The sequence below is a fragment of the Notamacropus eugenii genome, chromosome 1 (genome assembly GCF_028372415.1).
Source record: "Notamacropus eugenii isolate mMacEug1 chromosome 1, mMacEug1.pri_v2, whole genome shotgun sequence".
NCBI classification, from domain to species: domain Eukaryota; kingdom Metazoa; phylum Chordata; class Mammalia; order Diprotodontia; family Macropodidae; genus Notamacropus; species Notamacropus eugenii.
This window is the reverse complement of record NC_092872.1, coordinates 736,200,380-736,271,951: the sequence shown is the minus strand read 5'-3', so window position 1 is coordinate 736,271,951 and position 71,572 is coordinate 736,200,380. Positions and strand designations below refer to the sequence as shown.

At 40.6% G+C, this 71,572-nt stretch overlaps 3 protein-coding genes, 2 long non-coding RNA genes and 1 pseudogene across 8 annotated transcripts in view; 3 read left to right on the top strand and 3 right to left on the bottom strand.

The window, feature by feature from the left end:
- LOC140521733 (uncharacterized) overlaps positions 1–9,034 on the bottom strand; it is a 19,806-nt gene extending 10,772 nt beyond the window's left edge. The window contains exons 1-2 of one of the 3 annotated variants that reach the window (XR_011973038.1): positions 8,889–9,034; positions 1–4,358 (exon numbers count right to left, since the gene is read on the bottom strand). The exon at positions 1–4,358 is cut by the window's left edge and continues 1,053 nt beyond it. This is a non-coding gene — a long non-coding RNA (uncharacterized lncRNA). Of the gene's footprint in view, positions 4,359–5,689; positions 7,058–8,888 lie in introns of those variants that run through there. The other 2 variants (XR_011973039.1, XR_011973040.1) reach the window with 2 other exon arrangements.
- An 8,982-nt stretch (positions 9,035–18,016) lies between these two features.
- Positions 18,017–32,958, bottom strand: LOC140521732 (zinc-alpha-2-glycoprotein-like). 2 transcript variants are annotated; one of them, XM_072637058.1, is made up of 6 exons: positions 32,620–32,947; positions 28,440–28,700; positions 27,312–27,578; positions 22,981–23,259; positions 22,667–22,783; positions 18,017–20,235 (listed from the first exon to the last, which is right to left on the bottom strand). In XM_072637058.1, exons 1-6 carry the CDS (start codon positions 32,702–32,704, stop codon positions 20,162–20,164), a joined length of 1,083 nt encoding a protein of 360 aa, XP_072493159.1. In that variant the 5' UTR covers positions 32,705–32,947; the 3' UTR covers positions 18,017–20,161. The 2 variants fall into 2 exon arrangements, with proteins under 2 accessions (XP_072493159.1, XP_072493158.1); XM_072637057.1 differs by lacking the exon at positions 18,017–20,235 and having other exon boundaries at positions 22,692–23,259; positions 32,620–32,958.
- A 6,742-nt stretch (positions 32,959–39,700) lies between these two features.
- Positions 39,701–41,148, top strand: LOC140528678 (cell division cycle-associated protein 7 pseudogene; annotated as a pseudogene).
- A 340-nt stretch (positions 41,149–41,488) lies between these two features.
- LOC140521731 (uncharacterized) lies at positions 41,489–50,165 on the top strand. Its single transcript, XR_011973037.1, has 3 exons — positions 41,489–41,523; positions 47,629–47,750; positions 49,198–50,165. It is a non-coding gene; the product is annotated as an uncharacterized lncRNA (long non-coding RNA).
- On the bottom strand, positions 42,807–60,373 carry LOC140521730 (hereditary hemochromatosis protein homolog). Its single transcript, XM_072637055.1, has 7 exons — positions 60,222–60,373; positions 52,295–52,555; positions 51,608–51,871; positions 47,947–48,225; positions 47,637–47,753; positions 46,312–46,344; positions 42,807–45,981 (listed from the first exon to the last, which is right to left on the bottom strand). Exons 1-7 carry the CDS (start codon positions 60,322–60,324, stop codon positions 45,953–45,955), a joined length of 1,086 nt encoding a protein of 361 aa, XP_072493156.1. The 5' UTR covers positions 60,325–60,373; the 3' UTR covers positions 42,807–45,952.
- A 9,288-nt stretch (positions 60,374–69,661) lies between these two features.
- The window catches only part of LOC140520415 (uncharacterized), a 40,861-nt gene continuing 38,950 nt past the window's right edge, over positions 69,662–71,572 (top strand). Inside the window, 1 exon segment of the mRNA XM_072634337.1 lies at positions 69,662–69,688. Within this exon segment, the coding sequence (XP_072490438.1) occupies positions 69,662–69,688 (27 nt within the window).

Below are 71,572 nucleotides of genomic sequence, written 5' to 3'. Positions count from 1 at the left end.
AATAATAGCTAACATTTGCATAGTACTTTCTACGTTTCAGGCACAATGCTAAGCATTTTACAAATTTTACCTTGTTGGAGCCCCACAACAACCCTGAAAGGTATAATTATGGCCATTTTAGAGATGAAGAAAATAGAACAAGTCAAGGTCAAGTGATTTGCCCTGAGTCATGTGGAAGTCTCGCAGAATGGATTCAAACTTCTCCTGATTCCAGGTGCAGTGCTCTAGCCACATAGGTGGCCAATCTAGCAGCCATAATCTTCAACTCTCTATTGAATTTTAGACACAAATTTGTCTTCACAATATTCTGGGACACAAAGAACTCCTCATAGTAACCCAATAATGACTCTCTCAGAGATTTACTTAGGCTGGGTTATTCCCAAGAGACCCAAAGTAAGTCCCTAGGTCTGTGTTTCAAGCTGCCCTTGCTTGATAGAGAAAGTCAAAACTTGAGCATCTCTACTATCATATTGTATGACCAGTTCCCCTCTCATGGGACAAAGATGCCAAGAAACCTCTTCCATGGGATTTAGTCTATCCCATGATTTGTTACAATGACTCAGGTCATAACATTGTGAGGCCACATGATGCAGTGGGAAGAGCTCATCTGGAAATTCAGAAGTCTTGTATTTGTTCTTTCCTTCCCTTGTGAGTTTAAGCAATTCCTTTAACATCTCTGGTATTTGATTTCCTTGACTGTAAAGTGAGAGGATTGGACTGAATTGATGATCTATGTAAAACAGGAAGGGACTTACACCCACATTTTATAGATGTGGAAGCGAAAGACTAGAGAAATTGGACAATGGATCTAGAATTCAGTGCTATGTTCTTTCCACTGCAGGCATTTTCTACAGACACAATAAACAACGTCTCACAAATACGTATGATTTCTCAAATACATATCGTGTTATCAAGAAAGAAAAAAGAATCCATTCACAAGTACCTGTGACTTCCTATGAGTATTGTGATATAAAGCTTCAAAGAATAATGGGAATAAAGAATGACATCAGAGAAATATATGAATAGGAAAGATGATGGTCTGCTCCATGGAAAGAGGAAGAAGTCATGGGTGATTGGTTACCGTGCTCCATCTGGATCCCCTGGACATCAAGGGAAGGGAAACATTGAAAATGTTTGCCATAAGTTTGTCCTAGAGACCTGATTTCCAAGAAGTAAATGGAATTGATTCAAATGTATACTACGAGAGCTAATTTCCAACTGATAAATGATCTAAAGCAGTTCTCAATGGAAGAAAAACAGTCTCTCTACAACCACATAAACAAAATTTCCAAAATCCTAATACTTAAAGAAAAGCTAATTGCAACAATTGCACATTCTGGTACTTATCCTGAGGCAATGAGGCATATTAATTGTGGAATGAGATGTGTATGTATCGTGTATTGTATGTGTATGTGTGTGCGCATTTGTATACAGTCACAGAGGGACTCTCTTTTGCTCGACTATTTATGTTTGCTATAAGAGATATGTTTTTCTTTTCTTTCCTGTCCCTTTCTTTTCTTTTCTTATGTTGAGTAGAGATTCTACCTCACACCCATGAGACTGGAAAACATGACAAATAAAATGGCAAATGTTGGAGGGGCTGTGGTGAAATGGTTGGTGCGCCTGTAGATGAGTACAACCATTCTGGAAAGTTCCAAAAGGTTACTAAAGAAGGCATGCCCTTGGACACAACTATAACACCCCTGGCCCTAAACTCATAGAGAATCAAGAAAGAGGAAAGGAAGGGATCCAATATGTGCAAAAATACTTAGAGCAGCTCCTTTAGTACTGGCCAAAAGCGGGGAACTGAGGGGATACCCATCAGCTGGGGAGTGGCTGAACAAAGTGTTGTATATGGATGAGATGGAACATTATTGTGCTGAAAGAAATGAGTAATGAGTAAATGAGTAATGAGAAAGAAATGAGTTTTAGAAAAACAGAAACACTTGTACGAACTGATAAAAAATAAAAGAAGCAAAACCGCAAGAACAATTTATACCACAACATCAATTTTATAGAAATAAGCCCTTTTGTATGAACACTTTAAAAATGAAGACTTTTAAATGCTGAAAAATAATGAAATGAGCAGAACTGGGAGATTAGTTTATACAAAGCAACAATACAGTGCAGACAAACAAATTTGAAAGCTGTAAGAATTATAACCAAAATTATGACAATCCAAGACTCCACAGAACTAATGAAGCATGCTATGCACATCCTGACTGATAGAGGCTGGGTTCAAGGTACAGATGATCCTTCTTTTTTAACACAGCTAATGAGAGAATTTGTTTTGCTTGACGAGATGTATTTGCTACAAGGAATTTGCTTTTCTTTTTTCCTCTCTTGGCAAGAGATGGGACAGAAAAAAATATATTTCTTTTCATTAAAAAAATAAAAATCTAATTAAAAAAGGAGAGAAAGCAAAGTAAAATAAATGTTATATTTCTCCCTCCAATCAAAACTTTTCCATCTTCTGAAAATATATTTATGTTAATTAACAAAACAAACATTAATTTTAGAAAGTAAAATCAAGAAAAGACCACAGGCAGACCTCCTATCACAAATTTATGGAAGGACAGAGACAAAAATTGCTCAGGATAGTAATGATGGAGGAAGTGTGATTTGCATCATTGGAAGTGAAATCCACATGGAGAGAACAACAGAGGCATTTAAATATTTATTCCAATGAAGATACAATGCAAATAACACAACTGTACACTGCAGAATATGAAAGTTCACAAAACTAAAATTAAAAGTAATCCTTACAGTAAAAAAATTACAGTGGGGAGACTGCCTTAAAGAACCTATAGTGAGCTCCATACCATACTGAAGCATCAGAGTAGAACTTTCATGATCTCAATAAATGAATGAAGATAATTCCTCACATTTTTACTAGGTGTATTGTTGCATTCTTAGAGAGAGCTGTATCCCAGGTCCTAATTCCAGTGTTCCTGCTATAAAGATAAAGGAGATGACTTGGTAAAGGATGAGGGAAAAAAATGTACTCACAATTCTCTTTCAGGCTTGAATTCTGAAGGATTTTCTGCATGGCTCCAACACAGTATCTCTTATTGTACTGTTTTCTCATTTCAGTTCAGAAAGGACTGAGCCTTAGTTATGAGCCTTAGGGTTCAGAACCACCCATCGTCCTTCTAACCTATCTATCTGGATCAAATCTTCTCTATCCCAGCCAAACTTTGTATGGCTATTCAACAGGATATCTCCATCTAATTCACAATTGAAAAGAATCTGCAATGTGTGATTCCCTGTGGGGAGGAAAAACATGGGATACTCTGGGAGAAAATTGGGTATGGAGAAATTGATGGAAACTCTGTTGTGGGTTCTGGAAGAAAAATGTATTTGTGTTGTGAACTTTAGGGGGTAACTTGTGTATAAGATAGAAATATTCTGGTATCTAAAAGGGAGCCTGATTCTGCAATCCTCAGAAGAATTCTAGCAAAGATAGGAATGGGGAGCTGTTAAACAAAATAGATTAGGAGTCAAGTATAATTCAGTCTTTTTATTGATACCTACTTATCTTGCCCTACTTTCTTCACTCAGAATGTGGTCTTTTATATAAGACAATAGAATAAGCATGATTTAGAATCAACAGTAATGAGAGATAAAAAGAAAGCACAAATTAGGAGCAGATGCCAAGAAGAGGAAGGGAACAAGGCAAAAGAGAATGAGGAACAGGAGCACGAATATGAGGAGGAAGGGAAGGAGAAAGAAGAGAAAGAGGACAAGGAGAAGGAAGAGAAGGAGATATACAAGAACAAGCAGAAAGTATCAAGGAGCCAAGGGATCAAATGTGACTGATCACTGAATTCAGGGACCAAGGAAAACTTGGGAAGGAATAACATGTTAACTCTTAAGTTCGAAGGGGAAGCCCTTCCAACCTGACTTCAATGGAGGGAAGCTGATGTGGTTCTGGACATTTACAACACTTTCCTTGCAGAAGAAGTAACAGTGGTCTGAGCCCCTGGGGTGGCATTCTGATGGACCAGTCTTGGGGATTGATCCAGCAGGCTTTGTTGACAGGAGATGAGTTAGGATGAGGGGAAGGAAGGGGACAAGGCATGTGTGAGATGACTTACTCTCAGTCTTGGTGTCATTTTTTGTGAAGTATTGGATAACAAACTGGTAATCTCTCTCATGATTTAGTATCATATGTCGCATCTCCTCAGTGGAGTTGGTTCCCATAGCCTCAGTGATCCAGGCTGCCTTCATCACAGTCTGGTTGTTTGATTTATAAAAGGAAGCCCACTGAATGTCATCAATGAGGGCAACATTAATGAAGTCCAGTAGAGTTCTAGATGTCCCCACCTCAATGTGTTTCATTTCATGTTTATGGTAGGCTGAATGAGAAAATGGGAAAAAGGGAAATGAGAGGTCAGATTTGAAGGGGCCTCAGAAACTTAAAATCTCCCCACACCCATCCACCTCCCACTGCTACTTTTCATCATTTATTTATGTAATCAGGGTTTTGGAGAATGCTCAGATCACATGAAGGTACCTTGTGTGTTGGAGAAGACATCCTGCATTTCCCTATCACATGAATGAGAGAAGTCTCCTTTGATGAAATGTGTAGTTAGAACAGGGTATATTGTTCAAACTGCCAGATTGGGATAGTCTTACTCTCCTTCCTCCACACTTTTTGCTACTTAGCAGCCAGAGATGGTAAAGGTTCATCCTGAGCAAAATGAACTAGGCTGTTGAAGGGAGAGGACTTCATCTCTCCTTTGAGGACCCATGACTCTGAAAAATGGCCTTAGACTTTCTTCTTTTCTGATCTGTTCTGTTTCAATTACAATAGGTAGAATTCCATTACTGATTGGAACAATGCAAATGAAAACAATTCTGAGGTACTACCTCATATCTATTAGATTGGCTAATTGGACAGAAAAGGAAAAATACTTATGTTAGAGGGAATATGGGGAAAATGAGACATTAATGCACTCTTGGTGGAGCTGTGAACTGGTTCAACTATTTTGTAGAACAATTTGGAACTATTCCCTAAGGCCATAAAACCTTGCATACCCTTTGACCACTACTAGGTCTATATCCCAAAAGATATTAAAAGCAATAACAATAACAGAGAGGAGAAGGACTTAAATGTACAACAATATCTATAGCAGCTCCAGATGGGTGGCAAATAATTGGAAATTGAGGAGATGTCCATCAAATGGGAAATGGCTAATCAAATTGTGGTATGTGATTATGATGGAATGCCATTGTATTATAAGAAGTTATGAGCATGATGCTCTCAGAAAAGCCTGGAAAAACTTACGTGAGTAATGCAAAGTGAAATATACTATCTATAAAGTACTGTGAATGACTTTGCTGTTGTCACCAATAGAATGATCCAAGATGATTCTGAAGGACTTATGATGAAAAATACTATCCATTCCCAGAGAAAGGACTGATGGTGTCTGAATATAGACTGAAGCATTGGATTTTTTTGGTCTGTGTTTTCCTTTAGAATATGACTACTTTGGAAGTGTTTTGCATGACTACACACATAAAACCTATATCAAGTTGCTTGCATTCTGAATGAAGGGTGGTGGGGAGGGAGAAAGGGGAAGAAGTTTGGATTCAAACTTTTGAAAACAAATATTGAAAATTGTTTTTACATGTAACTGGGGGAAAATAAAATAAAATAATAGATAAAAAGAGATAGAATTCTCACCTATCAGATTCTGAACGAAGGCAAGATGACTTTACAGGAAAGATCCAGGTTGGATTACTGCTAGCCAGTCCCAGAATGGAAGCTCTGAGAAGCCAGGGTACTTCGGACTATAGTTCAAGTGTAGCTTTGGACTTGGAACTTGGGACTATACCTCTTAAGAATTAATACAGGAGTTAAGCTATGAACTTAATCCCCTTCCCCATCTCAGAGAATGAGGTAATGCATGGGAGAATTCTGTTCCCCATGTTGAGGAGAACATTTGTCTACTTGTTATGTGTTGGGATTGGAAGCTCAATTCCGTGTGGACGGTCTTGGGCGGGTAAAAGTGGGACTTCTAAATCTTAGAGTCTTACGAGGCCCTCCATGAACAGCGGGGGTTCGAGAAGGTCAGACTGAGCTAGCTCGGCTAGCTCGGGTATTTCCGCCTCTCCCCGGGAGATACGTGATGGGTGGAGTCTCCCTGCCCTCGAGGTCGTCCCGGATTGGAGCACACCTAGTTACCTAACAGCACAGTATTGAGATGCAAACTGTGTGGCTGAAGGTTAAGTAGAATTGAGGAAGCCTAAAAGCTCTCTTAGCACGTGTGGAGCCAAGAGGACAGTAGGCTCCGCTTCTTTTCTTTCCTCTCTCCCCTCCCCCTCTCTTCCTGCTTGTACTTCTACTTCCAATCCCTTAAGCTTAGCCTCCTTAGGAAATCTCCCCCTCTTCCTCCTAAGGAAGACCTCCCTGCACTTGTAACTAGACCCTGTAATAAAGCTCAACCCCTGTTCGACTCTGGAACGACCTTTCTCTCATACGTTTATCCGGTTTGGCCAACCGAAGACCTGGGACAGGTAAGAAAGACTCGGGTAGCCCAATACAGGCCTCTAGGCCTGACAGTTATGCCTTTGAGGTAAAAATTCCTTGGTAAAAAGCTAATTTCAATATTTTGTGGTTAAATGAAACTGGGTGTCAGAAATTATCCTCCTACAGTTGGGGGAACATTATTGGTGGAGACTGGAGAGAATAGCAGAGAGCCTAGATACCACAAAATCCCTTAAGGGTACTGGGTGGAATCTAACACATCTGAATTCCATGAAGTGGTACCAAGGTAATCACTATTACACCTATCTAAGGGGGAATTCCAGAAAAAGGATATACAGATAGCCAACCTTACAGTCAGGACCTATCATAGGCCTGAATTCAAATAAAGGATCAATAGGAACAAGGATCAGTGAAGCAGCCACATTATAAAGGGCTCTGAAGGCTGAACGGGATATTCTATTTGATCCTGGGGGTGATGGGGAGACACTAGAGTTTATTGTGTAAAGGGCTGACATGGTCAGATTGGTACTTTAGGGTGACGAATTTGGCAGCTAGGTCCAGAGGATAGACTAGAACCTGGAGAGACTTGAAACAGGGAGAGCAAGAAGGTTATTGCAGGTGTGAAATGGTGAGGGCCTTCATCAGTAGGGTGGAGTGTCAAAGGAGAGAAGGGGCCTATACAAGAAATGTTCTGAAAGTAAAATTGACAGGACTTGACAAGAGTCCTGGGGAGTGAGAGAGAGTGAACTGCTAAGGACAGTACTTAGGCTGTAAGCCTGAGTGACTGGTCAGATGCTGGTGCCCAGACAGTAGTATGGATGTTTGGAAGAGGAAGGCTTTGAGGCGGGGAGGAAAGATAATAAATTTTACTTTGGAGATGTAGAGTTTAAGAAGTCTCCTTGAGAATCATTTGGAGATGTCCAAGAGACTTTTGGACATGAGTTACTAGAGGTCAAGAGAAAGGTAAGGACTTAATAAGTAGTTCTGAGAATCATCAGCTTAGAGATGACCATTGAACCCATGGGAGCTGATGATATCACCAAGTGAAATAAATCCACATTCATTAATAGACTACATCACAGAGATGGAGAGGAATGCTGTTCACTCACTACCTTTCAAAGAACACCTCCTTTTGGGTAATAAGGGACTCACCTTGGCCAATAGAGGTCCTAGCAACCCCAACCATGATTAGATAGTGGTGCTAGGAGTTATTTTCTCTAGGATTCATGGATTTCAACTAAAATCTGCCCTACTTCAGCTTCTCCCTGGCTTACCTGAGACCCCCAATGAAACATATCCCCGCATCAGTCTGCCTTAAACAATGGAGACATCTTTGTGTCAAAAAAGGTAGTACTTTATGCAATGGAATGCTGAACCAAGGTAAATGAAGCTTTAAAATAAAAACAGCCATACTTCTGATTTTCTCAGCATAAGATAACTCTTAATGCACCTATTCTGCACCTTACAGTCAGGGAGTTTCCAAGGGCACTGGGAGGTTCAATGTGAAAAGTCACGCAGCTAATATGTATCAGAGGTGGCACTGAAGGCAGGACTTCTTGACTCACAGGCCAGCTCTCTATCCATTATTCCCTCCTTCCTTTTATAAAGGACACATAGAAATTTAAAAACAAAACATACTTGTGTAGTCAGAGACAATGTTATAAGATAACAGTGCATGGCAATTATCACTGTAGACCCAACTTTCATATTGGTACGTTGGTATAGCCTCATTTTTCCCTCCCCATCTCTTTTTTCAGGTTCTCTAAGGACCTGCTTTGGTCCTTCCTCCTCCTGTCTTCAGATATGAGAGTCTGGACAACTCCCATCCTGCTCTTCACCCTAGACATCAGTCAAGTCCATCTCAGTAGGTCTTTGAAATTTAAGCATATTAAAGAAAGATGTTGAAGTTCTGTTTCTCCATTACTTACACTGCCCTGACTCCTGCAGCTCCCATCCTTCACTGATTCCTATTGATTCTTGCTGAGGAAGGGACAAAAACTAGGAAGTTGCCTTAAAAGGCACAACCTCGATCTTAGGTAAAAATGTCTCTGAAGATATTTCCCTGATTGACTCAGATTGGTTGGGGTTGTTTGAATTGTATCCTCAGGAAACAAAGTAATGGGTCTCTCCAGATGTTCCAAGTTATATCCCTACTTCTCTACTCCTGTAAATTTCCTTCCTATATTGAGTCTTTCCATCAGACTAGGAGTTCCTTGAGATCATGATCAATGTCTCCTCTGTCAGGCTGGTAGTTCCCAGAAGGATGATGACAGACAGGGTCTCTCTGACAATAGATCAGGGAATGAGGTCATTATTTGTGTTTCTAACATCATACCAAGCCTCCTATGCCAAACCAAAAGTCTACATTCCCCTCCCCTAACTTGCCCAGACTCACCTGTCTGAATCTCCCTCACAGCAAGTAGCACCAGAGTAAGTAGCCAGAATGAGAATGACCCTCTCTCCTTTCTCCAGTTAAACATTCTGCTCTGTAACTATTTATTTAGAGTCCTCAAAATCACCTCACTTAGGAGAACTACCAGTCCATACCGTCCTCAGGCTAATGCTTCCTATATAGGAAAAGAACCTCCTTTATACCCAAGGTCTTCCTTGCTTTGGCTTCGTTGGCTCTGCCAAGACCCTGCCCTCTTATAACTGCCAGAGAGGACATCTGTCTCCTGGCAGAACCTGCCCTTGCCTGGCAGAACCTGCCCTGCCTGACAGGGGGTAAAAGTGGAAGTGAAATGGAGCCTGTGGTGAAAGGAAAAAACCCTTGACTGTCATCACTTTCTGGAATTATTGGGGAACTGCAGAGTGGGAACTCACAGTGCCATGGGTACAGCTGGCATTTGTAGCTCTTAGTTGAATTAAAGACATATTAGATGATATAAGGGAAGTAGAGTGCTGGACCTGGAGTCTGGACTAGTGGAGTTTAAACATGTCTTACACACTCTATAGCAAGTCTCTTAACCTCTCTGTCTCTATTTCCTGATCTGTAAAATGTGAATAATTGCACCTACCCCACAAGGTTTATTGTTAGAACAAGTGAAGATATATAAAAGGCTTTGCTAACTTTAAATGCTACAGAAGATATATTATTATTTCTGATCACAGAGATACAACTTTATGAGCAAGAGAGATGTTATTGTCCTCAGGGAGGCCCTATTCTAATGGGTCAATATAGGACCTACCCTATGGTACATGAGGAAAGACAAAGGATATGTCTTCTGAGGGGCCCATAGTTCTTGCCTTCACGGAGACCTCAGGTTGAAACCGTCAACAGCTGTAGATAATGATATCACCGGTAAATATTGCTTTGAAAGCTACTTCTCAGCTCCTTGGGCTTGTTTCTAAACTTGAATCACCCTTGCCAGCTGAAGCCTCACTGTGAGTCTAGCTTCTCCTCTCATGGGGGTCCCCTCCTGCCTCGTCCCTATGGTTGGGTGTAGGGACCCTCTGGCCAAGTAGCAATCATCACAATTCAGGTCACTCTGGGAGCTATACTTCTGCCATCAGATTTCCCCTTGTGTCTCTCCTCTTCTTTACAATCGCCTTCTACTATCTCTCCCTGGATTTCATGCCAACATTTGAAATTTACTTCAATTAACATTTATTAAGTACCAGTCATGGCGAAGGCACTGCCATCTCCTGTGTGAATTCAACACACAAAATGAGACTATCCCCCCTTTCAAGGATTTTACCAAATAACTCAAGGCAAATAATACAGAAGTAAAAAGCAATATCCTGGCAGGCGATGGATAGGAGCTACAGAAAGAGAAATACCTCTTCAGATAAAGCCCCTCTGTGCATTCTTTTGGGCTGAACTTCACTGATTTCTTAATAGGGGTGTTTTTATTCATTCTCTTGGTTTTTGATGTGTGGGGAAGATTAGGGATAGTAATATTTTTACCCTCTCCACCTCCTCTCTTACTCACAAAAACTCATTGAAACATTCTTCACCATAGTAAGTTAAGTTAGTAAGTATTTATTGAATATTTACAATATGCCAGGCAATGTGCTTTTAAACCCTGAGAATACAATTAGGAGCAGAGAAGGGCCCTGGTCCCAAAGAGCTTATGTCCTAATGGGGACAGAGAACACAGAAAAGGAAGCTGGAAATGGGGAAGGAGTGGGGAGAAAAGAAGCAAGTTCCAAAGAAAGTACAGAAAACAGGCCCCTGGGGACATTTCCTTCCCTCAGCTAGGCTGGCTTCCTCATCCCTCTGCCCAGTCGGTGGCACCTGGTGGGTGGGAAAGGGAACAGTGAGCCTCTTGGAACCTGCTCCCCTTCTCTCCCTTTGAAGGAGACAACAAGGCTGGAAACAAGGCTGGGGCTCTGTGAGGCACAGGACAGGTGTTGCTATTTTGAAGACTCTTGGGTTCATGTGCCAGTGGAGAAGACACTGTCCCTGAACTTGTGAAGTTCCTTATTTCATAATCATTGACACTTAGAGATGTCTGTTCCCAACCAACATGTCACTCTCATATTGGTCTTAGAAAAGATTGTCTCAACTTTATTTCATACCTTAAGTTGTCACATCTATGCCAGTGACTCCCTTCTTTAACTGGTAATTTTTGCCTGAAGCTCATGTCCTCTATTTCTGCCTGCATAATACTTTCCTATACTTGATACTCTCAAGGTCTCATACATGCAGATACCAAAAACAGTATTGTTTATTGGAAAGATCCAAGAATTTAGTATTAGAGACTTTGGGTTCAAATCCCATCTCTGAAATTTATTAACTGTGTGTCCATGAGAAGTCCTTTATCATCTCTGGGCCTCAATTTCCTCAGCTATGAACTGGACTAGAGAGATGCTGAGGTCACTTTGAACTCTAGATCAATGACCAATGAACATATCATCTCCCCAAAATATGGCCCTACCAGGCATCAATCTTCCCTGCTCATGTTGCTGGTACCACCAACTTACCAATGTCATAATCTTAAAGCCAAGTTTCCATCCCATCTCTTCCCCACCTCATCTAACTGCCAAAGGCTATGGACTCTGCCACTCCCAATGTCTGCTTCTCTCCTTCATTTGAATCCTAAACATTCTTCTCTGATTCTTCATTGATTCTCACTTGCAAGAATGTAATAGCCTCCTAACTGGTGTCCCTGCTGACAGTCTATCACTTCTCCATTCCAAACTTCAGCAACACAAAACAATTCTCCTCCTATACCACTCTGAGCATGTCATTCATCTACCAGCATCCATAAGGGAATCCCCATTGCATGCCACTAGAAAATTTGAAAATGCCACCTCTTGGCATTGAAAATTTTCTAGAGTCAGGCTCTGAGTTACACATTTAACACTCTCTCCCATTAATCTACTTTATGTACACTCCAAAAAAAATACAAAAAGAAAAAAGAAACTGGAGTTGTCTTTAATCCTCCATGGCCTCCCCGATTTGCACATGAAGCATTGGGCTGCTCCCCATTTTGTGGAATGGACTCTTTCTGCCTCTGAACTCCAGCCATAGAATGCCTGCCCTTCTTTTCAGGAAGATCTCAGGTGTCACTCACTCGATGATCCTGGGCCTGAACCCAGTGGTGTTGGACTGTAGCACAGTGTCTAGCATGTAGGAGCTGCTTAAGGAATGTTCATTGACTGATCGAGGAAAGTCATCTTTATCTAAACAGATTTCCCAGCATTTCCTAGACTTCTCCTTTTTCTACTTTATCACTAAGCCTAACGCTATAGTTTGGGAATGTCTTCTCCCTCAACAGATTGTCACTACTTTAAGAGAAAGGTCTGTGGGGTGGTGGTATACACACATGTACACACACATATATGCAAAGTGAATTACATATGTTCATTTGATCACTACAACGGACTGGGGGGGAGCACTAATTTCATCCAGTTTTACAGATGAGAAAACTGAGACAACTTCATTCAAGTGACTTGTCTAGGATCACACAACTAAAAAGTGCTTGAGGCAAATTTTGAATTCTGGTCTTTCTGAGCCAAGGTCCTACCTTTTACTTACTGTGGCTCCAAGTAGTCCCTTGACCTCTCTGTGGCTCAGTTTCCTAATGTGCAAAATGAAGGGTGGGGGACTTAAAGGTCTCTAAGGCCCCTTTTAATTCAAACTGTGAGTAAGACAACATAGCATTCTCATTGCCTAAGAACAATGTTTTGTGCTCAGCTGAGACATTGCTTGATATGGTTGGAAACAGGCTGGGCCTGGAATCAGGATCATAGATTCAGAGATGGAAGGTACCTTAGGGGCCATCTCAGCCAATTCCATCACTCTAAAATGTATCATGGAGGCCCAGAGATGTGAAGTGATTTGCTTAGGGTCACACAGCTAACAAGTACCAGAGCCAGAATTAGAACCCAGGCTCTCCAACTCCCAACCCAGCATTCCTCCCACTTTACCACTCTGTATCTGAGGAAAGATCTAGGTTTGAATCCCACCTCAGATCCTTCCTAATCATGAGCCTCTAGGTAGGTCTTGGAGCTCATCTGAGATTCAGTCCCTTCCTCTGTTTGAATTGGGATAAAAATACCCACAGCAACTCCTTCACAGGCCTATTGTGATGCTCAAATAAGATAAAGCATTCAAAGTTCTTGGCAAACCTCAAAGCTATGGAAACATCAGTATTAATAGACACATTGAAAACATGGGTTGAACTGAATTAAGAAAAACTTCCTTGTGGCACTGGGCTTGTTTCTCTGTGCTGTGAAGGTTAGGAAGCCAGTTCATGGGTTGCCTTTTGGGGCAGCCAAGTGGCACAGTGGACAGAATTCTGGGACTGGAGTCAAAAAGATCTGAGTTCAAATCCAGCCTCAGGCACTTACTAGCTGGATAACTCCAGGCAAGTCACTGAGTTTCCTCATCTGGAAAATAAGCTGGAGAAAGAAATGGCAAATCATTCCACTATGTTTGCCAAGAAAACCCCGAAGACGTGACTGAACAGCATTAAAGAGCACCAATGGATAGAGCACTGACCTTGGAATGAAGGAGACCAGAGTGTTAATCCCTCCTCAGATTTTTCTTAACCTTGTGATCCAAGGCAAGAACCTCTCAGACTCAGTTTTCTCCTTCATAAAATGGAGAGAGACATAACTCCCACCTCTGAGGGTTGTTGTGAGAATGAAATGACATCAGAGATAAAGCATTTTGCAAATCTTCAAGCAATACGTAAACTCTATTGTTATTATTATTGGATTCAATTAGTACAAGTGCCTGATGGCTAAATCTGTCCTCTAGACTGCTGATATAAGCATTAGGACATTGAGTGTCCAAAATATGGGAAGTATGGGAATAATAGTGAAATGCCTAACAACTAACTACAGGACAAAGTTAGGGTCTTCCATAGATTTTTATTGTCTTTTCTTTCTTCTTCTTCTGTGACTTTCCTCTTGGCAACAATTTCCCCACAGCCTACAATCTGATTTTTCTCCCACAGCCACCTCTTTGACGTATGGTTTTTCCCACTTCCCCAGTGGTGGCCGGAAATTGACTCACTCCCAGCCACCTATTCTATGAAGAAATCGCTAACTCTACCATGGGATGTGAACAAGGCACTGGGACCACCAAAATTGAGTTTGGGATTGGAAAAGAAGAGTTTGCACACCTAGCTTTTAGATCATGAAATAAGGAAAAGTAGCTGGATTGTCAAGAAATTAAATTCTTTCTTTGGGCATCAAGGCATAACTAGTGCATAAGGACTTTTCCTCTGAACTCTTTCTCTCTCTACCCTCCTTCTCTCCCACCCTTCAAGTTTCCATCATGCATGAACACACCAATCCTTCTCTAAGTAAACACAGAATTATGGTTTGAGGCAATGGAATTTTTTTTGCTTGGGAGATGTCTGAGCCCAATTGGAACCACTTGCATGAAACTGGTAAACCTTCAGTGTGAGAACAATCCTCCCTGAAGACTATGAGCACAGGATCAGTCTGTTATTTATCAACCATCAACTGCATCTTCAGTGCAGAGCTAAGGGAAACATCTGGAAAGAAAGACCTGCCCTTGAATGTATCACCAATCAATCATTAAGCATTTATTAAGTCATGAATATTAGTCAGATATTACACTATCCTTCCTTCTGCTCTCTTTTCTTCCTTCTTTCCTTCTTTCCTCCCTCTCTCCTCTTTCCCTCCCAAAATTTTCCCAGTACCTGGCATGAGGTAAGTGCTAAATGACGGCTGTTGATTGAGTAATTCATGTTGGGTATGTACTAGGTCTTCCATAAATGCTACATCTCTTCTACCCATTCACACAGTGCTCTGCATAGGATTGCATTTAGTAAAACATATAAAATTACAGTGAACTAAATCTGGTTCTCCTGGCAAATATTTCAGTTGATTCTTATTAAAATGGCATTTAAATTTTATTAGAGGTGAAATACAGGAAATAGTATTAAACAAACAGTATTATCCAAGTAATGAACTCCAAGGAGGTCACATTCGCTACCTTCTCAGACAAGTGGCCACTCGTTGTACCTTGCCTCACTATTCTTACCACCTGTAACGTAGGCCGGAACTGTTTCTCTAGCTGGAAAAGTCTGATTAAAGGGGTGGGATTAATGAAGTATTGTGTCTACAGCACTAAGCATCATATTTCATGACATCTCTTTAGAGTCAATCTGTTCTTGTGGAAAATCTGCTGTGTTTTGAAGAAACACACACAGACAGAGTTGACAAGAAAACAAAATACCAAAATCTGGTACTTTCAAATAACATATCTTAAAAAAAACGGACATGAAAAACAAAGGGGAAAATTTGCTATACATCAGGTGAAACTGGAAAAGCAGGAATTATATCGTGCTGTCAGAAAAAGTAAAAAATAAAATTTCATGGAATATTCAAAAGTGAATAAGGAAATGAACTGGAGAATGAAATGGCAACCCACTCCAAATATCTTTGCCAAGAAAACCCCAAATGGGGTCCATGAAGTAGATATGATTGAAAAAATTACTGGACAACAGAAATAGGAAACAGTGAACAGAGCACTGCCTAGGAGTGAGAGAGACCTAAGTTTCATTCCTTCTTTAGATACTAACTAACCCTGTGATCCAGGGCAAGTGACTCAACCTTTCTCAGACTCAGTTCTCTTATCCATAAAATGGACATAATCAGAGTAGCCACCTCCCAGGGTGGTTATGAAGATGAAATCATATCATAGAGATAAAGCATATTCCAAATCTTTAAGCACTACATAGCTTTTAACTATTATTATTATAAAAGGGTTCAATGAATACAAATGCTTCATGAAAATATTTGCCCTGTGCCCTGGTTATATAACCATGACCATATTGAGACTATAAAATACCCAAGATGTGGGGAATAAGGGTAAAGTGACTAGCAAGTGACTCTGGGACAAAGTTGGGGTCTTCCATGGATTTCCTTCATTAACTCTTCTTCCTCCAAGGAGGAATGCCCAAACCTACAACCCGTTTTTCCTCCCACAGCCACCTACATGGCCTGTGGTTTCACTCATTTCCCAATGATGCTCAGAAATTGAGTCAGTCCCAGCAGTCTGCTCTATAAAGAAATCCCCAACTCCTGAGCAGCCTCTTCTAATATGGGAGATGGACAGGGCCCAAGCAACTACATAATCTGAGTTTAGGATTAGAAGAGAAGAGTTCTGATGCTCGCCTATTAGCTTATGAAGAAAGGAAAAGTAACAGGCAGGTTAAGAAATTATTTTTTTCTTTAGGCATCAAGAGATAACTATGGCATGGGGACTTTTCCTCTGAACTCTTTCCCTTTCTCACCCTACTTTTCCCCACCATCTTCAAGTCTCCATCATGCTTGAACACACCATTCTACCCACAATCAACAGAGAATAATGGTTTGAGGCAACGGAATATTATTTTGCCAGGAGATTATGAACATGGAAGTGGAACATTTGTGAGTGATGGAAAGATAAAGAATGTGGCCATCTCTGTGTGTACCCTAGGTAGGATACAGGAAATAAGTTATTTGAAGAACTGAAAGGTTAGGGTTTCTGATGGAGTATCAATAGGTATGGAGAAGATTCCCAACATGAAGGCAGAAGCTGGAGAGGAAAAACTTGGAGCCAAGTACATTTTATATTCCTTGCTGGGCTTCAATAATCATAATGCAGATGGTCCCAGAAGCTAAATGTCCACCCCCAAGTTCTCCTATACAGAAGATGAATAACTGCTGTCTAGTTATCTCCTCTGAGATGTCTTGCCAATCTTTCAAACCCAACATACCATATCATACCACATAATCACTTATTTGGTGCCTAAATAACCTGGATAAGGCATTCTGCTCTCCCTGGGAGTACAAGGATGAAAGTGAAAGAGACAATGGCTACCCTGAAAGAGCTGTTTATTGTGGAAGGGGGATCCAACATAGATAAATAATTACAAGATAATTCAAGAAAGGAGAGAATATTAACAACTGGAAAGATAAGAGGAGATTTCACAGAAGAGGGGGTCTAAGCACAGAGCCCTGAAGGGAGATAAGGAGTCTCACAGTGGGCATCATAGGATTGCAGAAACACTTGTGAGAGTACACAGAGGCAGGAGACAATGTTAAGTGTGGGACAGCGCCATATCAATTTACATTCAGATACCATTTTCCCTAAAGGACTGGGGAGAGATGTAGCAAATATTGGAAAGGAAAGGAAAAATTGGAAAGAAAGACCTAATGGGATAGAGAATTGGAAGGGGCTTAAAGGATAGAGGAATTGGATCTCTCAGCTGATCAGGGTGGGAGCAGGGACATCAGAAAATAGTAGATGTGTCCTAGGAGTAGGAGGAGGGGTTGAAGTTAACATGAACATGCTCTTCCACTAACATGTCAGTTCTCCCCTTCCTCATCCATTCTTCTTCATGAAAGTAGCCCTGAAAGTCTCCAGGAGTTTGTGATCCAAGGCAATATAACTCTTTGAAAAAGTCTGAAACCATTACCATGTGGTTTCAAAACCTTACTTCAAGAGAACCCCTGAAGACTGTGACCATGAAGGGATTTATGGAACACAAACTGTGTGTACAGACTCGATTCAATACTGACTCAGCTAATGTCTATCCAAATCCCATGAAATTATTATTTTTAAATATATATTTGCATGTTTCTCTCTCTCTCTTCATATGTGTGTGCTTGTATGTATTATATCTAGTTCTATAAATAGCCACTATTTCCCCAATAGGACATAAGACTGTCATGTCTCTTGAAAAGGATATTATTGTCCTGGTGTGGATTAAACTGGTTGTTCTCTGACATGCTTCCTTTGCCTGATACTCTGGATTTTCCAGACAGAATGTGTGACTTCTGGCCCAAAGAACTTCCTCTAAACAGAAGCACGGTCTAGTTCTAGACTCAGTAAAACCACCTTCTTTCCTGGATCCATCCTGAACCCCTAAAATAGTTGGAATGGGCTTTTAATTGCTCTCTCATTCATTACTTTTCACCCTAAAGATCCAGAGGAAATCACCTAAATGAAACTTTGGTATGACTCATGTCCAGATACTAAATGTGATTAATAAAGTGACTTCCAGGAGAAATAATTAATGCACAAAATAGATATCAGATGTAAGACAACTATTTATTACTACAAAAAAACTGTTTAGCACAAAAATACTGATAAGAGCATGTACTTAAAACTTAGAATACTATAAGAGCATGCATTTAAACATCCTATCAACAATAATACTCTCCCAGGAGAGAAAGATGCCATTGCAGGACTCCTGAACATATAGTTCATATTGACTTCAGCTCTCTACAATCCAAACTCCCACAATTCAGATCCTCTGCTCAACCTGCTGTGTCTTTTTATTCTGTCCAGCTCCAGAATTTTCTTGGAGATGATGACAACCTTTGGACTCTGAGAAGCTACTGCCACAGTCACCTCCTGCCAGGCAAGGAGCAGCCAACCTGGACATTCTGAGACTCACAAGGGAGGCACCAAAGTTGGCAGTGTCCATCTGAGAGCATCACTGTTTGGGGGCCTGTGCTCACAGACAGCTACACAACACAAAACAGGCAGCCAGGAACTTGAGGTCCAGCTTCATGCTCAGGTAGGCAAGCACAAGTTTGCACTGCCATGCGTAAGAGACACTAAAGAAGTTTGAAAAAGGATAGAAATAGCCAATGTTAGAGAAGTTATAGAAAGACATTGTTGGTAGGGCTGTGAATTAGTACAACCATAAAGAAAAGCACCATGGACTTGTATAAATCAATTGGCTAAAATGCCCAGACCCTTAGGCCCAGAGATTCATTGCTATACAATAAGGATGTGATTGACCAAAATTAAACTTCTCTACATGCTAAAATATTTCTAGCAGCATTTTTTGTCATTAGCAAAAAGCTGGAAACAGAATCCATCAGCTGAACAAACTGTGGCACATAGATGTGAAGGAATTATACTTTACTGTAAGAAATAATAAACATGAGGAGTACCAAGAAGCATAGAAAGTCTTTGGTGTATGGATGCAAAGTGCGGTAAACAGAACCAGGAGATCAGTATAGATGAAGACCACAACAGTGTACATGGAAAGACAAACAAAAAAATGTGCAATCTATTGCACTCAAGAAACAAATCTAAAAACAAAGCCTTACATAGCATAGAAATGAAAGTTTGGAATTAAAAAGTGGCAAAAAAAACCCCAAATATTTCAGAATTTAAAATAGCATGTGTCCCTCCAAGAATATAAATGAGGAGATAGCTCCCCCACTCATTTACAGAAGTGAGGGTGTCCACAAGAGTGAAACTTTGCATATACTGTCAGATATTTATTTGTTGAAATATTTCTTTCCTTCTTTCCCTTAATTTTTTCCTTAAAAAAAACCTTTATTATGAGAGATAACTCATTAAAAAGGGGGGGGGGGGGTATGATGAAGGGAAAAATCTAGAAAATGTAAAAAATATTTAAATATATCAAAACAAATCTATTTTTTCCACATCTGTAAAATGGGGATAATAACAGCACCCACCCCACACAGTTGCTGTAACAATCAAAGGAGATAATGACCGTAAAGCACTTGGCACAGTGCCTGGCCCATAGAAGGAGCTCCATTAATGTTTGTTCCCTCCTTCCCTTTCCTGAGTCCCCTAGCTGTTGATACTCTCCTTGCCCTCTTTGCCTTCAAATTATCAATTGCAAAACTATTTAACAGAAAGCCCAAAATCAAACCAAAGACAGGAGAGTCCATTCAGCTGGAAGAGACTCAGGAGGCACAAGGACTTGTTACCCAGGACTTCTCCTCTCACAAGGGCTCCCAGAGGAGACAATGACAGATCTTCTCTGGAGACTTCTCAAAAACAACCTTCCAAAGTACTTGTTTACAGCAAAGAAGGAGAGGAAGAAGATTCTCCCTATTTCCTCCTGCAGGAAAGAAGTAAACTTCTTCATGCATACAATTTATTTATATTTTCACTTCTGAAAGTCTGATTCTCAGTACACTCAGGCATTTGATTGTTCTCCACATTCTCCATCACTTAAATTCAACTTGTGACCTGGGTCTCATTTTTTCCAAAGGAAACTGGAGTGGAGTGTGCACTGAGTTTCTCACATTTATTAGAGGTTCATCAGATGTCCCATCTCAGATGTGTGTCTTACATAGGCCAGTTAGAATAGGATTAAGATTATGGCTAGGTGTGCAACAAATGACCCCTCTGACAAATGTGTGGCAGCTACCAGGGAAAATGGCACCTGCTCTGGTGTCAGACTTGTGGGCGGATGAATTCCTTCACTGAAGATGAATAGCAGGAGAAGTAGCAGAAGAAGGAAAGGGTCCTTCCAGTTGAGCTTGTGAAGTTGTCCCTGTGAAAGAGATTCCTTGGTTAAGCTCATCCATGATCCCCATGTCCATTTCTTCCTTCCCATCCTAATGGAAGAGGTGAAGCAAGGGAATGAAATCAAGGTTCAGAAATGAGTTACAAAGACACTGATTCTACCTTCCCTCTGGTAACATTCCTAAGGCTTTGCTCAGCAACTTTGAGTCTGTACCACCTCAGTTCATGCCCCTTTAACATAACTGCCCTCTCTGACCTATTCTCATTTCATGCATAAATCACAAAGGCAAGTGACAGCAGACTATATGCATCTTAACAACCCTGAGTGGTCATAGATTCACAGAATTTCAGAGTGTGAAGGGACCTCAACCCCCATTCAGGCCCACATGTAATTCTTCAGCCAGCCTAAGCTTGAGGACGTCTCATGGAAGGTACCTCCCTATCTCTGATCAGATATTTAAGATACGTAGTAATAATATATATGAAACCAAAAGCCATTCTTCAAAACATATCTTCTCCAATGATATAAAAAAGCAATTCTCAGCAGAAAAAGTCATTTAATAACAACTATATTGTAGAATGTTCCAAGTCAGTAACAGAGAAACGCAAATCAAAACAGCTCTGAAGTTTCAGCTCCCCTTTATCAAATTACAAAAGATAACAAAAGGAAATATTTGCTTTTGGAAAGATAGTGGGAAAAATGGGCACACTAACATATGACTGGTGTTGTATTAAATTGTTCTAAACATTATTCAAAGCAATTTGGAATTATGGGAAGAAACTGACTAAAATGTCGAAAACCCTTGCCCTAAAGGTTCCACTGCTGGCATATACCGCAAAGATCAATGACAGAAAGGACAGCTGGGTGGCACCAGAGTGCACTGAGTGATGAGCTTGGAATCAGGAAGACAATTTCAAATAAGGCCTTAGCAACTAATTAGCTACATTTAGCCTCTATTTCCCTTAGTTTTCTCACCTGTAACACGGGGATAATAATAGCACCTACCTCCCAGGGTTGTTGTGAGGATAAAATGAAAAAAACATTTGTAAAGCACTTAGTACAGTACATGAAACATTCTAGGTGAGATATGAATATCAGTTATTATCAGTGATTAGAAAAAAAGATCTCCTATAGACAAAAATACTTATAGCAACACTTTTTGTAGTATTAAAGAACTGGAAACAAAGTAAATGTGAATCTTGGGGGGATGGCTGGACATGCTGTGGTATATCGATATTAGGGAATGTTATTGTGATATAAGAAAAATGAATAAGAGACATACAGAAAAAATAGAAAGACATGAACTGAAGCGTGGAAGTCTATAAGAAAATGAAACGTGATCCATGCTAAATACGGTACTAAGGGCATCATTTTTAAGACTATATTTAGGGGGAAATGAGGGAAAAGAAATGGATAGAGCCAAGGGCTGGGCTACACAGGATGTTCACTAATAACAGAGAGAAGATATGGTTGCTCAACTCTTCCTTGTTTCCCTTTTTTCTACAAATACTAACTTTTCATGAGAACACACATCATCCTAAGACAGTAAGGAGAGGGTAAGCTGTACTGACTGCATAGACACTGCTCAATAGAGGTAAGAAAACTCTCTACCTATGGAAGTTAGCATCTTCTCTGAAACTTAGAATACTAGAGAGTTGCCTAAGGTATGGAGAGGTTATAGTAACAGTTTCTCTTCAAAAAAACAACCCTGAGGCTCCTGCCTCTCTCAGCATGATTTATCTATTAATTTTTCTTTTCTGTGAAAGAGACCATCCCCCTGACTACTTTTTAAAGGGGTTTATTCACTGAATGGGGATTACCTCACTTTAAGTGAGTACCTGAAAAGATCTTAGTCTAACAGGCCAAGGTTCCCCATTGCATCCTGGACCATCTCTAGTCATCCTGATGAACATCTGGTCACAGGATACAAATGACTCAGGAGGGGAAAGTGAGGTTGGTGACCTTGAATAGCCTTCCCTCACTCAAAACAAAATCAAGTGCAAGTCATGTCATCATTTCTCTGATGTCATGGTCCTCTTCAAAAACCAAGGATGAACACAACCTGGAGAGGGGAACTGATTTGCCCAGGAACAAAGAACCAGTTTGTTCCAGAAGTTGGACTTGCCCCCAGGTCTTCTCCATCCTCTCACCCATGCTTCCTTTCCAATAAGTAAATATATCAGTAAAAATATTTCTCAAGGTTGTGACTGCCATGTCACTTGAAGTCTTCAACCCAAGGATATATGATAATTTGTTGGGAATGCTGGACAGACAACTTACATTCTCATAAGGTTTAGATTAGATGCAGTTCAAGGTGCCTTCCTACTCTGAGATTCTGTTTCTGGGATACTTTTCACCAGGTACATAATTATTAACATCAACTCCAGAATAACACCTTGTTTTATTCTTTTGTGTTCTCTTTTTCCCATCCCTTTCCCTCTCGCCTAACAATACATACCTGCCTTTCTCCTCTTCCACTTGGTGAAGACCACAAAACAGCTAATCATCAGGATGACTGCTAGCAGGATGCTCAGGGCAACAGCCCACAAATTCCTCTTGGAGGGCTTCTCAGGGACTACAGAAGGAGAAGAGCCAGCAAATTACGGGGATTGAAGGAATGAGATTTCTCAGTGGTGCAATGGGGAGAATGTCCATTGGGAATTTTGCCGTTCAACCCTTTACCAGGAAGGGATGGATGTGGGCAGAAATTAACACAATCCCATGGACTGACTTTCAGGTGCTGTGTCCAAATAGTTTGTCTGAGATACTCACCAGGGTACACAGCTGGTGTCTCCAGCTGACTGTGATCTACCACACAAGCATAACCTGTCCCTGTGTCTCCTGGCTGGATCTCCAGGGAGATTCGGACATAGAAAGTGTTGTCAGAATTAGGGAGGGTACCACTGGAGCTCTCTTTCCCCCATATAGCACCATCAATACCATTCTTCCAGTGGAGCAGGATGGATGGTGGGTAGAAGCCTGTGGCTGTACAGGAGAGGCTGATAGTGCCATTGGGGAAATCTTGGCGGGACACATATACTTCAGGTGGTACTGACAGCAAAAGACAAGAGACAAGAAAGACATCAAGCCCAAAGTGAATTGGAATCCATTGGTCCCCTCGTGCTCCCTCCCTCCCTTACCCCTTATTGATCAACCTCAACTCTTTCCTTCTTCCAGCAGTATCAATTGCCTCTCTATGTTGTCTACGTTATGTTATATTGTCATTTTGATTGTTTATGAAGATGAGCGATTAAAACCTAGAATGGAATGCCTGGGGAGGGAGAAAGTGCCCCCTTATTAGAGGTCCTCAGACAAGATGGGATGACCTCTTATCAGGATTATTTTATTTTGGACAGTAGCATTTTATTTTCTAACATTTTCACATCATATTAATGAAGCAAAGTACATAACCACATCATGGTACTTTATTTTGTCATGTTATGTAACCATGATAATAAGCAACAACTTTCCTTTTTGTTGTCTCAAAAATGCAACTGTTTGCTCATATAGATGTTAAGGTATTACTGTTTTTGAAAATTTAATTTCAGTTTATTTTATTTTAACATGTTTTACTGGTCTATTACAGTCAAACAAAACACTTCAGTAAAACAATACTTCATCTATGAATGCCTGCACAAGTTCACATCTGTAACACCACCACCTCCCTTTTTCAAATTAACAGAAATCTACTGAAAATCTCTACTCAATATGTCCTACTGGAAAAGAAAAGAAAAACACATTTCCTGTAGTAAATATAAGTCATCAGGCAGAATAAATTCCCTCAGTGGTTTATATAAGTGAACACACACACAAACACACACACACACACACACATACAATACACAACACACAAACATATATACACATACACAAATAATACACACACACACATATACACACATCTCATTCCACAACTGATATACCTCATTGCCTCCGGGTCAGTACTGGAACGTGCACTGGGCATATTTTAGAAGACAAGCTTTATCACATACAAATAATGTTCTTATCAATTTGCAAATTCTGGAATTTTCTTTTTCTATACAAGCAAGAGACATTTAAGCCAACTGCCAGTGGTGATAAGCAACTAATGCTATGAAAGGTTCAGACCATAATCTTCTTTAATAGTTCAAGACTTCAAATACATAACTGAGGTTATATAATAATGGCTAACATTTACATGGTGCTTTCTATGGGCCAGGCACAGTGCTAAGCACTTTACAAATATTATCTTAAGTCCCACAACAACCCTGAAAGGTACTATTATACACATTTTACAGACGAAAAAATAAGACCAGCAAGTTCAAGTGATTTGCCCTGAGTCACATGGCTTGTAAGTCTCTCAGAATGGATTCAAATTTCCTGACTCCACGTTGTAAGGTTAATTAGATCTTCTCCTCCCATTAATAGGCCTCAAGTACCTTTTGTTTATTTCTATTGAGGCACTGGGTCAGAGAGTCTTGCCCTCCGGTTTTGAAGTGTATAAATACTCTGAGGTGAGGTTTTGTTTTGAATTTACTCATTGGAAGCATTTGTTTGGCCAGACAAGACTCTGGGCAACCACTAAGGAGTCCCCCAGCTTTGAAAAACCAAATGTTAGTGCTTCTCTCTCTAGTAATTATGTATGTATGCCCAGACAATTGGATCTGTCTGTTCTGGGATATATGTACTGCTTATGGTCAGAGAGTTGGAAGCCTATCTGTTGGTTGATTTTTGTTTCTCTGTCTGAATTTTCTCTGAAGTTCAGGGTGCTGACTTTTTCCACTGAACTAAGTGAATGATATATGTGCATGATTAAAGTGATTGTTATCCCCTCAAAAGTTGCTTTCCTTTTAGAAAGTAGATGTAAGAACCAGTACAGCAGGCTGTCCTGTGTATGGTGGGGTCCTTGCTGATACGCAGGTCCAGTGCTCTATCAATGGCACCACTTGGGTGTCCAATCTATCGGCCACAATCTTAGACTCTTCACTGAATTTTAGATATAATTTTGTCTTCACAATATTCTGGGACACAAAGAACTCCTCACAGTAACCCAATAATGATTCTATCAGAGCTTACATAGGCTTGACTATTCCCAACAGACCCAAAGTATATCCTCAAGTCAATGTTTCAGGCTGCCCCTGCTTGATAGGACAAATCAAAACTTGAGCTTCTCTGCTATAGTAAAGACACCAAGAAATCTCCTCTATGGGATTTATTCTATCCCATGATTTGCTACAATGACTCAGGTCATAACACCATGAGGCCACCTGATGCAGTGGGAAGAGCTCAACTGGGAATTCATGAGAAGTCTTAGATTTGGTCTTTACTTCCCTTGTGAGTTTAAGCAAGTCCCTTAACATCTCTGGTACTTGATTTCCTCAGCTATAAAGTGAGAGAATTGGACTAAATTGATGATCTATGTAAAACAGGAAAGGATGATGGTCTGCTCCATGGAAAGTGGGAGAAGTCATAGGTGATTGATCATAGTGCTCCATTTGTATCACTTGAATGTCAAGGGAAGGCAAAGATTGAAAATGCTTTCCACAAACCATCTAAGGCAGTTCTCAAGGGAAGAAAAGCAATCTATCTACAGCCACATAAAGAAAATTTCCAAAATCTTAATAAGTAGAGAAAAGTTAATTACAACAAATTTGAGATTGTGCCTTATACCCATATCATGTCACAGATATGACAAAGAAAATTACAAACATTGGAGGGGCTGTGGTGAAATGGTTGGTGCACCTGTAGATGAGTACGATCCTTCTGAAAAACAAGTGGGAATTATGTGCAAAAGGGTTACTAAAGGGAGCATCCTCTTGGACGCAATTATAACACCCCTGGCCCTATACCTATAGAGAAGAAAGAGGAAAGAGGTCCAATACGTACAAAAATATTTACAGCAGTTCCTTTAGTAGTAGCCAAAAGGTGGGAATTGAAGGGATATCCTTCAATCGGGGAGTGGATTAAAAAAATGTTGTATATGGATGAGATGGAATATTATAGTGCTGAAAGAAGTGAGGAAATACATGATTTCAGAAAAACAGAAACATTTGTAGTAACTAATAAAAACAAAGTAAGCAAAACCACAAGAACAATTTATACCATAAAATCAATTTTATAAAAAATAAACACTTCTGAATGAACACTTTAAAAATGAAGACCTTTAAATGCTGAAAAAAATGAAATGACCAGAACTAGGAGAATAGTTCATACAATGACAACAGGGCAGTGCAGACAAATTTGAAAGCTCTAAGAACTATGATCAGTGCTACAACATCCAAGACCCCATAGGACTGAGGATGGAGCATGCAATGCACATCCTGACTGATTGGGGCTAGATTCAGGGTACAGATGAAACGTTTTTTTAACTCAGCTAATGAGAGAATTTGTTTTGCTTGACTAGGTGCATTTACTACAAGGAATTTGTTTTTCTTTTTTCCTACCTTGTCAAAAGATGGGAAAGAAAGAAATGTATTTCTTTTCATTAAAAAAATAAAACTCTAATTTAAAAAGGAGAAAAAGTCAAGTAAAACAGATATTGTATTTCTCCCTCAGATCAAAACTTTTCAGTACTCTGAAAATACATTTATATTAATTAATGAATCAAACATTAATTTTAGAAAGTAGAATCAAGGAAAAACCATGGCCTATGGGGCAGACTTCCTATCATAAATTTATGGAAAGACAGAGACAAAAATTGCTCAGGATGGCAATGATAGGTGAAGTGTGATTTGCATCATTGGAGGTCAAATCCACATGGAGAGGACCACAGATGCATTTGAATATTCTCTCTGATGAAGGGCTGCTAATAGCATAACTGGACACTGTGGAATGTGGAAGTTCACAAAAACAAAATTAAAAGCAATTCTTATACTCAAAAAAACTTGGAGGAGGGACACTGCCTTAAAGAACCTACAGTGGGCTCCATCCCATACTGAGGCATCAGTGTAGAACTTCCATCATCTGAATAAGTGAATAAAGACAGTTCCTCACATTTCTAAGTATATTGTTGCATTATTAGGGAGAGCTGTATCCCAGCTCTTCTGCCTCCTAATTCCAGAGCTCCTGCTACAAAGATAAAGATGACTTGGTAAAGGATTGGGGGGAAGGAGAAATGTACTCACAGTTTTCTTTCATGCTTGAATTCTGAAGGATTTTCTGCATGATTCCAACACAGTATCTCTTGTTGTACCATTTTCTCTCTTCAATCCAGAAAGAACGTTCCAAACTTAATCTGAAGCTATGAGCCTTAGGGTTCAGAGCTACCCATGGTCCTTCTACCCTGTCTATCTGGATCATATCTTCTCCATCCAAGCCATACTTTACAAGGCTACTCAATTGAATATCTCCATCTAATTCACAACTGAAACGAATCTGCAATGTGTGATTTCCTGTGGGGAGGAAAAACATGGGACATTCTGGGAGAAAATTGGATATGGAGAAATTGATGTAGGTCCTGGAAAAAATGGTATTTGTTTTGTGAACTTTAGGGGATAACCTGTGTGTGAGGTAGAAATATTCTGGTCTCTAAAAGGGAACCTGATTCTCCAATCATAGGAAGAATTCTAGCAAAGATAGGAATGGAGAGCTGTTAAAAGACAGAGACGATTAAGAATCAAGTATAATTCAAACTTTTTTGTTGATATCTATTTATCTTGTCCTACTTTATTCTTTCAGAATCCATATATGGTCTTTTCTTTTATATGAGAACCATAGAAGAAGTATGATTTACAATCAGCAATAATGAGAGATAAAAAGAAAGCACAAATCAGGAGCAGGTGCCAAGAAAAGGGAGGGAACAAGGAAAAAGAGAATGAGGAAGAGGAGCAGGAATATGAGAAGGAAGGGGAGGAGGAAGAAGAGAAGGGGGGCAAGGGGGAGAATGAGGAGAAGGAGATGTACAAGAACAAGAAGAAAGTATCAGGGAGCTAAGGAATCAAGTGTGAACTAATCACTGAATTCAGAGACCAAGGAAAGTTAAGAAGTTCAGTATGTTGTGTTCACTCCCAATGGATTAAAGAAAACTTGAGAAGGAATAAAATGTGAAAACTCTTAAGTTTGTAGGGGAAGGCAATCAGACCTGATTTCAAAGGAGGGAAGATGATGTGGTTCAGGACTAGCTTGGTCTGAGCCCCTGGGATGTCATCCTTATGGATCAGGTTCTTGGGGATTGGTCCAGCAGGCTTGATTGAGAAGAGATGAGTTAAGATGAGGGAAAGGAAGGGGACAAAGCATGTGTGGGACTAACTTACTCTCAGTCTTGGTGTCATTTTTTATTAAGTAATGGATGGCAAACGGGTATTCTCCCTCATGGGTCAGCATCAAATGTTGCATCTCCTCAAGGAAGTTGGTTCCCATAGCCTCAGTGATCCAGGCTGCCTTCGTCACAATCTGATGGTTTGATTTGTAATAGGAACCCCACTGAATGTCATCAATGTAGGCGACACTTATGAGGTCCAAGAGAGTTTGGGATGTGCCCACTGCAGTGTGCTTCATTTCATGTTTATGGTAGGCTGAATGGTAAGATGGGGAAAAGGGAAATGAGGGGTCAGATATGAGGGGGCCTCAGAAGCTCTGAATCTCCCCACACCCACCCACTTCCCACTACTACCTTTCATCATTTATTTATGTAATCAGGGTTTTGGAGAATGCTCAGATCACATGAAGGTACCTTGTGTGTAGGAGAAGACATCCTGCATTTCCCTATAACTTGAATGAGAAAAGTCTCCTTTGATGAAATGTGTAGTTAGAACAGGGTGTATTGTTCAAACTGCCAGACTGGGATAGTCTTGCTCTCCTTCCTCCATACTTTTTGCTACTTAGCAGTCAGAGATGGTAAAGGTTCACACACAGTATGAGCAAAATGAACTAAACTGGTGAGTGGGGAAGACCTCCTCTCTTCTTGTAGGACCAATGACTCTGAAAAGTCATTTTAGACTTTCTACTTTTTCTGTTCCATTCTGTTTCAGTAACAAGAGGTAGAATTCCACTATTAATTGGAACCTGCAAACGAAAAAGATTCTGAAGCGCTGACTCATATCTATTAGATTGGCTAATAGGACAGAAAAGGAAAATGACTAACATTGGAGGGAATGTGGGAAACGTGGAAAAATGTCATTGGTGGAGCTGTGAACTGACTCAACCATTCTGTAGAGCAATTTAGAATTGAGCCCAAAGGGTTATAAAACAATGCATCCTATTTGACCAGTACTGTGTCTGTATCCAAAAGAGATTTTAAAAAAAACAAAAGAAAAGGACCTATATGTACAAAAATATTTACAGCAGCTCTTTTCTGGTGGCAAATAATTGAAAATTGAGGGGATGGCCATCATTTGGGGAGTGGCTGAATAAATTGTGGCATATCATTATGATGAAAGACTATTATGCTATAAGCATGAGCAGGATACACTCAGAAAAGCCTGGAAAGACATGTGAATGATGCCAAGTGAAATGTACTATCTACAAAGTACTGTCATTGACTTCGCTATTCTCAGTAATACAATGATCCAAGACAATTCTGAAGGACTTATGATGAAAAATGCTGTCCACCTCCAGACAAAGAACTGATGGTGTCTGAATACAGACTGAAGTATAGCTTTTTTTACTTTATTTTTCTTGAATTTTTTGGTCTATATTTTCCTTTAAAATGTGAGTATCATGAAATCATTTCGCATGACTACACACATAAAACCTATATCAAATCACTTGCCTTCTCAATGAAGAGTGGTGCGGAGGGAGAAAGGGAGAGAATTTGGGATTCAGACTTTTGAAAACAAATGCTGAAAAATTTATTTACATATAACTGAGGGAAAATAAATTAATCAACAAAAAGAGGTAGAATTTTTACCTGCCAGACTCTGAACCAAGGCAAGATGACCTTAGAGGCAAGATTCCAGGTTGGAATGCTGGTAGTCAGTCCCAGAATGGAAGCTCTGAGAAGTCAGGGTACCTGGGACAACAGTCTGGACTTGGAACTTGGGACCATGCCACATAGGAATTAATATTGGAGTTAAGCTATGAACTTAATCCCCTTCCCTACCCCAGAGTATGAGGTGATGCACAGGAGAATTCTACTCCCCATGTTGAGGAGAATGTTTGTCTATTTGTTATGCCTTTGAGGTAAAAATTCCTTGGTAAAAAGCTAATCTCAGTGTTATGTGGTTAAATGAAACTGGGTTTCAGAAATTACCTTCCTACATTATTGGTGGAGGCTGGAAAAAGTAGCAGAGAGCCTAGGTGCCACAAAACCCCTTAAGGGTACTAGGTGGAATATAACACATCTGACTTTCAAAAACTGCAACTGAGGTAATAGCAGTTACACATATATAAGGTGGGGAATTCCAGATTCTTTCCAGAAGGTCATTCCAGAAAAAGAATATACAGACAGCCAAACTTCCAGGCAGGACCTGTCACAGGCCTGAATACAAATCAAAGATCAATAGGAACAAGGATCAATGAAGCAGCCGCGTCATAAAGGGCTCTGAAGGGTAAACAGGATATTCTATTTGATTCTGCACGTGATGGGGAGACACTAGAGACATGGTCAGATTGGTGCTTTAGGGAAATGAATTTGGCATCTGAGTGGAGAGGATAGAGTGAAATCAGGAGAGACTTGTGGCAGGGAGAACAAAAAGGTGTGCAATAATCCTGGTGTGAAATGATGAAGGCCTCCATCAGTGGGGTGGAGTGTCAGTGGAGAGAAGGAGCCTATAAAAGAAATGTTCTGAAGGTAAAATTGACAGGACTTGACAAGAGTCCTGGGGAGTGAGAGAGAGTGAACTGCTGAGGACAGTACTTAGACTGTAAGCCTGAGTGACTGGTCAGATGCTGGTGCCCCAGACAGTAGTATGGATGTTTCGAAGAGGGAGGCTTTGGATGCAAAAGATAAATGAGTTCTGATTTGAACATGTTGAGTCTAAAGAGTCTTCTGAACAGCCAGTTGCAGATGACCAGAAGACTTTTGGAGATGAGTTACTAGAGCTCAAGAGGGAGGTAAGGGCTTGATAAGTAATTCTGAGAATCATCAGCTTACAGATAATCATTGAATCCATGGGAGCTGATGACATCACCAAGTGAAATAATTCCACATTTATTAATAGACTACATCGCTAAGATAGAGATGAATATCCTTCGCTCCTCATTGCCTTGTGAGGAACATCTCCTTTCCGGTAATCAGGGACTAGGTTTGGCCAATGGAGGGCCTAGCAGCCCCAACCATGATTAGCTGGTGGTACTAGAAGTCATTTTCTCTAGGATTCATGGATTTCAACTGAAATCTGCCCTATTCCAGCTTCTCCCTGGCTTATCTGAGACCCCAATGAAACATATCCCTGCTTCAGTCTGCCCTGGTTAAACGTTGGAGACATCTTTGTGTCAAAAAGTAGTGGTTTGTGTAATGCAATTTTGGACCAATGGAATTAAAACTTTAAAAAAACAGCCATCCCAGAGATTTCCTCAGCATAGGAGCTACTACAAGATAGCTCCTAATGCACCTGCTCTGCACCTTCCAGTTAGAAAGTTCCCTGGGGCACTAGGAGGTTCAATGACTGCCATAGTCATACAACTAATGTATATAAGAAGTGGCATTAAAGGTCAGGGCTTCTGGACTCACAGGCCAGCTCTCTATCCATTATTCCCTCCTGCCTTTCATAAAGAACACATAATTACAAAAAAAAACATGCTTGTATGTTCAGAGCCAGTGTTATAAGATAATCCATGGCATTTATCACTGTAGACCCAACCTTGATGTTGGTAAATTGATATGGTCTCATTTTCCCCTCCCTATCTCTTTGCTTAGGCTAATGGCCTGTTTTGGTCATTCCTGCCCTCCTCAGGTATGACAGTCTGGACAGCTGCCATCCTACCCTTCTCCCCTAAGCATGAGTCAAGTCCATCTCAGTAGATCTTTGAAATGTAAGCACATTAAAGAAAGATGTCGTCCCATTTCCCCGTTATTTGTACTGCCCTGACTGCTGCAGCCCCCTCCTTCACTGATCCCTATGGAGTCTAGCTGAGAAATGGACCAAAACGAGGAAGTTGCCTCGAAAAGCAAAACTCCTGAATTAGGTAAAATTTTCCTTTCTCTGAAGACGTTTCTCCGATTGACCAAGATTGGTTGGAGTCACTTGAATTTTATCCCAAGGAAACAAGGTAATGGGTCTATCCAGACGCTTCAAGTTGTATCCTTGATTCTCTACTCCAATTATTTCCTCTGTGTATATTGAATCTCCCCATCAGATTAGGAATTCCTTGAGGTCATGAACAGTGTCTCCTCTAGTAGACTGGCACCTCGCAGAAGGCTGATGACAGACAGGGTCTCCCCCACAACATGTCAGGGAATGAGGTCATCATTTGTGTTTCTCACATCACATCAAGACTCCCATGTCAAACCCAGACTTCTACATTCCCCTCCCCTAACTTTCCCAGACTCACCTGTCTGGATCTCCCTCAGAGCAAACAGCACCAGAATAAGTAGCCAGGATGAGAATGACCCCCTCTCCTTTCTCCAGTTCTTCATCCTGCTCAGTAAGTATCTGTTAAGAGTCCCCAAAATCACTCCACTTAGGAGAACTACCAGTCCATACCGTGTTCTGCCTAACAGTCCCTATGTTTCAAAAGAACCCCCTTTATATCCAAGGCCTTCCTGGGTTTGATACTGGCTCTGCCAAGACCCTGCCGTCCTATCACTGCCAGAGAGGACATTTGTCACTAGGTAGAAACTGCCTTTGTCTGGCAGAGGTAAAAGTGGAAGTGAAATGGAGCCTGTGGTGAGAGCAGGAAACCCTTGATTGTCATCATTTTCAGCTGTTGTTGGGGAGCTGCAGAGTGGGGACTCACAGAGCCATGGGCACAGCTGGTATTTGTAACTGTTAGTTGAATTAAAGACATGTTAGGTGGTATAGAGGAAACAGAGTGCTAGAACTAGAGTCTAGAAAACCTGATTTCAAACCCTGCCTTAGTCACTCCCTAGAATTTCCTTATCTGTAAAATGCGAAAAATAATTACACCTACCCTACAGGGCTGTGATGTGAAAATGAGTTGATATGTGTAAAGCACTTTGTAATCCTTAAAGTGCTCTATAAATTATCATTATGATTATTTCTGATCAGAGAGATCCACCTTCATGGGGTTAGCCCCCAGTCAAGTGAGAGATATGATCCTTTCCTCAGGCAGTCCCTGTTCTAATGAGGAAACATAGTGCCTACCCTCCGTGGTCCTTTGGTATAAGAGCAGTGGAAAAGGATATACCTTCATGGAATCCCCGATCTGAGGTGCCGAACAGTTGTTGCCTTCATGGAGTCCTCAGACTCAAAGCATCAATAGTGGTAGATGATGACATTGCTGATAAATATTTCTTTGAAAGTTCCCTGGATTCATTTCTAAAATTGAATCAATTTGCCAGTTGTAGTTTCACTGTGAGTCTGGCTTCTCTTCTCGCAGGTACCTCAGCCCTGTGGCTGAGCCTAAGTGCCCTCTGGCCTTTGATAAGGTAGTTTGACATTCCTTCCTGGTCATCCATCATCACAATTCAGGTCACTGTGGAAGCTATACTTTTGCCACCGAATTTTCCCTTGTTTCTCCACTTTCTTTCTTTACAATTACTTTCCACTATCTCCCCCTGGACATTATGCCATCAGCTCAAACCCTTCTCAAAAAATAAATATAGCATGTGGCCCATCTTCCAACTTGGCTGTACCGACAAGATACATCTCTATGGATTATTGCTTATATACCTTGAGAAGTACACATCCAGTTTTGGAGACCATAGCGCTAAAGAGTAGGGATGTTTTTTATGAGTTTGGAAGATAACCAGTATTGGGTTTGCTTTAATTTTGGGGAGATGAGAATGCTTGATATACTATGTGCCTGTCTGAATTATTTCCGTCCTGTACTGATTTTGTGTCTTCTTGAACTGAGTTTATAACTTTACATTCATCTCAACTCAAATTGATCTCACTGTATTGATGTAACATTCTAGCCTTTTTGGATCTTGACCATAGAATCCAAAGTAGTAGCTCCTCCTTTCAGTTTCATGTCTCCTGCAGATCTGATAACTATGCCATCCAAGTCATTGATGAAAAAAATGTATATGTAATTGACATAAGTCTTCAGGCTGTCAAATTTGGGAAGCCATCCTATCACACTGTTTCATGTGTTGGGCCATCAGGTCAAATAGATGATAAACTTTGACTCACTTTGGTTATTCTGTCAATATTTATTTATTGCCTAAAGATGGAATGTTGGGGTACAAAATAGCAGTAGGGCAAGATAAATTGGTTTGTAAAGTACCTGAAAAGACTCAGAAAGGTAAGAAGGGCATAGGTTGGCAAGGACTTTGAATGCCAAAGAGTAATTTGTATCCAGTCCTAGAAATAATAAAAACTCCAGAGCCACTGGAGTTTATTGAATAAGGAGGTAATGTGGTCTGACCTGCCCTTTAGAAAAATCACTTTGACAGCTGAGCAGAGGCTGAATTGGAGTAAAGAGAGACTTGAGGCTGTTGTAACAGTCCAGAGATGTGGCAAAAGGGGCTGACTAGTGACTGTGTAAGTAGAGAAAGGCGGATGTATATGAGAGAGATTGTGAAGGCAGCAGTTACAAGATTTGATAACCAATAGGATACATAAAGTGACTGAACATGAAGAACTGGGGATGATCCTGGTAGCAGAGCATAACATAAAAGCCTGGGGAGCAAGGGAGAATGAATCAGGCTCTGAGACAACATAAAATTCTCTCCTTGGTCTTCCTGGAGGAGTTGTTCTTCCTCCTTGGGACAGGGGTCTCCCTCTCACACTGCTCCCACCCTGTAGCCTGGATCTCCTCCTGTCACCCACAAACACATGACATTATTCATTTCCCTAACTTTGACTGGCATTTAGATGACCATAGATAGTGGGACATGGGGGAATCCCACACCTCAACCTCAAGATGTTTTTTCTAGTTTGAAAGGTGGGCAAAATTCCAGAGATCAAACAGCACTGGGCTATAAAGGGAAGACAAGACTGAAAATGCTTGAAAAATAGGGACTAGTTTTTCCCTGTAGAAACTCCCATGTTCCCTCTTCTCTTATCCTAGTGAAACTTCTCCCTTTTTGTACATAAGAACTCCAGGCTCCTGCCCACTGTAATCTCTTCTGGGTCTCTGACATTTGTGGATTATCAGATTTTCAAACTTTAGTTGCTGACAGGGAGCTGATTTGTCTAAGAACCTCAGTAGCCACTGACAGAACAACTGGGACAGTTTGTGCAGGTCTGTACTAAGTCATACTGTCCAGGGAGTGTGTTCCTACTCGCATTTAGCAACTGGAAGATGCAGGATTACACAGGAGTGGGCAATCCTGAGGGGTGAAGCCAAGCTAGGACACACTGAAGGATGTTAAAGGAGGCAGTGCTGAGATAAAATTTCAATTCAATAAAAGAAAATACTTCTTAATAATTAGAACCGCCCAAAATGTGGGAAGAATGGCATTTTTAGGTAGTGAATCCCCCCTCACTGGTTATTTTCAAGTAGGGGCTAAGAATAGTAGAAGGGTCAAAACATAAAGCAGGACTGGGAAGAATAAGGAGTAGCTCTGGACACAGGTCTCTCCCTGTCTGGTCTTTACTTCATGGAGTCATTCATTTGTTTTTCTCGCATGCCTAAACTATCTTTATTTCTCTTGATTCCAAAATTGCTTGCTAGCATCTGTGCATTTGACAATGGTCCAGGATCTATACCTAGTCAGAAGGAGCCAGGGTGCAGTCAGAATGATGGACATTAGGTTCACCTGAGAAAATATTGCAACCCAAAAACACTCCTGTTTGCTAAGAAACACTCACTATATCCTAGGGACTCCCATCTGGTACCGGCAGCACTTTGCATGCTCCTGAACTGAAAGGAACATCTTTTACACCTTGCTCTCTTAAAGAATAACCTCTGTTCCTGTCAATATCACCACCACCTCCACCACTGCCACCATCACCATGTCCTGGAATCTATCTGGAATTCTATCTGAAATTCAGGGAAGCCCAGTACAAATAAAGATACCATCTTTTCCCTCTCTCATCTAAGACCCAGGGGAAGTATCTCTCTCAAACAAAACTTGATTAAAATTCTTAGGAGCCAAAAAGAAATGGTTTACTCAACACATGGTAAAGAGAACATGCCAACAACAAAGGATAGATGAATAATGTATACAATGCCAAGGTGCCCAGTGAGTATTGAAGGGTGCTTACAGGATGGTCAATTTAGAAATTGAGTGACCTTAGGAGTCATCTAACCCAAAGTCTTCATTTCGTAGGTGAGATACTGAGGTCCAGAAGTGACAAGTGACCTGACCAGGATCACAAAGTAAGTGTCTGGGTTGGGCTTTGAACCCAAATGTCCAACACTCTGACCCCTCCTACCCTTTCAATCTTCTTGCACATCACTTCCCATTATGTACTCTTCAACATAAGGAAACTGCTCTCCTTGTTAGTTGCACAAGATACTCCTTCTTCTCCAGTTCCAGGCATTTTCCTTTGCTGTCCCCCATGCCTGGAATTCTCACCTTCTTCTTCTTCCCTTCTTGGTTTCTTTCATTTCCTTAAAGCCCTAGCTAACAATCTGGCTTCTAAAGGAAGCCTTTCCCAATCCCCCTTACTGCCAGTTCCTTCCCCTTCCATGAATTTATCTTGTATAAATCTTATTTTTACATAGATTTCTCTCAGACTGAGCTTTTTGAGAACAGGGACTGGGTTTTCTGGTTTTGTGATTTGCCTTTAGCTTCAGTGCTTAGCCCAATGTGTGACATACAATAGATACATAATAAATGCTCACTAACTGATGATTCACTCCACCCGCCATTTTGAAAATGTGTTTCTATATGTAAATTGTACATTTGTTTCATCCCCTAAGGATCTACCATAAAGATTTTCTGTTGTAGTCCACTCATCTTTTTCTTCTATTCAGTATTGGTGTCTTCTTCTTTTTCTCCATTTTCAGGTTTTACAGGCTCAGTCCAACCCATCTGGAGCTCTTTTCCAGATAATATCATAGTCTTCATTTATTGCCATAGATCTTTGAAGTTAAGGCACCTTAAACAAAGACTTGGGACTCCCATTTTTTCCATTTCTTCTGCTGCTTTGACTGCCTCTGTCCTAGTCATACTCTGTGACTTATCACATCTTTCTATGAATGATACATAAGCCTGAGAGGTGCCTAGAGAGGGGCATTTACTCTCTGGGATCAAAGTTCACTTTTTCCTCATTCCAGAATCTTTCCCAGTGGAAAAAGCAATAGATTTCTAGTTAAAAGAAGAAGGAACCTCATCTACAGAGTGGCACTATGATTTTGGAGTGATCTCATGTCTTTGTGTGGAAAGTGGAATTATCTAGAACGTTGAGGGTGGACGTTGCTCCTCTGGCAATGGCAAGTTCATTTCCCTTTTGTGGAGATTCCAAAACAGAAGAATTTATATTAATTATTTAAAGACTAATGAGAGTCCTTTGCTTTCCTTTTCAGCACTGGATTTTCCACCTATGAGTCCTTTGGTGCGTTTTTACATTTTCTGAAAGAAAGAATTAAGATCGTCCTATACTCAATACATGCATTGTTGCATTGAGTATTTTGAAAGGTTCTGGGTACTCTTGTCTGCCCAAAAGATATTTCCCTTGTACCAGTCAGTATTCAAACTAATGAAAGAGAAATAAATTCACAGTCAGTTCCATCTGATGGCAGAAACACAGTCTTTGTCCTCAGGAGTTTCCCTGTCTAAAATCTTGGACACCTCTGGGTCTCTGTGTTTCTGTCCAACAGCTTACCCCAACAAGTTGCCATCTCTCACCTTTTTGCCATGATAGTGCTAATTGGTGATGCTAATTGATGTCAGAGATGACCATCAACATAAAAGCAAAGAAGACAGTAATAAGAGGCTGCATAGTCAATATTCATTGCCTCTGTAACATATCAGTCACCTAGCTTTCTGGGTTGTTTTCTAGGACTAGGACATCAAACCTTCCAAAGACTGTCACAGGCAATATTTCCTACCTCATTCTCACTATCTATGGAGCCAGTTTTTAGACTTCAACCATTTTGATGTCCCACTCTGCTTCATACCTGTGTATGAATCTGTGTATCCTAGTCAGGACATGGGGATCAGTTCTGACTTTTCTTTGTTTGTCCCTGAGAGTGAGTGAGTTCTCCTTTGAAAGATCTCACTGTACCAACAAGCCAGGGAAGCCAGTCCATCATATTGTTTCAGTGCTTGAGCCATTGAAAGAAGTAATGACATAATGTTTTACTTACTTGAGATATAGAATGACAAATGGGTTTAGTGACAAGTGACCTTGTCATACTTCATGGAAGAATTCTTCTTTGGGATTCCCACCTTACACTGACTCACAACCTGTGGCATGGCTGTCGCTAAGGTGCCCCTAAACACATGACTGTTTACTTCTCTGATGGTGACTGACAGTCACACCACAAACTGTGACTGGTTCACCACAGCCTGAGGGACACAGAAGAGTCCTACAGCTCAGACTTAAGCTGCCAATCTGACTTGGAAATCAGACACCATCCCAGGGACCACACAGACTATGAAGCTATAACTGGAAGCTAAGACCACAAATGCCTGGAAACAGGCCCATGTCTTTTCTTATGTTCCCCATAATTACAACATTTCCCCTCCTAGCAAATCTCTCATGTTTCATCTTCTCTCACACTGGAGAAACTTCCCCTCTATTAAAAACATCAGAATGCCCAGATTTTTGCCATCAACCCTCTCTTCCCAGTCATTGACTCTAACCTGTCAGCTGTCTAAGGGGAGTAGATTTGTCCAAGAATCAAAGCAGCCCATAGTGCTAAAGAGTCCCAAGGTTAGGCAACTCACAGATCAAATCAGTGGTCAAAGTCAAAGTCAAGAATCTGGCCTGCCAGAGTCAGGTCCCTGAAGTTAGAGAATGGTTAGTCATGACTAATTGTGCCCCCAAAATGGATAGACCTCTGCCTCATGAGAAAAGAGAAGACAGAGGCATTGGCAAAAGTGGACAAGGCTTAAAAGGCTCTTCCGCAAGGAAGCTACATAGGGCAGAACAGAGAGGTCTGACATATTCAGTGCAGAGCACTGGCATGGGGATGGGAAGAGGAAAAGACAAGGGTTAGATAGAATTTGTTTCCAAAAAATTGGACAGTTTGCTTCTGGAAAGTTCCATGTCTCTGGAGGTCTTCAAGCACAGTTTGGATGACCACTTGTCAAGTACACAGTAGAAGCACCAGCTGGCCTAGACAGTGGATGAGAACCTTTCTAGCTCTGAGCTTCTGTCATTCCATTGCTGAAAGAATGCCTCTGTGAATGTCAAGGTCAAGCAATATATTCTCTTTAGACAAGGGGTAGTGCTCAGAGAGAAAGTACAGCTCAGGCCTAGTCGCTCCCTTGCTCACGCTCCTCGGCCTACTGTGGAGCCGCTGTTGGCTTTCTCCACTGCCCATGCCTCTGCTCCCCGGGAGCACTCCCTGCCCTTTAAAGCTCCCTTCTCGTGGACTCTTGCCGCCACTCATGGATCCTTTCCACATGCAGCAAAAGGACTAAAGGTCCTTTTGTAAAGAACTTCAAAAATTTCAGAAATGTGAAATTGATTTCCATGAAAACCTCGTCATCCTCATGACAGTTGTGACAGTTTTGCTTCTGATAATTTTGCAAATACAAAGCCCAAATTCAGGTCAGATATCAGTGAAGAACTGGCAAATATTTTTTATGAGGACTCTGATAATGAATCTTTCTGTGGCTTTCCAGAAAGTGAGGCACAAGACCTAAGAGGGGATTGTGGAATTTTACACAAACCCAAATTCAAGCCAGATATCACTAAAGAACTGGCCACAGTTTTTTATGCCGACTCTGATGATGAATCATTCTGCGGCTTCTCAGAAAGAGAGATACAAGATGGAAGGAAATTGGATTCTGATGATGAAGGCAGGAGGACTCAGAGTCAGATGAAACTTTTGAGTCCTTTGCAAGTAGCTCTAAAGGATCTCAAAGGGACAAGGAAACAGAAAGCAGCCCCACCCAAAGCCCCAGAGGTTCCCACTTCCAATTCTGATTCTGACTCTGAAGATGAGAAAGGCTCCAGTTTTTTGGAAAAGAGGACATTAAATATAAAGGAAAACAAGGCAATGCTTGCAAATCTAATGTCAGAATTACAAAATTTCCTGGGATTATTTACTGGAAGATCACTTCCAGGTAGTAGCCCACAGCTGAAGCCAAATCTAAGGCGCTCTTTCCCAAGAGATCCCTCAAGGAAAAACCCTGAACGCAGAGCTTGTCCACATACCAGGTCCAGATCCCTGCTTGAAGGAGCCCCAAATCTGCACTTAGAAGATGGAATAGATTTTGAGGACAAGTACATATTGGTGAGAAAAAGGAAGAGCATCGATGGATATATGGATGATGATGCCACACCTAGAAGTCATCCCCCAGGTACCATGACCCTTCCTCATATTGTTCATCCAGTGGAAGAGATTACTGAGGAAGAGCTGGAAAACATCTGCATCTCCTCCCTGGACAAGATCTACAACCATTCATTAGATTCCACCCGTCACCAGTGCTGCCAGAAAACCATAGACACCACGACAAACTGCAGAAACCCAGAATGTTTTGGAGTTCGGGCATGGTTCTGTGGCCCCTGTCTTTGAAATGGATATGATAAAGAGGTCAAAATAGCATTGCTGGATCCAAATTGGCATTGCCCACCTTGCCGTGGAATCTGCAACTGCAGCTTTTGTAGGCAGGGAGATGGATGATGTGCAACTGGTATGTTGGTGTATTTGGCCAAGTACCATGGTTTTGGGAATATGCATGCTTATTTGAAAAGTCTGAAGTGGGAATTTGAAGTGGAGGCCAAAAATTGTTGAAGGAGTCACTGCCACCATTTCCCTTCTCAGTGTCCTTGATAAAACTTCAATAATCTTAGGCAGTTGATGGTTAAACAACTTCAGGTTTCAATTTTGAGAAAGTACAGCTCAGCTTACGACTTGCTGTTCCTCATCCTTGGTATTGGGCAACTAGGTGGCACAGTGAATAGTGTGCCAGGCCTGAAGTCAAGAAGATTCATTTTCATGAGTTCGAATCTGACCTCAGACACTTACTAGCTTTGTGAGCCTGGACAAGTCACTTCATCCTGTTTGCCCCAGTTTCCTCATCTGTAAAGTGAGTTGGGGAAGCAAGTGGCAGACTCTGCCAATATCTTTGCCAAGAAAACCCAAATGAAGTCACAAAGAGTCAGATGTGACTGAATAATATCCTTGGTACTATTTCCTGGTGTCTCTGGACAAAATTATAATTTCTGCCATCACTCCCCAATGCCTCATCCTAGGGATTGTGTGGTGAGTTTCCCTTCTCTCTTTTATCTCTGTCTTTATAAAGGAACATAACCCTGAAGCAACAAAATACAGCACTTTTGGTAGAAGAATCTTCTGTTGGCAATGATGGGAAGAAAGTGGTCAAGGGCTGAGTTTTTGGGCTAAGGGCTAAGGAGATGTTTCACTACCTTGGCCATAGATATCTCTAGGCAGAACCCCTCCTCCTATCCTATCTACTCTGAGTCTAGAGCTTTGCCTCCCAAGGTCCAGGTCTTTCTTGGTTTCTGACAAGTTTCCCATATTTCAGGGTCGTCTTGAAATTCAGTGCAGTGGATGAAAAGATCGTCTCAGAATCAGACAGGGGCTCAAATATCACCCTTTATATTTATTAGTTCTGTGGTTCAGTTTCTCAGAGACTATTTCCTCATCTATAAAATGGCAATAGTACAAATTTTCCAGGAGTTTTAGGAGAATCAAATAAGAGTACAATCGTAACATGCTTTGGAAGCCATCAATCATTTTTTAAATACAACCTATCATTTTAATTATCACTTCCTCCCAGTCCAAACTGAGCCCTCTTTCCTGGCCACCAAAAAAGCAAGTCCTTGTCTCATCCTCCAAACTCCGTCTCAGGGTGTAAACATCTCTCCCATAAAATATATAGACAATGACATCATCGTTTGTGCAAAAAGATTTTGATGTTAAGATGAGTGTGGAATGAGGGAACCAGCTTATATTTTCAAGGATCATCAAAATATTATAGATAAAAGCTTCCTCTTAGAAGCCTAGGCACAGCTGGCACCAATGCGTAGAAGATACAAGGAGAGAAATTTAAGCTTGCTTTAAGTTGGAGCAATGGACCATAGTGAAATGAGCGGCAGACTTAGAGTCAGAAATGACCTGAATTCAAATTTTGTCTCTGACGTTAAAGTTGTGACCATAAATAAGCCACTTCTCTGTGCCTCAGTTTCCCAATATGGAAAAAGGGAATAAAAATAGCACCTCCCACACAGGTTTGTTTGTAAGGATCAAATGAGATAGCCTGTGCAAAGTGCTTTGCAAACCTTGCAGTACTATGTAAAGAAGAATTGATGTTATAAACACTGAGAAGGGTTAAAAAAATGGAACCAGCTGCCTTATAAGGTAGTGGCTTCCTTTAGTAAAGAAGAGGTTATGTGGAGTAGAGCTGGGTCCCAATTAGTGCAAATAATGAATCACCTAAAATGGTCTCATTATTCGAACTCAAATGGGCTGGAACTAATTACCATATTTTAAATAATTATAATTACATGCCATTGCATAATTAGCCTACCATATAATATTGTGATTACTATATAATTGTAATTAATTACAATTTCAAATACTTTGTGTACGTCAGGGAATGCATTAACTATACTCATTAGAACCTAACTATATTAGATAGAGGGCTGGGATTGGCGTCCAGAAGACAGGGGTTCAAATCATGCCTCAAATTATACTAGTTGTGTAGCTCAGAGTAAATCATTTACTATTTCTGTACCTTGGTTTGCTTATTTGTAAAAAGAGGTGTTTGGATGGAATGGCCTCTAAGGTGCCTTTCTGCTCTCCTTCTGTGAGCCAATGTACACAGAGCTTGAACAATCATCTCTCTATCTGGAATATTGTTATGGGAATTCTCATTTGGTCAAGGGTTCAACTAGATTGCCTAGGAAGTTCCTTCCAGTTCTGAGATTGTACGAGACATGAAAAATATCCTCTCTTAGAAAAACATGGAGAGATTTGCACGAAATAATGAGGAACCAAGTGAGCACAACCAAGAGAACATTGTATACAGTAACAGCAACATTGTTTCAAGAACATCTTTGAGTCAGTAAGTCATTTTGACTATTATAAATGCCCAAATTAACTGTGCAGAACGGATGAAGAAAGATACTATCTGCATCCAGAGAAAGAACTGAAATATAGATGATATATAGAACCATTTTACATGTGTATATACATATGTGTGTACATATATATGTGTATATGTGTATGTGTGAGTGTGATATACTATTTGTGCTTACTGGTAGCTATAGGGGCAGGGGAGAGAAGAAAAAAGAAACTTACATGAGAATTTTTGTATGTTTGAAAGGAATAACAAGTTATGCATGGCAGATTTACAGCTTCATGTGCAATCATATTTTGCACTATATTATGGGGGAAAAACTACAAAGGATGTGTGAAGAAACAAGCTATCTATATCCAGAAAAAGAGTATGTAATAATACTCTTAAATGGTAAATGAGAATGTATAGAATAATTTTACATATATGTGTACATAACACTTTATATGAGTACGTATGTATATATGTGTATGTATGTGTATATGTGTATGTATGTGTATATGTGTATGTATGTGTATATGTGTATGTATGTGTATATGTATGTATATGCATATTCCAATCATCTTTTTCATTGAACTATGTTATGGAAATGCCTATTTTCTTCCATAAATTAAAAATAAAATTTTTGAAAAGGAAAAACACCCTCTCCTAGATATTGCTTAAGGTCTGCAGACACTCACAGCTTGGATAATAATATTTTACTGTACTATAAACCTTCAATGATTAGGGATTTTACCTGTGAGGGACCTCCCTCCTTCAACACAGATTGCACTCTATAACGTACTCAATGGACCATGAGAGTTGTTCTGGCTGTAAAATTCATCTGAAGGCTACAAACCTGGTAAAGAGTTTCTCTAGCTGTAGCTAGCTTGGTCTTTGGCCAGTGGACCATCCCTGAAGGCTTTTCCATTTTATTAAGATCTACCAGAGATAACACTCAGCAAAATATGGGGCTGTTGACCTCATTATGCCTCAATGTCCTGTTATAAAGTGGTCATGAGAATGTATTGAGATAATAAGTGAAAGGTAAGTTGTTTCTCTTTTATACGGGTTTGGGTTTGGATATAGTTGTTACTGCTCATGTTTCCCTCATTAGAAGGGAAGCTGCCTGAAGACAGAGAGTATTCTGCTTTTTTTTCTTTGTATTTTCAGTAGCTAGTAGAATGCCTTGCCTTATAATGAGTGCTTATTACATGCTTGTTTGATTAAGCTAATATTGTACTCACCTCTATAGAGGACTTGCATAAAAATGGGACAAGACCAGAATTACATGGGATGAGAGGGCTTGGATGACTTGCGATCTGCCCCTGTAAAAAGAGCACTCACTGAGAAGTTCAGAGATTGTTGTTGTTCAGTCTGTCTTACTTCATTTGAGGTTTTCTTGGCAAAGATACTGGAGTGGTTTGTCATTTTATTCTCCAACTCATTTTACAGATCAGGAAATTGAGGAAAACAGGGTTAAGTGACATATCCAGGGTCTTACAGCTAGAAAGTCTCTGAGGCCAGATTTGAACTCATGAAAATGAGTTCTGATTCCAAGACTAGTACTCTATCCACTGCACCACCTAGCTGCCCACTAAACTGTGATACTCACTGCAACATTATTGTAAAGTTAATGGGAGGACAGGGGAAGAGTTAAAGATCTTCCCTGCCCATTAATAGACCTCAATACCTTTTGTTAATTTCTATTGAGGCACTGGGTCAGAGGGTTGTGCCCTCTGGCTCTGCAAAGTGTATAAATACTCTGAGGTGAGGTTTTGCTTTGGGGCTTACTCGTTGAAAGTGTTTGATCAGAGGCCACTAAGGAGCCCCTTGAAAAGCCAGATGTTGGTGCTTCTCTCTCTGGTAACTATGTATGTATGTATGTATGTAATGGACAGACAGTTGGATCTGTCTGTTGATCTGTGAGGTATTATTGCTTATGGTCAGACAGTTGGAAGTCCTGTCTGTTGGTCTTTATTTCTCTGTTCGTATTTTCTCTGAAATTCAGGATGGTGAATTTTTCCCCAGAACTAAGTGGATGATATATGTGCTTGATTCAAGTAGATTGTTGACCCCTCGAAACTTGCTTTCCTTTTAGAAAAGCTGATCTAAGAACTTGTACAGCAGGGTCTCCTGTGTATGCCAGAGTCCTTGCTGTTACATTCACATATCATATAAGCAAAGCTCTGTGAATCTATTGGTGGGAGAAGACTTGGAGCATCCCTCCAGAAGTGTATCACAACCTAATGTAAAGCTTGCCTTTGAGAGATGCCTAAGGCTCAGACAGTTGTGACTTGACCATGATCATACAACTATTGTCAGAGGCCTCATTAAACCCCAGCCCCCTGACTCCAAACCCAGTGCCCTCTACAACTGGGTTCTTAAGCAGTTTGATAAGAGAAAGAATGGGGACACTGAGAATGGCAGAAGTTACATCTCCAGGTGGGGAGAGAAGAGGGAAGCCACTGAGGACAGGGATAACAGGCTGGTTGGCACCAAGGGAGGGTTTCATTCCCCCATCGGACTCCTCTTCCTCATATTCAGCAAGGGCAGACAAATAGCAGCTGTAGCCAGTCTTCTGTGTTTCCAGGGCCAGCACTGCAGAATATTTTAGTGTTCTTGAATATCCATCTGAATGTCTGGGGAGGCAGGAAATGTGGGATTACCCTCCATTTTTATATGCAGGCAAATAGTCTACCTGGAAGACTAACCCTGAGAAAACAGCTAACAGGAGGATCCCTCTGTGCCATGCCCCACTTCCATTCTGAAGGCCCCTCATGGCTGAGTAAAACGAGAGGGATGAGGAATCTGGCATTTACACATACACACACAGACTCAGATAGAGTTCCTCTCTGCCCTGCCACAGGAGTTATAAGTTCTTGGAGGACAAAGATATCTTATATTTCTTGATCTTTTCCAACTACACCCTTCTGTCCCCTCACCCGCTCCACACCCTGCCAGTGCCTCACCTTCCATTATGGCATTCTCATGGATGATGTAGCCTGCAATACAATTAGAGTCAAAAAAAAAGGTTAAGTCTAGAGAGGATCTGGAAATGTGGCTCTTACATGACCCTGTCTCTAGCTAGGACCACACCTGATCTCAAACTGTCTCTTCCTCAGAGACAGAGACTGTGCATTTTATAAATCAGGCTGGGAGCTGCCTGGGCATGAGGAGTATGTCTCTCTGATCAAATCTGTGGGTCCCTAAGGATAGGGCCAAGTTCTCCCCTGCCAACTGGACCAAGACCCACGCAACTATCTTTGGACCTCTGATCTTCAGCATTGTGTAATCATTGAAATAAATGCAGTCATAACTAGCATCATTTGGCAGGCAACAGCTGATAGGGACAGCTCCTGTGCTGTCCAAGCATCTGAAAAGATCAAGACAGGATAGAAACAGGAGGCAAAGCTAATAAGATGAAATATAATGGGACAAAATGGAAAATGCAATGTTTGTATACCTGCTAACAGCAGATGAGAGAAGGCACAACTCTACATTATATGTGTAAAATAAAGCCAAGGGTGTAACTGAATTGAAAGCTCAATTTGAGTCATAACAATTGAAAAAGTGAAGATCATGTGTAGTATGCAAATTGAGGGATGACCCATAGTCCTCTGCCTGGTCAGACCCCACCTGACCAGTGCCACATCTTAGGAAGGATTTTGGCAACTTGTAGCATATCCAAAAGTCTACCCTGACAGGGAGATCATGTGAGGAGGCTGTGAACAACACTTTTTGTATCCAGATTAGGCTAGATTTACAATGAAGTATCTTAGTGCTTTCAAATTCTGTGATTTTTGGAGAGAGTAGGTCATGTTCAGAAGAGATTTAGGAACAGTCTGATAACGGCCTTTAAGTATTTTCAAGGCTGACATGTGGAAGAGAGATTAGATGTGGCATCAGAGGACAGAACTAAGAGTCATGGGTAGAAATTGCAGGGCTTAAGAGAGGAAGGAGAAATTTTAGGTTGATGTAATAAAAAGTATATAACAGTTACAGTAGTTCAAATGGGGAGTGAGATGTCATAGGAGGTAGTGAGTCCTCCATTTCTGTTGTAATTAATTCAAGGCAGACTGCCTACTTGTCAGAGTTGTTACAGAGTTGTTGTTCAATCAGATACAGTTTGGACGAGTAGACCTTGGTAATATCCCTAAACTTTTAGATTATGGGATTCTCATTACAAAACTTTCTTTTAGTTCTTACAACATGGGCATGGATGGAGCATTGACATCTTCCATTCCTTTGAGACCTACTGTTACTTGTTCTATTTCCTCTCTCCTCAGACACACACCTGTGTTTATCTTCTTCCAGTAGATAAAGGACACAACACAGCTCAGCACCAGGATGACAACCCCAAGAATGCTGAGTGTCACAGTCCAGGTCCTCTTCTTAAGGGGTTTTTCAGGTACTATGGGATATAGTAATAAAGAGAAGACAATTAATGAAAGTGAGAGTCTTTCCAGGAAGTAATGGAGAGTACACCAAAGGGAACCCACCCCTATGGGTCCATTCTAGAGAAGCTAGGAAAAGGCAGAAGTCAGCAATATTTCATCGCCTATCTCCCTGAGGCTCAGACTAGCAAGTTCAAGCCAGGCACTCACCAGGGAATACTTTTGGTTCTCCTAGCTCAATATGGTCCACCACACAATCATAATTGGTCCCTGTGTCCCCTGGTAGGAGCTCAATGATGATTCTTTGGTAGAAGGTGCCATCAGCATTGGGCAGAGTGCTACTGGAACTCTCCTTCCCTGCCACAATTATGCCCCCACCCTTCTGCCAGTGCAACAGAATTGCGCTGGGGTAGAAGCCTGTGGCAGAGCAGGAGAGGAGGATAATGCCATTCACAGTCTCATGGTAAAGCACGGTCACTTCAGGAGGCACTAAAGACAAAGGTTAGAGAAGACAGCATGTGCAAATGTCCATGTCTATTTTCCATTATTCTGTCTCTCCCTTTCTTAACTTCCTTTATTGTCATATCTCCTAGGATCCAGTAAATTGTAAAGTCTTTGAAGACAAGATAATGATTATTCATTTTATAATCCCTCTGTACCCACTTTATACTGCTCCATTCTCCCCTACACACACCAGACCCTCAATAAATGTTTGTTGATACTCATAACAATGATGTCACTAGATTTTTAACCTAACAAGAAGTCAATGGGTCTTTGTTAACAATGAGTTAAAAGCCATTTCAATATTCCCCAGTGATCAGATCTGTGATTTTGTACATGTGCTTATTCCCTTCAATGATGAGGCTCATAGACCACCAGGATCATAAACTCCCCCCACCAAAGCCTATAACAGAGGCATGCCATAGCAGTGATGTGTGACCTCAATTATCCAGACACTCACTAAAGGTCTCTCCACCAAAAGGACAGCAGCTAATAATGTGATGACTTGGCTTAGCGATAACTTCATCCTTTAAATTGTAAAGAAACCAATAAAAGAAATTCTTTCCTGGATCATTTTCTCACTAATACAGAGGGACTAGTTCCTGGGGGTAGAAACAGAGGGGTTCAAGGTGCAACTCAAACCCACAGGTTTAAATTTAAACCTACAGATTTAAAACATAGGTTTACATTTTCATCATGAGTGGTTACACCTCAGAAATCAACAGACGCTACAAATTGCCTTGAGTTATTGTTTTGTTGATTTCTGATACTTAAAAATTGATGGAGAAAATGCATATAACATAAATTAAACTTAAAAGTATACTGTGCAACCAGCTTATTAAGAATTTACTAGCACATAACTGTGTGGAAGTGATAGGAACCCTGAGTGAAGTGAATGTTAACTTCTAGACTTTGGGATAGGAATCTCAGATCTAGTCTGACATGTACCCTATATTTTAGGAGAGATTTCGAAGAGTTCATAGGAAGGCTAAGGAAGACCTCATGGACTAAAGTTCTACAGAGGAAGTCCATCCAGGAGGTATGGAACATGTTACAAAATTAAGTTCTAAGGAAGCAAAGGGAAACAATTCTGATGAAGAGGGAAAAGAAGAGTTGTCTGAAGAGATTGATGCAGATACACAGGGAAATGCAGAATATGTAAGCAAGGACAGGTAACAGATGACAATGCCATTGTCCTGTAAAGGTAGAATGAGTAGTATTGAGGCTCAGAATGAGCTTTACCTGTTGAGGAAAACAAAGGATGACAACAAAAAGCTATTTGGAGAAAGAAAAGCACTGCAGACAGGATCGGATCATCACTTGGGAGTGGATGGAATAATAACTAAGGACAGAGAGAAGCAAAACTGCTCAATTATTTTTATGCTTCTGTTTTCTTTTCAAAAGAGAATGACCTTTACACTGGGAATGACTAAACAAAAAAAGGCTAATGGGGGGAGATGCCTCCAGATAAGTAAGAAAACTATAAAAGAACATGTGGTTATCCTTGATGACATCAAATCACTTGGCCCAGATGAACATTTCTGGAATACTGAAAAAACTGGCAGATGTGATGGCCCATTTACTCTTGGTGACATATAAACAATAATAAAGAATAAAGGATATACTACAGAATTGGGGAAGGGAAAAATGTCCTGATTTTCAAAAAAAGCAGACAAAAGAGTCTGAAAATTCAGACCACCAAGTTTGATTTGGATTCCTGGGTAAACTCAAGAATGGATTGTGTTGGGGATTTTTAAATTCTTGGTGAACATCTAGAAAAACAAGGCGTGATTGTCAAGAGCCTGTTTGGCTTTGTCAAGAACAGATCATGCCAAACTAACCCCATCTCCTTTTTTGACAGGACTACTCAACTATTAAACATTCAATAACATATTATGCTATGCATGTGGAAAAGGTAGAGGGATGTAGACTAGAAGATGGTAGTTTAAGTGCATTAAAAACTGATTGAATGGTCAGATTTTAAAGAGTAGCTATGGTGGCTCAATGTCAGCTTGGCAGGAGGTCTCCAGTGCAGAGTCCCAGTGATCTGTGCTTGACTCTGTGAAGTTTGACATTTTTCTCAATTATGGGAATAATGTCAAAGGTGAGGTGATTATCAAATTTGAAAATTATGCAAAGCTGAGAGACAGAGCTGGAACTCTGGATAACAGAGTCAGTATCCAAACTTTGACAGGTCAAAAAATTGATCAGAGTCCAATAATATGAAATTCAATTGAGATAAATTTAAAGTTGTTTAAATAATATATTTCATAAGTGAAAAATGTGGGAGGTATTGCTAGACAAAAGTTCTGAAAAATTATCTGGGCATTTTAATGGATTTCCAGCTTAAGATGAGTCATCTTTGTGATATGGTAACCAAAAAAAATGCTCATGGGATCTCAGGATGCATTCAAATAGGCATTCCAGAAAAGAAGAGATGCTATTTCCTCTCTACACTGTCCTTATCATCCCACATAGGGAGTACTGGGTTCAGTTCTTGGCACCACAAAATAAGAAAGTCATTAATAAACTAATCAACTATCCAGAGGAATGCAACCAGGATGGTGAAGGACTTGGAGTCCATGCTATAGGAAGTTTGATTAAATGACTGGGAATACTTAACCTGGAGAAGAGAACTCTAGTGTATGGTGTTCAGCTGGAGGGCTGCTACATGGAAGAGAGCTTAGACTCATTTGATTAGAAACTAGAGAGGACAACCAGGTGAAATAGGGTGGGGGAGTCACAAAGTGGTCAATGTAGGCTGGTAGATAGGAAGAACTTCCTAATAATTTGAGTTTTCCAAAGTGAAATGGAATTCCTTGAGAGGTGATGGATTCCCCTTGCTTAGAAGACTTAAGTCAGAGACTAGAGAACCATTTGTCAAATATTGGAATGGATTTTCAGGTATTAGAGTGAACTATCTGACCACTGAGATCTCTTTCAGTTCTTAAATTTAGTAATGCTGTGTTTCTCTGACTTAGCAGATAGCACTCCATCAGCCACTGTTGTCAAAAACAACCCCAAATCTTCATTATGCAATACTTTCCCTTTTGGTGATAGGCACTACCACCTTTATTTAAGATGAGACTCAGTCTGCATTTGTGTCTGATGGGACCAAATGGGGCTTGTAGCCCCACACACCCCAGGGTCACCTCCACATGATAATGACACATTAGAGAATGACTTTTCTCCCTTGAGCAAAAGCACATATAACCACAGTCCTTTCACTTTCTTAGAGCAATTAGAATTCTAGCCAGGATTAAAACACAGTTCTTTGATTTCCCACACAAGGCCATCAGTTACTATCTAGAAAATGCAGAGATGGCATGGACCAGCTGGATGAAGGTAGACAGGATCAGAGACTACTCACCATTCTTCTTTCTGCTTGAGTGCTGCAGGATTTTTTTCATGATGCCATAACAATATTCCTTCATGTAGTAATCTTTCTGATTGACCCAGAAGGTACTCATCAGAGTAGGTTTGAAGGAGTCAGTCTCGGATATTATGAAAAACCACTGTCCAATCTCATCTAGCCAGCAGAAATCCTCACCATCCACAGCAATCTTGATTTGGTTGCCTATGTCATTGTCCCTTTGAAGTTCACAAACTATGGAGACCTGCAGTGTGATGTTGTCTGGAAAGGGAGATTTGGAGGCAGTGATAGAATGGAACGAGCATTGGGTCAAGATTCAGTAGGAAAAGGGTTGAAATCAGAAAAACAGAGTAAATTATGGAGGATCAGAAGAGTAACTGCTTCAAATTGGAGTTCAATGATTGAGGAAATATAGATGGCAGAGGAAGGTACAATTCTAAGGATGAAGGCAAAGACCGTTTGGACCATTTCCAAGAGGACCCAGTACCCCAGGAAACAGATGCAGTTCAATGAGGCCTAAGTCTTGGTCCTCTCCCTAGAATGTTCTTTGATCCTGATCCTCAGACCAATATCATGGTCTCCTATGAATGGGAACCATGGGGCTCAATGAAGAGAAAAGCAGAAGAAAGCAGGGAGAAGAGAAAGTGAAAGAAAGAAGTGAAAAGAAGAGAGGGGCTGACTCACTGTCACTCTTGGTATCATTCTGCCTCAATTTCTTCAGAAACCAGAGGAAGCTCTTCTCATGGTCTACTAACTTCTGCTGAGTCTTCTCCATGAACTTGGCCCCCAGGACCTGAGAGATCCAGGCCTCCTTGGCCATGAGCTGGCTGTTCTGTTTGTCATAGAAGAACACCTGGATGTCATCTACAAAGTCCACCATAGTGAGGTCCAAGATGGAGTTTCCTGTGCCCACTACTGTGAACTGTACCTCATGCTGGTGATGAGCTACAGGACAAGAAGGGAAGGGAAAACAAAAGGAGATCAGGTATGGGGGGAGGCCCAGAATCCTCATGACTTCTCCCACTCATCCATTTGTCCTGCTACTTGGGAGGCAGCAAAGTGGCACCATGTCTAGGGCATTGGACTAGGAGTCAGAAGAACCCCAATTCATACCCTGCATCAGACACCTACTATCCTGTGACCCTGGGCAAATCACTTAACCTTTCTGTGCCTCAGTATTCTCATTTGTAAAATGAGGAAGTTGGACTCAATAGTTTCAAAGTTCTACTTCTATCTCTAAATGTCTGGTCTTAAGATCCTATTGACTCCCACTAAGAGAAATGAAATTAAGACTAGGGGAGCAAGACAATTCAGAAGAGGACAAAACATCCAATAGTCCTTCTGTTCCATGCCTAGACTAGGACTAGGCATGCAGGTTGACTCAATAGTTTATTCAAAAGATGGTAATTGATAATGTAAGCACTGTACCATCCTTGACCCTCTCCTCAGTATTGAGACTCATTTAGGGAAGAGCAGAGAGGATTGTATAAACATTATTAGTTGGAGTGGTATTCTAATGCAGCTGGGTGGTACAGTGGATAGAGCACCAGGCTTGGAGTCAGGAATACCCATCTTCCTCAGTTCAAATCTGGTCTCAGACACCAACTGTGTGACCCTGGGCAAGTCACTTAACCCTATCTCCTCAATTTCCTCATATGTAAAATGAACTGGAGAAGGAAATGGCAAACCACTCCAATATCTCTGCCAAAAAAGACCCAAGTGGGGTCATGAAGTGTCAGACATGACTGAACAATATCAGCACAGAGTGAGGGGAGCTTCAGCTGAACTAAGAAAGTGGGAGCACAACAAAGATGCTGGTGTAGGAGAAACTTGTCTATCACACTCCTTCAGACACAGAGCAAGACAGCATAAGGAGACAGGGCAGGGGTCAATCAAATACAGTCAGAAATACTGGATGCATTTATGTTAGGTTATCAGGGACTTTTGTTCTATGTGTATTATTGTGATGAATTTTCCTACAGGGAAAGTTCCATCTTTGTTTCCTCAATACACCAAATGTATCTGCCACTGTTTTGTGAAACTGTCTAGAATTACATGCATAGGTTGTTCCCTAAGATGTCTCCTATACAGGATCAAGAGAAGTTTTCTGATCTTATTGAGAGAGTTTGAAATTAAAATGGATTTGGAATAAAAGAACCAGGATGTGAAGTCTGGCTCAGTTACTGCTTGAGAAAAGTCACTTTCTTTTTCTGAGACTCAGTTTCCCCTTCTGCAAAATGAGGGCTTAGAAGAGATCATCTCTAAGGTATCTTCCAGCTATAAATCCTATGATTCAATCTTGGGTTGACATTGCAATCAGTAGTAGCAAGTGTATCATTCAAGATGATGAGAAGAAGCTTAAATACCAAAAAATTAATAGATTATTTTTTTCTAAGCAGAATGTGATCATTCCCATGGCCTTGAATTTTTTTCTACATGTGAGATTCCATAAGTATAGGGAACTATAGTGAGTAACTTCCCCTCTCCAGGTTATCCTTTTGATTCTCTGGACTTCACCACATCCCAGCAACATTCTCATCTAGGAAGATCCCTATGCCCCTAGGCTCCATTCTCTGCTTTCTGAATTCCTCCTAGACTCTCCATCTTGATGAAATGCCCAAGCCAACCATGCTCATTCCTCTCTTCATCCAGTTCTAATCTTGACTCTGCAGACTTCTCCACTATGACTCTATGGATACTTTATCCTCCGTCCCATACACACTTTTCTCAGCTCCATTTCATCTGTTGTCTCTCCACAGAGGGTAGGGGCTATCTTGCTTTTTGCTTGTATTTGAGCTTAACTCAGTCCCTAGCATATAGTAAGTACTTAATAAGTACTTGCAATTCAGTTGATCACTTTCTTTCAAATGCATCATCTGTGGGCATTCTTTTTGTGAGCCCTGAGAGGACCAGAATATGTCAAAGGATGAACCTGAATCCAGGTCTTCCTCACTCTGAAGCCAACTCTCTATCCACTGTGCCATAATTCTTGTTGCCTTAGATAGCTATACATTCTATGAATAGAATTCTATACATTCAACAGAATGTTAATAATGAAATTAACTAGATATTTTAGCACTGAGATGTCACTGAGACTTAGTGACTCTGGACCATTACTAGCACTCATTGATAGAATGGTTTACTTTATTCAACAGAAAAAAAAAGAATAAACAGAGGAAAGTAGGCTTGCATATGCACAAAATGTACCCTTGTGCAGAAATCTGCAAGTCAGAAATGGGAAGTGTAATGGAAAACATTTATATGAGGATCAATGGAAAGAGAAAAAAGAAATAATATTGTTGAGACTGTATACTATAGACTGACTGGTCAGAAGGAGAAACCAGATAATGAGTTCTGGAAACAAATCCCAAAGCTGTCATGGAGACAAAATATATTGGTAAATGACTTTGGCTATGCAGACAACAGCTGGAATGTTTCTCTGCCACAATCAGAATAGTTACAAAATTCTTATCTGGCTGATGATTATGTATTTCAGAAAATGCAAAATTAATGAGGTGAATTGCCATTATGAACTAGATTCTTACTAAAATGGAGACTTTGCCTTACTGAAGCAGAAATGGGGGGCAATTTGGACAGCAGATTATCATACTATCAGCATGAATTTGAAATCAGAAGAGCCCTGGATCCAATTCTGGCCCTGAAATTTATCTGCTATGAGATCATGGGGAATTTGTATGATCTGAGATTCAATCTTTATCAATAAAATGAGAATAATCTTACCTATAGTACTTACCTCAAACAGTTGTTGTGAAGATCAAATAAGAAAATAGATGTCAGTGCTTTGAAAACCTTGAAGCATTATGTAAATGGAAATCTTTATCATGTTACTTTAGAAGAGGAAATACTTTCCATTGCCTGACATGTACCTTTGACAGAAGAAAGTGTTTCTGAATTCAGATATAAGATATGCAGGACCCTTTGTCCTATATTTCCATGAAAGAAGCTGATTTAAGAGGGATGGGTTGCTCCTGGGAATAAAGTTCTGTGACACAAACATAAAGGATTCCAATACAGAAGGAAAGGGTATGGGATTAGGGGAGGGGAACTGCCTAAAAAGGCATAGGAAAATCCTGGAACAGTCAGATTCTGAACTGAGAGTAGGTAACTGAGGATGAATTTGTGAAAGTGCAATGTAATCTTTTAAGAGCATTAGGAATATTGAAACATAGAAGGAGGTAACGTTGCATTGAATACTATGGACAAAGATAGAGTTTTTAGCACAGTTAGGAAGAGGAGTAAATCAAAGACTAGGTAAAGCATCAGCTTGGGATATTATTAAGGGAATATGGCTGGAAGGAGATTGATCGATACTGTCAAATGCTATGGAGGTCAACAAAGATGAGAATTAAGAAAAGGCTAAATGTCCATTCCCAAGGGAAACAGTAGGGTATTGATAGGCAATTGAGACTATGATTTGTTCCTCTTCCTCACCTCCTCTCCCCAGTTGCTATATTCTCATACAATGAAAAAGGGATGGCAAATGGCGACCCTACACTGACTCTTGTGCATATGCTATCTATCTACCTTTTCCTGGAGCTCTCCAGGGTCCCACAAACTCCCATTGCAATGACACTATCTGATGGTCTTCTGACTTTCCTTAGGTATATCTTGCTCATCTCCCTACCCCAGAGAGCAGCACAGCTCTAACCCCACCCCACCCCAGATACCTGTCACATTGATAGGGAGTCTGCTACCATGCTAAGTGATCCTAATTCCTGATATACCACATAGCAGACAGAACTGGAAATCCTTGATCCATGGTGGTTCTATCCATGTCCAAATCTTTGTTCTGTGAAGTTTGGATTCAGTCAAAGGGCCACACTTGAGGACTTAGAGAGCCACATATAGTCTCAAGGCTGCAGGTTCCCCATCCCTGTTCTACAATGTATAAGTTCTTTTCCTTTTTCCCTTATCACCTTTGAAAACAGATCAACTAGTGGTATTGCTGGGTCATAGGTAGCTTAATAACTCTAATAATCTCAATCCTTGGAATCTTTTCTGAAGTCCTCTCAAGATATCTTAGGAAGACAACTACTTTACCCCCTTTATTTCTGCAACTCTGTATTCATTTCACAGTGATTTTCTGTTCGTGGAGGAGATCTGGAGAACCTGAAAATTTCTGACCTACTCTACCATCTTCCTAGAAAGCATCGTATGTTTTTTTTTATATTAAGTTCTAAAGGTGCCTTTTTCAAACTTCCTCCTTAATGCTACTCGTTCTGCCTTCTAAATGCCAAAGAGAAAGAGTCTAATTTCTCTTTCATATGCTGCTCATTTAAACAGTAGAATATAGTTGTCTGTAATCTCACCACCAGCTTTGATTGAATTCTCTCTACCACAGGCTAAATATTCCCTGTTCTCTTATAAATGCAGTAGAATTCCTACCGTTAGAGGTCTTCAGAGATTGAAAGACCACCTGCTGGAAGATATTATGGCGAATGAGAGTTCTCACTCTTGCATGGGTTGGACTAGAAGAACTGGAATCCCTTCAAACTCTGTCCATAAGGCTGTTCCCATCCTTTGAAAAGTAAGGTAAGAGCTGACAACAGAGCAATTGATGGTCATGGAGTTGGAGGAATGTGCCTTTTACCTTTTACCAGGATGACATGGAGTATCTTGGCTGGGGAAAAAATCAGAAGCTTCAATTCCTAGTTTTAATAGACCAAGAGTCCTAACGGATCCTAAGCCAAGAAACAATCAGTTGCCATACATCTGGAGGCAAGTTTCCCTTCCATATCCTCCTTAAAGAAATGACAATAAAAGAAAGTAATGAGAAGGAGAAATTTCAGAAGATTAAAAAGTGGATTTTGTGGTTCACTGCCCAGTCAAGGTAGCCAGATCAAAAAGAACCCCAGATGGAATGCCATAAATTGCACCAATAAATCCAATCAATAACCAGACATTAATGAAGTTGGGGAAATAAGCTTATATTCTGTCAGTCTGTTTGCTACTACATTATTTTTGTTCAATTACCCAAAATAAAGTGTCTTGAAAAAGTCAAAAATTGCCTCCATTGAATTAAGAGGAAAAGGTATAGTGTGTCTAAAATGGGTCAGAGTACATGAAAAATTAGCATGCCCCCTGGTGGCTAAATATTATAATGAGAACAGAAGATTCCCTTAGAGCCCTAGAGGGAGTTGGTGGTTCTAGGGGTTGATTTTTTTTTTTTTTTTTTTTTGGCAAGGGGAAGGCCCTAGGCCTTCATCAGTGTGGGGAGTCTCCAATATGGAAACTACCTTTATATATATATATATATATATATATATATATATATATCCTATAAATATATTTATATCCCATATATATATCCTATAAATATATTTATATCCCACGATTGTATAGTATGTCAGAGGCAGAAATTTAACTCAGATCAACCTGACTCCAAAGCTGATCAGTTTTTCATTAAGCTACAATGACAAAGTTAATAAAGAAATGAAAATAAAGGAAAGAGAGTCAAGAACTGATGTGGACACTGACCCCTTTTTTTCAAGGATTTTCCCATAGGGACATCCATAGATCTGACCATCAGGTATAGTCTCTGGCTATCATTTTCCCAGAGACCCTTATTTCACCCCTGTGTGCTTGATACTGAGCTGGGATCTCTCCTTAGCATGAAGCACAGATGTTTACTGCATGTGAAACCATAGTCAAGTCCCCTCATCTCTCAGAGCTTCAGTTTCCCCATCTATAAAATGAGAGGGTTGAATTAGATAACCTTGAAGGTTTTCTATAGCTCTGAATCTACATTAAGAACTCGACTGGCCACTTGTCCACTTAAAGCAAATATGAAAACCCCAGACCTGCTGCTTTCTCTTACCAATTTCCCTCATTGGTGCGGGCTGCCCCTTCCATCTGCCTTCATACTCCCAGAGACCAATGGGGACATCTTTAAATCTTCATTGCTTGTGGAGAATACTTTCTATGTTTCGACCAGCAGGGGCCACCCCCTGACAGCTAGGTTCCCACATCTGCCTGTTTCCTAGTAAATTATTGGTCTCCCTAACAACAATAATAATAATGTTTCTATAATTCTAACCATGTGGCAATTACTATACTAAATGATTTACAATTATTATCTCATTTGTTCCTCACAAATTCTGCAAGGTAAGTGCCATTAATATTCTCATTTTATAGATGAAGAAACTGAAGCAAATAGAAGTCAAGTGACTTGCCCATGGTCAGACAGTTTGTAAATATCTGAGGTCAGATTCAAACTCAGGACTCCAGAAATTTGGCATTAGCCCCTCCACTGCCTCACTGCTAAGACAGTATAAAGGCAAATACCTATTTTGATTACTATAATTATCATCTCATTCTCTTTGATGTTATCAATGGAGTTCAGAAAGAAATGGTTCTGGGACAAGACATTGTTCTGTTCTCATTTTTGTGTTTATATAACATGCTATGGACTATTCTGCAGATGGACAAAATTAATGCATTTTGTACCTAAATAAAAGTACAATGATGAAAACTCATCCAAAACAGGCTTTCTGAAAAATATATCAGAGCAACTCTAAGAGCAGATAGACAAGAGCATTTCATCCTGGTAGTAGAAGCAATGATAATAATAGCAAAAGAGGTATTAAGGAAGGCTATCCAATATAGCGACATAGAGCCCACTTTCAAATCAGGTAGCCCTGGGTCCCAGTCCTACCTCTAACACATAGTACTCAAGTCCTTTAGCCTCTCAGCGGCCCATGCAACAACTTCCTGAGAGTCTAAGTTTCAGAACAGGTGCTGATCTGCATAGATAGAGAGAGATTCCTCCTTAGGAGTCTCCTAGAGTGATGAAATCACAAATCTAAAGCAATAATAGTCACAACAGTCACTGATAATTCTATGGCACTTCAAAATTACAAAGTGTTTACCTTCTGGGTCTCATTTGAGAATCCCCACAGTCCCTTGGAGTAGGTCCTAACTGAACCCTGCAGATGTCTTTGGTTCAAAAGGAAATGATCAACTCAACACAAGGTGAACCAAACAAAAAAATCAAATCAAAGTTATTTTGCATGGATCACCAGGTGGGCATTCGGTGAAGTGTGGATCCTGCTTGTGAGACGTTGCACCTGAGTCTCCTTTTTTTCACCTCCACTTTCTTTTTTAGTGCTCTCCTACTTGATGCTCTTTCCATTTTTCATTTAGCCCTCCTTTCTTTAATAACCTAGCAGTTCCCATCCTGCCCTCTTCTCCAGATAATGGTCTAGGTCTGTCTCTGTAGGTCCTTTACATAACAGCACCTTAACCAATAACCATTAACTCTCATTCCTCTCTTCCTTTCACTGTCCTGGTGGCCTCAGTCACAAACCAGCTCTAAACCTTTCAAATTCTTACTGGGGATGGTCACTAGCAGAAGATACCATAAAATAGTCTCATGCATGAAACCCGGATTTATTCTAGTTGATTGGGGGAGGATTATCCCATCAAAATCACTTCCTGCCCTGACGGTTCTAGTCATAATGTCCTTGTTATTTTGACTCCCTGGATGTCTTTCATATTGTACCTTCCCCATAAGAGCAGGGTCTGAGTCTCCACTATCAAGTTCAGACTCCAATATCCTCCATCCTCCTACCCACCTGACCCCTAGACTCACCTGCCTGGATCCCCATGAAAGCATGTGCCCCCAGGATAAGCAGCAAGGGTGAGAAAAATCCCTTCCTCTTTTGATTCTCCATCCCACTCCACTTGTCTGTCATCCTCAACCACACCCTAATTGGAGCAAGCTCTGCTTTCCAGACTCTGTACCCTGGCAGTGACCAAAAGTGAGATAAGGTCCATATATAGATATACTTGATCCACCCTTCATTTTCACCCTCCCTGTGATTGGCCCTGCTGGGACTAGCCCTCTTATCATTGCTCACTGAGATGTTTTTTTTTCTAGACAGAACTTGAGTGTGTTTGGCAACCTGGAAAGTGGAAGTGAGATGGGGTTTATGGTTAGGGCAAGAAACTCTAGAGCAGAGTTACTGTCAGGTGTTGTTGGGGAGGACTGGAGGGTGAGGGCTGGCTCAGGTCCAAGGACACAGAAGGAACTCGTGTTTCTTGAATTTAGAAAGTGCTAGGTCTCCTAACAGACCCAAAACTATCCTGGAGGATGTCCACTTTAAAGAAAAGACACTATTAGATTTGTGTATGTTTCTTACCTTGTGACCAACAAGGTTTAGTTGTTCATATTTCTCCCACAGAGAGCCTTGATGCCTGTCTTGTTCATCGTCGGCCTGATCAAGAATCCCCTGCAGGTGGTCAGGTGCTTTTCCATCTCTGCTTGAGGATATCTGGTGATGTGGAAGCCACCACCCTCTGTGATGGCCCATTCTACTTCAGGATAGTTTGAATCATTAAGAATCTTCTTTACATTGATCAGAAATCTGCTTCTGTAATTTTCTCCCAGCTCTTCTTTCTTCTAGGTATTCTCTTGACATCACATGAATTCCATTGGAATTCATAGGCTGTGGTTATCCTTCATTCTCAACACGACTCACCAAACTTTTTTCTGGTTATACTACCCTCTTACTGCTTGCAATTCTTTGTTAGAGATATTATGCAAACTAAATCTCATATATCTCCTTTTTAGCTCTTCAGAAATTTTTATTTTTTATATTTATTTTATTTTTCATGATTTGTGGACATGTAACACCCCCAGCAGAATATTGGTGTTAAAAGAATGGTTTTGTTTTAGAAGGAATCTGAGGATCATGAAAAACATTGAACAAGTTCACAAATGCAGTCGTCAAGCACTAGTCTGATCATACCAATCATACCATTCCTTCCCCCCACCACACACACACACACATACACATACACACACACACACACACACTCACTCACTCACTAAATTCTGGTGGCTCCCTATTGCTTACTTCCCTTTACATGATCTATGATCCAGTGGAAAGGAGAACACTGACCTCCTTGCTATTCTTCTAACGTGACAGTCCATCTCCCAACTTCAGGCATTCTCTCTTGTTGTCACCTTCTCTCCCTCCTACTTCATCTTCTGCCTCCTTTGACTTCCTTTAGGACCCAGATAGAATATCATCTTCAAGAAGCCTTTCCTGAACCCCCTTAATCCAAATATCTTCCCTTTATTACTATGTTCTATTTACGCTATTTATACATAGTTACATGTATATCCCCCATTTTTTGGATTAAAGGAGCAATATCTTCCTGATGTCATGGTCCTCTTTGAAAATGAAGGATAAAACCACAACCACAGTCCCCATTAGACTGTGAGCTCCTGTGAGCACCTGACAGCAGGGATTGTTTTTGCCTTTATCTATATCCCTAGCACTTGACACCGTACCTGTGGCACTTAATAAATGCTCATTAACTTGACTGCCTTTATTTTGCTCCATTCTAGCCCCAGCTGATTGGCATCTGAAAAGCTAACATACTTATTCATGTACTAAGTTACATACTTATGGAACAACTCTGAGCACAGAGTAAGAGCTCAGGAAAGACTTCTTAAAGTGAATAGGACAAAAGTGGGATGAGGACACAGGTCTTCTGATCTTTTGCTGATGGTACAGTGAATAGTGTTAGAGTGAGAAAACTCAGTTCAAAACTTACCTCAGACACCTACTACTTGTGTGACCTTAAGTAAGACAACGTATCCTCTCTCAGCCTCATTTTTCTTCTCCATTAAAGGGATATAACAATAAAAACCTTCCTCTTATAGTTATTGTTAGGATCAAATGAGATAAGAGGTAAAGTGCTTTGCAATTCTTGAAACACACACACATACACATGTGTATACTACATATATATATACATGTATATTAGCTATTATTAAGTGACTGTTATTCATTTCTATGATGCCATATGTTATTTCCCTCACTCTTTCCCTAAAAAATTCCTCTGGGTGAGGGCAGCCAAAGGTAACAGAGCATGTGATAGGGGACTCTTTAAAAAAATAATTACACTAAATGGACCCCTTAGTACATACTAAGTGAACCGCTAGCCAAAAAGTCCTGACAAAAAGAAATTCATAAGGAACCCTGGGGAGGAAGAATTGCCAGCATACAGCTTGAGGAGATCAAAGAAAAAAGATAAGAGCTGGAAACACTGGAGAAACTGACAAGAGATTTAAAAAGCCCATTGGAAAAACTGACGAGATTAAAAAACCCACTGGAGAAACTGACAAGAGTGGGAAACACTGAAGAAACTGACAAGAGATTAAAAAACCCACTGGAGAAACTGACAAGAGTGGGAAAAACTTGACAAACTGATAAGAGCTGAAAATGAGGAGGTGTCAGGTAGAAGGATCAGGGCTTTGGGAAGGATCCACCACATGGAAAAAGCATTCATCCTCCCTGCAGCATTCTAGAGGTCTCTGTCCCTTTGTCTTGCAGTTCACTGGCAGCCTACACCCTTGAGGATGTTTTAAAAAAAAAAAAAAACAAGACCCCGGAAGAGGATAAGGAAGTATGGTGGTTCAGCGAGACCAGAGTCCCAGGACTCTCCCAGGAGAAGAGGGCATCAAAGATCCGAGGTCCTAAACACGCAGACCAGGGCCAAGGCTTCCTGAACCATCTGGAAGGACAGCAGATCAGAAATTAGAGAGAGATCACAGAAACTTAGATTTGGAAGGGATCTCAAAGACCATCTTGTCCAACTCATACCTGAGAAGAAATCCCTACAATAACAAGCCATAAAAATGATTGTTCATTCTCTTCTTGAAGACTTCCAAAGAAAGTGAATGCACCACCTTCATTCTTTTCCACACACCATTCTGGACTCTCTAGAATTTCTCCACTATACCACAGCAATCTCCTCCCCTGGGAAGTTCATTCTACCCCCACACCCCTTTCCTTTGATTGTTTAGTTCCTCCCAGAGCATTCTTTTTGTGGAAAGTACCCAGCTATATTTTCATTCTTTTCTGGGATCCATTCCTCACTGTTTAGACTTTCATCACGCCCACCTCAACCCTCCCAAGAAAGTACCTTCTCTCCCCAATTGTTTTTAGCTTCCTTTTATATATTGTCTTTCCCCGCGTAAGCTCCTTGAGTAAAGGGAATATCTTCTTGCTTGCATTTGTTTTCCCATCATTTACCACTGTACCTAGCACAGAGTAGATGCTTAATAAATGCTTGTTAACTTGATTTGATTTGACGTTGCTAGGTGGTCCCGTATACTTCAAGACAGCTTTAATTGTTAAGAAGTTTGTCTCAGACCTCAAACTTAAATCTAGCTCTAACTTCCCTATATTTATCCTGGTTCTGCCCTCTGGACCCAAGTAAAATAAGTCTGATCCCTCTACATTTGACAGGAGAGAAAGGGATATCACCTCTTTTGCAAGTGCTCCTCGGTCCCCTCTAATCTTCACTTTGCCTTCTGTATTGTTGGTTTTTCCCTCATACCCTCCTCAAATAATTTGGATTATTTTATTGGAAGCAGTGGCTTCAGCAGAGTCAGTGACCTGGTAGTCTGATTCTTCTAGAAGCACATAATAGGTACTTAGCATTGTTTTTTATTCATTTTTTTTTTATTTTTATCATTTTATTATTTTATTCATTCATTACAGACTACCTGGATTGGAGTGTATGTGCCTGGGGCTAGGTTTTTACTGAGGTGAGAGTTAGTGCTGCTCTAACCTTAAACAACTCTTTTCTTATTTTCTTTGCCTCCTTGGGCAAATGACTTCCTTCTTCAGGCCCAGTATGTCCACTCATAAAATATGGTATTGGACTTAGGGCTCCATTCCAGCTCTAGTTCTGTGATTCTGTGATATTAAAATCTCTTATGTCAGAAGGAAACTGCAATACAATGGCTCTGCAAGAAGAATAAGACAGAAAGCTAACTTGAGAAATTAGCTTATCCTTCTTTCTCAAAGTAAGGAAAAGGTAAGAAGAGGGAGGGAAGACAGGATATAATTTCAAGAGGAAATTTGGGGTCCTGAGACTCTGGCCTGATCCCTCACATCCTCCACAAAGTCCCACTCAGTTAAAGGTAGGAGAGACATGGGTAGTGGGAGCTGACCTAGGGGTCAGAGGTAGGAAGAATGCTTTGGTCTTGGGGAGTGAGAGCTTTTCCATGCAACTCCCTCAGAAAATGAAGAAAATGTATTCAGTCAGCCAAGGACAAAGTAGACAGAGAGATAATCCCATCCCTTTTCCCCAGACTTTCCCAACAGCACTCAAATTTCCTCCAGCTTCAGTCCTGAAGGAGCCTAAAATACCTCCATTGTCACAACCCACCACCAAATCTCAACTGTAAATTCCTTCTTTGCCAAATGCCCTGGTTCCCCCATTGTAGAGAAAAAAACTTGAACTGAATCATTCCTTGGAACCCACAAGCTTCCTCCTTCAGAATCACCAAATGTTTTCCCCATCTCTCCTAAATTCATGAATTGCCCTCCGAAATAAGTTCTGGTCAGATTGGATTGGACTGGATTGGATTGAAGACTTTGGCCCCCTCTATTTTAGTTCATGTCATGTCAACAAACAGCTTACCTTAGCATCTCTTATCACTAACTACGAGAAGCATCTATTAAGCTCTTACCAAGTGCCAGATAAGGGTGCAAAAGAAGGAAAAACATTCTGTCCCTTCAAGGAGCTCACATTCTAATGGAGGAGATGAAAGCATGTGGAAATAACTTGATACACACAGTATTTATAGAGGGCAAATTGGATATCATCTTAGATGAAAGACACTATAACAAAGATGGGGCTGTGAAAGACTTCTGCAGAAGATAGGATTTGAGCTAAAACTTGAAGAAATTCAAGGAAACCAAGAGACAGGGGTAAAGAGGGAGAGAATTCCAGACTTGGAAGAGTCAGTAAAAATGGCCAGAGTTGGGCAAGTTGTATTCATGCAACCCAGTCTCACTGGAAAGTAGAATAAAGTAAAAGACTGGAAAGACAGGAAATCTGGCTTTAAAAGCCAAATGGGGGACTTTTTATTTGATCTTGAAGATATTAGGAAGTCACTGGAGTTTACTGAGTTGGGGGTGGGGGGAAGAATGACATTGTCATACCTGAGTTTTAAGAAGATCACTTTGGCATCTGAGTGGAGGTGGGACTAGAGAGAGAAGACACTAGAGAAAAGGAGACCAACCAGAAGGCTACTGCAATGGTCGAAGCAGGCACCAGGGAGGCGGATATGTTAGAGGTAAAAAGAGGACCTCGTTGAGAAATGTTGCAAAGGTAGAATCAACAGAACTTTGAAACAGATTGGATATGGTGGTGAGTGAAAGTGCGGAGTTCAGTTATGAGACTGGGTGGCTTCTCAAGGAGATGACATGAAAGAGAAGAGAGAGATGAGGCAATATCTAACAGGGATGAATGGTTCAAACAGGATTGTTTTCTTTAAGGGGGAATATTTCAGGTTAGTGCTGTGGGATAGGAGCTGGGTCTCTGCCCACCCAGGAAAGTCAAAAACTGTTGCAGTTTCATGGTGTGTCATGGTGACACCATCTTAAAGATTTCAGAGTCAAACCACCTCTAATCCAAGTACATTTTTATGTTTATTAAGGATTGATCCCCCTCAGAGGGAGGCTAGGTTCCAAGAGGAACCAGCAACTTCAGAGAAAGCAAGATGGATTTTTATAAGGTAAAGATGAAATTACATAACAGAAATTATAAATATTAAAAAGGAGGGATTTGTAAAAAGATTAGGTAAGAGGGGAAGGGGTCCCTTCCATGATTGGATGGTGAAACATCCTGGTCGTGTTGCTCTCTGATTGGCTAGCTATTGTGGTCCTGTCTGGTCAAGATAGATAGTTAGGTATTGTGGTCCTGTCTTGGGCTAAATGGATGATGTAATTGTGGTTGAGTACAAGAACACACCTGTTCAAATATGTGAATTGAATCTGGAGGCTGTGGCTAGCTAGGGGCAGTAGCTGTATTGAGTCTGAGGGTTTGCGGTGTGGTAAAAGATAGATTTTGTGGTTAAATCAGGATATGCCTGCTGTTCAGTGGGGACCATAAGGAAGTTAGAATATTGGGGGGAAGGGTCAAGCTTTATTATGATTCCATCATTCCCCCCTCAAAAGCTGGGGCCCAAATTCATTTGGAAAAAGGGACAAAGATCTCAGATTCTGTAGCTTTTTCAGACTGACGAAGGTGTAGATCTGTCCCTGTCTCAATGGGTCCCCAAGGAGGAAATTGACTGAAACCAAACATAGGTCACATCGAAGAGGTGATGGCTTGAGTACAGGCTACCAAAGGTAGGCGAATGGCATGTAATCTGGAAGATACAAATCTGATAGCAAATTCACTATGCGGAGCCCAAATATAAAGACAAAGAAACCAAGATTAACTAATATTATTTACTTTTAACATACAGGATTATCTGATCTTGTTACTTTCCCAAAAATTTCCACTCCTTTATTCCAATTCCTTTAGGAGAATCAGATGCTATTGAGGATCCAACCCTATACAGGTAAGTAGGAATAACAACACTTTTGCAAGTAGAAGCTTTCCAACCTTGGGTTCAATAGTTATACAAAAGAATTTGCTCATAAGACATTAACTTTAGTCCAATTATAAGGTGGGAGGGTACCTTAAGTCCAAACCAAATTGAAGATTTTTCTGATTTAGTTTCAGAAATTAATAGAATAATAGCTATGTTCCTCAATCAGTCATACTAATACCCAATTCTTACATAATTTTGAAAACATTTAAGGACCTTATTTCAAACAGACATATATGTCTTGTAACAGGCAGATGGCTCGACCAAATACCCATTTACTAAGTTGTTTAGAATATAGAAAGCAATATAATTTTAGGCTGAATAGCTCGGATGTAACACGCGTTTTGTTATAGTAGCTCAGATGTACCCGAGGCCTTAGTATATGGGATAATGATTAACATTGTATTGGTGTCTTTGGGTATTCCTATATCATTCTGAAAGAATGTTCTATTCCAGGGATTTAATTTTTCACGTGACTCTACAGGCAGGCAGATGACAAGTCCAAGCCCTAATGTACCTAGTTCTTTGGGATATGGAATGACTACACATTCAGACTGAAAACAGCAAGATCTCACATGCTTACATTGTGCTCATGTCTTCTACTGACCACTTGCTCTGATTATAGAAACTTGCTACAAAAGAAAAAAGCTTAGACATAATTATGCCAGATATGACAGGATAAAAACATCCTTAGTTCTGTTTGAATTCAATTAGGACTCAGAGTTACCAATTGTACCTCATAGCCAGACTCAGGAATAGCCAAGTGGAAAACATTCCTTATCAAGGAATGACATTGGGGAAACTGAGCCAGAAGGGTTCCATTTAGATTGAGGCCAAAATTGTTCTCTCAGCTTTTCCCAGAAACAAGCCTCCACCTGTAGGAGGAACACATTCCTTCTGAGTAGTCTGTGGTATTTTCTCAAATACTGATTTAATGCAGACAAGTATACCTATATTTAAACTCAAAATAAAATCCGTAGGCTTTTACTTCAAGACCTTTACCAAGGGCTTTTACCTCAAATGACAAGTCTCACAATCATCGCTTAGGGCTAGATACAATTGTTTTTACTCTTATGGAGTGGCAATAAGCACATTAACTTGCAAATTCTGAGCTAGTCAAGTTTGTTATGTCACAACTCCATAACCCCAACAAACTTTCTTCCCCATTGAACTGATGACCTTGCCCCACCTAGGTGGTTTCTAGGGATCTGGCAAGTTCAAAAATAAGGGAAATCGACAGGGACCACAAAGAAAGGACCTCCTGTCCACCCTATGATATTCTTCCTCTGGACTGATGAAAACCATATACTTTCTGTGGCAAGTCCCATATTTTCAATCTTAATTTAATTTGCTTTGACCTGACTGATTTTTTTGACCAGGATGTCTTTCAAGGATCCTGTATTACATTTTTAGGATCCCAGCATAAGGTAGCTAGCACATGGAGCATCCGGTCACCGCCACCACCACCCCCATAACCCTATAGTAGAGGCAACCTTTGCTCTCTTCCTGAGAGCAAGGAATATCCATCCATCTACCATTAGAGCGACTGTGGGACCAATTTTAGGTTTTTACATGATAACAATAACCCTAATTAACTTAGCTAATAATCTTATTATTTTCATAAGTGACAGCCAAATTGTTTTAACTGTAAGACAGTGTTGGAAGAGCTTAATAAAATAACTGGTTTTAAACAATTTTTCCACTGTCTTTTAGCTTCAACAAAACTCAGATTAAAAATTGCTTTGTCTGACACCATTTCTGACTCATAGTGGTCACCCAAATTTTTTAATATAAGAAATTTTACAATACAGTTTAGGAATACAATAATAACACAAACAGTAAACTTCAAATGACATTAACTTCATTTTCAAATCATCACATATAAATATTATTGAAACGAGGGTTGGGCTTACCAGAGGCTGGCTGGCTTCTTACCTCATACAGCACTGGTCCATCCCTTTTCCCCTCTCCCCACATTTGTAAGAGTTGTTGTAGGTAGGCAGTTGTGGGAGTGGTTGAGTCAAGGATTTGGGAAGGAGGGAGAAGGTGGCTGCTTTTGTGTAAGGGACTAAGGACTGGGGAGTGCTGGGAGGTTGTAGAGTCAGGCACCTGAATTTAAGCCCCTGGAGGGACAGTGAGAAGAGTGATTTGGTGGATAAGGAGGAGGGTCCCTGAGGAACCTAAGAACTTCCTGACAGGAGTTGCTCAGTTTTGGGGAGCTTGGATCAAAAACTCCGGATTCCAGTAGTGTAAGAGCAAGGACTCAGGGGTTTGAGAGGAGAGGTTCATCAGTTTGCCTAGAGGAGTAGGCTTCAGGGTGCCCAGGAGCACAGGGCTGTTACTGGTGGGGCCTCCATTATAGTTGCTTCACCTACCCTGCTCCTTCCTTTCATCAGGTCAGGGAGAGAGTGACTCAAATTCCCTACCATTCTTCAGCACTCTCTTTCCTTAATCGGATCTGGGATGAGAGGAGTTAACAGAATCTGCTAAAATGTTTTTAGTTATTCTAACTTTTCACTATAGCCTCAGCCCAGTCAAAGCCAGGATGACAGAGTAAAGAATCTTAAAAGGGTTTTTAAAAAAAACTTTACTTCTGTGTCCACCCCTTAAAAGCTTCTGCGAGAATGGGAGCTTTGAACCTGCCAGTCCAGGTTAGTGGTATGCTGGAAAAGATCCCATGGTACCTAGTCCCCTCTTCTCTGTACTGGAAAGTTAAAAGTTTCATCTCTGAGGCATCTCTTTTTCAGATCCATGCATTTTCACAGTTATCTTAGTGCCAAGTAGTATAATAAATTCTAGTTTATCTTAAACATCAAATTAGAAGAGACAACATTTCACTTAAAACTTAACCGGACTTAATTCAATTACCTGGATCTATATTCCAAATGATACTCAATTACCTTGGTTATATCCCTATTTACACAACCCTTTTCTCTTTATGTGACATAGGAAAGGGTTAAATGCTATTCCTATTCCAAAATGTAGCCTTGAAAATTGACCCTTTTTCTCGTAGATAGATCTCAAGGGAGTTTACCCCTTCTTTTTTTCTGTCTTTCCCTCCACCTCCAGAACTTGATGAGAGAGAGAGAGAGAGAGAGAGAGAGAGAGAGAGAGAGAGAGAGAGAGAGAGAGAGACTTTTTTGCCAACAACCTTTTCTTTAATACTCTCAATCTTTCCAGTTCGGGTCAGAAGTTTTTCTTTTCTGACTGGTTGCATTTAAAATCTTACAAGGTCGCAGACTGAGATATTTTCACACAGACACAGAACAGACAAATACAAACAGATAGTGATAACTTTTCTTGGTCCTGTAGATTATATTGAGACCAGGCTCTATTACAGTTTAGTAGTCCCATGTGATGGGAGCTGGGACTGAGTGCTAGTAAGCCTCAAGAAATCCCCTCTATTGTTACATTCATCCCTTCAGTGGCATCCCAGCAAAAGGATGAGAAAAAAAATGAGTTCAGAAAGAACTTCCAAACAGATTATACTCTGTCTCAAGGGAATTTGACCACAAGGCTCCTGGGTGCTAGGGCCCAGATGATCCAATCAAGCCTTCCTCGGTGCTTGAAGGATCTCCCAGCTAAGAGAATGAAAAAAGATTGGCTTACCTTTGGATAAGAGGGGAACTGAATCACAGTCTGTGATCCATATGGATGGAGGTAGCGACAGAGTCAGGGACTCTGCCTACCCAAGGACATCAAAAACTAATAAGGGTCAGGTTGTGATATGGCAGGATGTCTCAAAGAATTTCAAAGACTCAGGTCAACTCCAAGCCAATTAGAGAGATTTATTGTGGTTTTGAGGTTTTATGCTCTGGTGAGTGGCCAAGTTCCTTCGAGAAACTTGCAATTTCAGTAAGGTGAGACAGATGATTTTATAGAGTATGTGATGCTGATTACACAATCAAAATTTATACAGAATATAGGAATATGATAAATATTAAAAAGGTCAGGAGTGATTTGTTAAGGAATTAGGTAATAGGGGAAGGGGTCCCTTCCATGGCTGAGTGGTGAAACATCCTGGTTGTGCTTGGCTAGCTATTGTGGTGCTGTCTAGTCAAGATGGATAGTTAGGTATTGTGATCCTGTCTTGGGCTAAATGGACGATGTGATTGTGGTTGAGCATAAGAACACACCTGTTCAAATATGAGAACTGAATCTGGAGGTAGTGGGTAGCTAGAGGCAGTGGCTGTATCAAATCTGAGGGACTGTGGTATGGTTAAAGCCAGATTTTGTGGTTAAATCAGGACATGCCTGCTGTTCAGTAAGGCCCATGAGGAAGTCAGAATATTGGGGCTAGGAGAAGCTTTATTAGGGCTCTATCAGGAGGACCTAGGTGTATTTTTTATGCAAAAGGGAAACAACTAGTGGATGGAGAGGGAGGAGAGAGAGACAGAGAGAGAGAGAAATTGAAAATTAATGAGAGAACAGGGGTAATAGAGGGCGAAATCTGATTGAGTAGACAAGATAGAATGGAAATACTCATTCTTGAAGAAGGATTTGCCTTGATAAGAAGGGCAAGTTCCTCATAAGAA

Coding starts and splice junctions, on each gene's coding strand:
- LOC140521730 (XM_072637055.1), bottom strand. CDS start 60,324: ATGACAGACAAGTGGAGTGGGATGGAGAATCAAAAGAGGAAGGGATTT. Junction 52,556..60,221: donor TTTCATGGGGATCCAGGCAG/GTGAGTCTAGGG, acceptor CTTGTCCTGTAG/CTCATCACCAGCATGAGGTA. Junction 47,754..47,946: donor AGAACCAAAAGTATTCCCTG/GTGAGTGCCTGG, acceptor TATATCCCATAG/TACCTGAAAAACCCCTTAAG.
- LOC140521732 (XM_072637057.1), bottom strand. CDS start 32,704: ATGAAGAACTGGAGAAAGGAGAGGGGGTCATTCTCATCCTGGCTACTT. Junction 28,701..32,619: donor TCTGAGGGAGATCCAGACAG/GTGAGTCTGGGA, acceptor CTTACCATTCAG/CCTACCATAAACATGAAATG. Junction 27,579..28,439: donor AAATGACACCAAGACTGAGA/GTAAGTTAGTCC, acceptor TCCTCCCCACAG/GAAATCACACATTGCAGATT.